The 72,089-nt window shown below is 40.6% G+C and overlaps 1 protein-coding gene and 1 long non-coding RNA gene across 2 annotated transcripts; one reads left to right on the forward strand and one right to left on the reverse strand.

Moving 5' to 3' along the window:
• The first annotated feature begins 5,835 nt into the window (after positions 1-5,835).
• On the forward strand, positions 5,836-41,798 carry LOC307162001 (cerebellin-1-like). The gene is made up of 3 exons (XM_079877037.1): positions 5,836-6,156; positions 41,279-41,407; positions 41,501-41,798. The coding sequence occupies exons 1-3, from the start codon at positions 5,958-5,960 to the stop codon at positions 41,779-41,781; spliced, it is 609 nt and encodes a 202-aa protein (XP_079733163.1). The 5' UTR covers positions 5,836-5,957; the 3' UTR covers positions 41,782-41,798.
• A 5,318-nt stretch (positions 41,799-47,116) lies between these two features.
• Positions 47,117-49,199, reverse strand: LOC307169273. The gene is made up of 5 exons (XR_013823076.1): positions 48,958-49,199; positions 48,045-48,111; positions 47,777-47,842; positions 47,548-47,637; positions 47,117-47,361 (listed from the first exon to the last, which is right to left on the reverse strand). It is a non-coding gene; the product is annotated as an uncharacterized lncRNA (long non-coding RNA).
• Positions 49,200-72,089: the final 22,890 nt, after the last annotated feature.

Below are 72,089 nucleotides of genomic sequence, written 5' to 3' on the forward strand. Positions count from 1 at the left end.
TCACTATGAGTTTCTCAGAATACAATAGTGGTCAAATACTGAAACTTGAGTCTTATATCTTTTTAATGATGTATAGTTTGTCAAGGTATAACATTAAATCTGATAGTAATTTTGAATTAAATAAATAAAAAACGCTTCAGTGCGCCGACGCACTGGTGAAGCTTAACAGGTTAATCGCTGACACGGGTGGGATTTCCACATAAGTGTTTTTCTCAATAGCTGTTTGCGTTAAAGGAAGTGTAAAAATATCCAGTTCGGATTTGATACACTCGTCTGACATTGCATGAATCAATGACATGATTTAGAAGATAGTGTTGCTTCGTCTTTTCAAACTTGTAGATCTTTTTACAAGTTTCGTCCGGCTTCTTCGTCTGCTTTTTGCAACTGCGCGTTTCTTAGTGACGCGTGTACTCTTCTTTACGCTGTGACCACGCCCCCTCTTCATACGGGTCCCTGGAGGCTTCAGCCCCCTGCGCATGACCATAAGACCGTGACCGCTCTGTCCCTCGGTGTTATCATTATTATTAAATGATTTTGACAAGGCACTGGTAACTACATCACTTACTATATTTTTTGCTGCAGCTTTTATGTGTGGCTTTGCTATACTGAAACCCCTTCTTAGAAACGGTATTGCCATACGATATAATCCACGAAATAGGCCCCCGATCCCTGATGCAAAACCGGCACCATACATAACACCGCTTCCGGCATAGCCCGGCATCCCATGTCCTGTTTGGGCCTGATAATATGATATGTAACGGTGGGGGTCGTCCTGGTACGGTGTGAGATAAGCCATTTTTAAAACAAATGTTTTCTCACTGGTCTAAAGTGCAGCTTCGTCACAACTTTTCCGTAGGTGAATCGCACGTCTTTATTCTGGTCGTCTTTAATTTCGATCCCAATGTCTGAGATGTTGTTTTTATTAAGACGGACGTAATGAGACTTGTCGTACCTGACACTGACTGCTTTGTTAGTGGTCGGTTCAATATGTATCGTCTCTAATAATGGAACATACGCGTCACCGACTGCTTGATATTCTATTATATCTATGTATACAAATAGAGTGTAAAATCCTCCACTTATATCGGCCTGGTATGGAGCGTATGTGTTCACGTCTTTGTGTTCATCCGTACTGCTTACATTTTCTATAGGAACACCTGGTTTTAATCCTAGAATGACGGCGAGTTTTCCGTAAAACGTTAGCGATGCTCTCTGAGCTGCTTTCAGAAATATCTTATTCTTTATATGATCGTAGCCTAGCTGCACCCGTGGTGGAAGAGTTGCGTTTATTTCCTTGAGTAATACTGAAATATCCTCAAAATAGCCATGTTTTATATTATTATGATTCGTAGATATTTTTAGGGCTTTCCGGAAAGTTTGAATATTAAGATCCCCACGCACTTTACTACGTTCATCGCTGTTCAAACATTGATCGCATTCAATAATAAAAGCAGAGTCTTCCTCGTTGAAAGTGTGCCAAGTTTTTGGATAGTGAAACTCAACCAACGCCACTTCCCATAATCCTTTTAAATGTATAGCCCTTGCCAATCTAGTTCTGTAATTAGATATGCGATTCTCGGGGTATACATTTGCAGATGCATTGCACGGGAGCGTGACGTAGAACCCCTCCTCCTCAGACATGTTAGATGTTTTTGGATAAATGGCATCGTCTGTGGCTTTCGCTACGGTTTTAAGGGAGATTGTAGATCAATCATCTGTTTTTCAGGAATCCAACTATTGAATTTTGAAGGCCATCCAAGCCATTTCACCAGAACGTACATGGCTTTTCCGCGTCGTTGTTTATCCAAAATTTTTTCGACCTTAAACGATTTATCATCACTCACAATAATTTTTTGGAGTTCTTGCTCATAAAAACAACCATCTACTAATTCACCATCATAGTCCTGTATCCTGTATACGACTGGATTTCGGGGTATACACGCACTTATAGTAAAGTATTCTTCGGTATAATTCTGTTCATAGCCTTTGGCAAATATATTCCGGACTTTAGACACCCTGACGATATCTCCTACGGCAAATTTAAAGACTGGTGTCTCTTTACGCATTTTTCCGTATAAATTATTAAACACCACAGTTTCATTTTCTTTATTCACATCCAACGGTCGCATTTTAATGGATTTGTGATAACTAGAATTATACGCTTCTGTCAGATCTTGCAATACATCACAGTAGCGTTTGGAATTCACAGCTGTTAAATACCTCCACATTCGTCCTTTTAAAGTTCTATTAAATCTTTCAACTACACTCGCTTTTAAATCACTTGCTGTTGCAAAATGGTGTATGTTATATTTTTTTGTCAACTGTTGAAAATGCTTATTGAAAAACTCTGTACCCTTATCTGTCTGCAACTTTACAGGTACACGTCCTTCTCTCAAAATAGACAAAAAAGCTTTAACTACTTCCGGTCCCGTTTTATTTTTCAATACCCTTGTCCACGCGTACTTGCTAAAAACGTCTATAACGGTAATTATAAACTTGATATTGTCGTTCTCTTTCGAGTATACAGACATATCAACTAGATCTGCTTGGAACTGCTGGTCTATCCCATACACCACTACACGGTTCCGCTTATAATTTATTGGTGCAGTTCGATGGAGAGTGTATGTGTCTTGGCTGGACAGCCAATCACTCACGTCTTTATCAGATAATCTTACACCGTATTCCTGTAACACAGCCTGTTTTAATCTGTTTTTACCCCCCAAAGCACCAGAATTCGCTGGGTCATAGTAGATTTTTTTCATTAGTTCAGACATGTCGTCGCTGTGAGTTTTCAGACAATAATGAGCCAAGTTACAATGTTGTTGCGTTTTTATTTACAAGCATATATCAACAAACATTTTTTATATATTTGTTTTATTTCAGAATAGAAAAAGTACAGGGTTAAAAACAAACACGGATGAATTATATATCATCCAAACATCAAAATAAATTTTAGACACATTTCAAAATTTCTCTCCAGTATGTGTTCGACTAAAAAATCAATAATATTACATACATCTGGGTTTTCACTACTTAACAAACTGCAGACATCAGTTACATACGTACAAATACACAATATATTTCCTATTCTAAGAGAGTTCTGGTCGTCAGACATTAGATTGAGAATGTTTTTGATAACCCCAGAGGGTGTGGTCTCGCAGGTTACAGACATGTTTATCATATGATTCCATTCATCCGATAATCCCCGTACGCCGTTCATTAATTCCATTAGTCGTTTTTCATCCGGAGTTATGTTGGTATTTGTAGTCCAATTATTCCGGATAATCTTGTGGAGCAGGTTAGATATTCCACATTTAACACGTGATTTAAAGAAATATTTTGTAATCCAAGAGGTTGAGCAGAAGTTTCCCATTTTCAAACGCGAGTGATCTCCGGATCTTCAGCCACGGCGAGTTTCCATTTATCCACAGCCGTGTAAATTATTTCCTCGCATGATTCGTCGATCAATTTTTCACGAATTACAGATAATTGTTCGACAATGTACATCTCATCTCTGAGGTCAAACAAAATTGCCTCAACAGCTCCCTGGATCCTCTGTAGATGTGGGCTGCCTCCGTACTGACTCAAGGCCTGTGCTAATATGTTTTTCAACTCAGGTGTGAGGAGTTTCAGTCTGATATCTTCAAAACATCCATAGAAATAATATGCAGTAGGTTCGAACAAGCAGCTGTGTCTTGTTTGCGATGGGTGATCCACAGTACAGCCGTCGCAATTCTTTTTCATCCGTTTGTCGATCAAAAACTCCAAAATGACAGCCAAAATAGCCTTGATAATCCGGTGACCTGTATCCCCGAGACATCCGTCCGTCTCATCGACAGTTGTGCCATGGGCCTCGGCGACTGCGGCAGGTGTTGCAACTCCATAGCTTGTGAGAAACGCCAGATTGTGATATCCAAGATCTGTACAAAATTTATTTAGCCATTCGATGCTTTTCTGCGGATATCCATTTGCTGCATCCGGTAATCCATTTGGTATGTATCCGTCAGTAGTTCCCAGGGGTTGGAATGATGATGAAGAAGAGTCAGTTCCTTGAGACATGATGCGTGAATGAGGTAAGCTTTCAAGAGGAGTGTGTTTTAATGTTTGTAGATCGTAGGCGGGGCTATATGAACGACCCTCCTACTGTCCTGTGCGAAGCGTGGGAACTGTTTGTAGTCTTTTCCCACGCCTCTTCACCACCTGACGTGGGAGTGTCTTGGTGTGGGAGGAGTCTAGGGGCGGAGCCTACGTCCGGGTCCTGTGCAACGGTAGCTATTGTCAGTCTTGACTCTTTTCTCCCGTGTTCGGACGTGTTTCATTGAGCTCCCAGGAGACTACTTTACACAAGGGAATCTTTTTACACATCTTTAAACTTTGGAGATCGCTGAGTTGGATAATCTTTGTTCTTCTTTCAACAAACGGAATTGTAAAAACGTAAGTCAGTTTTTTAAATGTACGTATGTGTTTACGCGTTTGATATGTTTTAATATTTGTTTAATGTTTTAATACTAATACATTTTGATAGCTTTAAGATAATGCAATTTAAACTTTTTCATTAATGTTTTAACATTTTACAAATGTATGAACGCTAAAGACTTGTATTTTAACTTTATACAACGTTTTATACACCTTTAAACACTATGTAATTGTGAATGTACAACTTTTCTTCAAATGTATTAGAAAATAGAACTATTTGCTTGATATAATTTTAATACATGTTGTTTTAACGTTTTAATGCGGATCGTGGGAAAATTTTCCCACGGTCACGTGACCTGTTCAGAAGTGGGGCGGGGTGGGGATGTTTGTAGGGAAGGGTACCGTGGGAAAATTCCCACGGTCACGTGATCTGTCCGGAGGTGGGAGGGAGGGGGTAGAAGGGGGAGGGGCAAGCGTGGGAATATTCCCACAGTCAAAAAGGGGGCGGGGCAAGCGTGGGAATTTCCCACGGTCAAAAAGGGGGCGTGGCAAGCGTGGGAATTTCCCACGGTCAAAAAGGGGGCGTGGCTTAAGGGCAATAAATCACTCAAAGTGACATATGTTGCCCTATAACCTCTCTCTATTGTGTCTTATAAAAACATTACTGGTGTGCATCTTTTGTGCATCTTGAGTCAAAACAATGGCACTGACATATTTTAAGCATGAATTAATGCTTATTAGTGCACCCGTATTGTAAAGTGTTACCAAAAAATACTATGACTTCTTGTGTTTGTTTGCTTGTTTTTTTTTTTTTTTTTTGTTTTTTTTTTTAATGATATTTGTATTTTGTAATTTAATTTTTGCCATGAAAATAGCCTTAGATGCTGACATGGCATTAAATAAAACAATCTATCTATCTATCTAAAGCACATGTAAAGTAGTTGATTATAATTTATCTGTAGTGTTATTTGATATTACATGTAAAACAAGTTTATTTTTGATGTTTTTAGAATATCATATAATATTATATACAGTGAATTCTGAAAGTAAAAAGTGGGATTATGAACAAAATAAGTTGAGACAAAGATCTATGGAAATACCCTTTGATAAAACCCAAGAATGTGCACTTTTTATTACTTGTTAATTCTGTGATTACAAAAACTGAGAAATACAGAGAATGAAGCAAAAAAAAAAAACTTTTGCAGACATAATGGAATGTACATCTAGTATATGTTGTTCTGTTATTAAGTCCAAAGTTAAGTGTTTTGTACAGATTAAAGTTGCCCAGGCAAACATAAACAGCTTTAATCTGTCAATATTGCATCAATTTGTAAAACATTAAGCTAGCACAAATATAGTGCAACAGTATATTCTGAGAAACAGTCGTCATATGCTGTATTTTGTCTGACATTGGCTAAATTGTCCATCACGTGTGAATTACTGAAGATGACAGTATAAAAGCATCTGATTTGTAATATTCTGATAAATACATTCACATACAGCACACAGATCTCTGACACGCTTTAGCCAAAGCATTAAGAATGAGGTTAACAATAGCCGTTCTTCTGCTTCTGTGCAAATGTCTTATATTTGAACTGGTCACCTCTGAACTGAGTGATAACGATCAGCCGACTTGTCCTTTGAAAATCTGCACAGACGTCCTGAAGGATCTCGGAGCCTCAGAGGCACGACTCAAAGCTCTTGAAGCTCAGATTGAGGAAATCAAAAAGGAGAGCAGAGGTGAGACTACTGTTTTTGAAGACCTATGTGCTGTAATACATTACATCGTCATTACAACATTACAACTTTAAACATTACATTGTCACAAGACAGTGTTTTAAAACCGTTACCTGAATACTGAAGGCTGAATCTCCTTTGGGACTCTTTTTACACAATGCTGAACACACTTGTTTTCAACAATTACAATAAATCCATTACAATAAATAACATAACTTCAACAACTGACAGACACACACATGGTATTAACAACTCACATGGTTTTATCATTGTAAAACATGTTTTTAAATTAAAAGAACACTGAAAAACAAAAAAAACAAAAAACATTTTGGAAAAGCGGCCACACATAAAAGTAGTTTATATGGGGAGTGTAAGAACAATGGGTCGTACATTAATATTAATATTAGCTCAAATGATCTATAGGGAATTTTAATAATTAATCATGAATATGATTAATATTTTGTATGTTACAGTTACATTAATTTATCGCAGCTGAACTAGATTGATATATGAACGATTACCATAACGGGTTATGGTTCGTCATTAATACATCAATTGTTCTTATTTCAGCTCGAAGTTATGGGATAACTTTAATGGAATTAATTTAGTTATCAAACAATCTGTTTGTCCAGCGAACAGATTGTACGTAAGATTAAATTAACTCTCAAGGAAAATTATCCTTCTTACAAACACGAGAAAGAGTATCTTTTCCAGGCCTTGAAAAGACACTCTCGGTGTTTGTAGACTAAAATTAGGTTACTTAAATCGTAGCCTACCAAGATAAAGCATATAGCTAAGATCGAACATTTCAGGGACTAAGTAACATGGGCAATTAAATCAGAGTCAGTCAAGGGCATATGGAATTTAATAATTGGACTAATATTACATCGAACTAAGGAATACAAGTTCTACAATTTACACGAGTAAATATGTATGTACAGGACACGTAAACAAAATACAAGACTAAACGGATAACAGATGAGAGAGGGAGAGGAAGGGAGAAAGTGAAACTAAAGTTTCAGGACGAGAGAGATCACCGAGATGATCTCAGCATGGCAAAAATCACAGACAGTAACCCGTAAGAGACAACAAAGAAATCACATTGTAAGTTCAATTCAATAATCGATACTTGCATGGCACATGGTTCTCTTTGTATTTGCTGAAGAAGAGCTCCTTTAAGAGCGGGGCATGTTTCCTCGTGTCTTCGGGGCGCGCAGTTTAAAGGTTCACTTTGAGTTGAAGTTGTCAGAAACATGATTCAGAGTTCGGTTCCCTTTGTGGAGGGAGTAACGAATATGAAAATAAAACTTAGTAAAGAAAATAAAACGGAGATGAGGACTTCCTAGGTCCCATGGAGCCAGGAATTTCCTCAGACGCAGTGCTCGTGCACGTCCTCAATGAAGAGGAGCGCGCGCCGCGGGATTTTCAACAGAGTCTTTTCCTTTGAGTTGAAGTTGTCGGCTGAAGTTCGAAGACGAAACAAAACTAAAAGACTTAAAGAAAATAAAATATAAAGCCCCCTAAACGGGAGCCATTGATGGTCTCCCTGATGAGGAGGGTTCGAACAAGCAGGAACAAACAAGACGAAAGAAAATACCGAACTCAACTGAACGGAACGCGGAGTGTAACCGCTTTTCTAGGGCACAGGAATTTCACTCCTCCCTGGGGCTTGAGCCAATTGGAATGCGAAATTCCAGGCGGGAGAAAAGTTCTTTGTCTCTGGGGCCACGCCCACTCGGATGAGTCATGAGGAGATGAGCTTTGAGCTGTTCGGCTCCCGAAATATGAAAAAGTGTAAAATAATGCACATTACTTCATTCTGCTATCGAAATTCGACTCTGTTAGATTGAGAGAATTTCAACGATATCACACACGTCATATGAAGATTAAGAAAATCAAGTTACATAAGATATGCATATTTACAAGCATTTTAAAGTTCGTTACATGTCTAGAAATAAGATTTACCCAAAATGTGTTGTACCCTATAGGGTACAAATGGATATGAAGCTTGAGGAACTAAACACGGTACACACCTGATTTGTCTAACCTTATTACCAAAGTTTACCAGAATACACAAACTACACCACGTAAAAGAAAAATTATGAGATGGGAAATTACCTCCATGTTTACATTTCTTCGGTGGTTATGCATATAGAAAATTTAGGATTTAAGTAGAAAATGTAGGATTTAAGTAGGAGTAAAGATTACCACGTTAATTCTGCTCCACTCCTAAAAACCCAGTTGACATTCCATTAGGCAATAAAACAGCAAAGTGGGGGGGAAGGCAATTGCCAGAGAATATTGTTGAACATTCTCTAACTAAAACACTATTGATTAAAGAATACATTTCAAAACCACACCTCTATTATAAAGCCAAACTAAATCACACATGCCTAATGCAATTGTACATAAATTAAAGTATATTCTATCCTAATTTAAACACAAAGGGATGTTTGTGTGTGTGTGTGTGTGTGTGTGTGTGTGTGTGTGTGTAGAAAGTTTCAAGTTTCGTTATCTCTCTGTGGTCCAGAGAGGGAAAGGGGGGGGGTTTGGAATCCAGAACTTATCCTCCAAGGTGCAATTTAGGTCGTAAAAGTCAATTTGTTCCAGTCTTTATGGAGCCTGGCGTATGATTTGTAATTTCGAAGTCAGGAGGTTACAAGCTCTGATAAGCTTAGCAAAGAACGTTTTGGGCAGGAATGTGCTTAGAAAACACAGAGAGTCCGAATTTGTTAATTCAGAATCAAACGAGCGAATGATTCAAATAGCCAATGTTGTTACATATTCCCCCTTTTCGTCTGATGAAGTCCCTGCATGGACATCATCGGACGACAATTATCACAATGGTCACATGGTAGGTGAATCATGACAGTCGTGTAGCAGGTGGATCATGACGGTAGGAAGGCAGGTGGTTCTTGGAGCTGAGGATTCAACTCGATGAGTTTCGGCGTGGTCTCTGACTTGACACCCCCTTTTCCGGGGATTCCGTCTGAAACCTTTGGACACAGCTTTCGTGAGCTTGGCTGTATCGCATCTCGTTGAGTCTTCTGTACAGGATGGAGGCCAACCTAGTGTTAGGGTGTGGCTGATTACCTGCAGAGGTGCACAGCCCAATGTCGGCGGCGGTCCCGGCTTGGACCGCAGATGAAGTGTTCAGAACAGGTCGTCGAGACAGTGCTCGGAGGGCTGTATTGACAGGAGCAGGGTCGGTGAGTTGGGACCCCCTTTTCTCAATCCAGAGTTCCAGTCCTGGATTCAAGGTGAAGTTGAAGTTCTTGGAGGATGGGAGTTTCAGTGCTGTCTGGTACTCTTTGCTGGGAAGCTGGTACCATGTTAGGCCATCAAGGTGTAGGATGACACCTTTCAGTACTTGAAGTCCCATTTTCTGGTTGAGCATGTTGACACGGCTGGTTGTGTCATGCTGGTCGTGAGTGACAGTGGCGGTGTGCACAGGTGCGTTAGCACGCCACCTTTCACCTGCTATCTCTGCTTGTGTGTGGGTGACTTTGCTGACCAGGGGGTGCAACCCGCAGATTTCTTCAGCGTTGTCTCTGAGTAAGGGTTTGCTAAGGCAGAGATAACAAATGTCTTTGGTCATAGTACACAGGTGTATGTTTGGAGCTGAGTACCGTTGTGTGTCGCCATCGTGGTAGGCCACCACGTCTGGAGGGCTTATCTTGAGGTGGGTGTTGTTTTCCCAAAACCTGACCTTGCAAATGTCTGTAAGTCTGTAGACTTGGCTTGACTCGATGATAGGCGGATTTAGGAGAAGGCCCACTTCTCTCTGCTCGGGATCGACGCAGAGTGAGATGGTGCTACCCAGAGAGTAGGCCAGGTGTTTTTGTAGAAAGTCAGCTGGCGTGTTGATAGCGGAAACCAGCACAGTTAGCATCAGGCTTAGTATCAGGTATGGTGGGATTACACCTGTGGCTATGCTGTCATTGGAGGAGCTAACCTCCCACAGCATGTCTGTCGTTGGCACTGTAACCAGCTGAGTCTGGACAAAGTCACTCTGTAAGACAGTAAACTGCGGCTTCATGGAGTTTGCGGTCTGGTTTGCTGCATTTACACTGGACACACCAATGTTAAACAGAGTTCTGGCAGCAGCTCCGGTTCTGAGCAATGCTCCCAGGAACTGGCTGGAGTGGTGGTTGGTGCTTAGGAGTCCCGATTGTGCAACAGTCACTTTCTCAAGTTGGTTGAACATGTGTTCGACCTTGGCCTCGGCGTGAGAGAGGGAGTCCTCTGTCCGTCGGACACTTTTCCAGATGTATTGGGCTACGGAGCTGGGGTGGTGTGCTCTGTAGACCGGGCGGGGCTGGATGAGTCGAACATGCACTTGCTGGGGGTAGGTCCTGCCGTCGGAGATCTGGAGTCTCGGTCGTTCTCTTGGTGGCAGCTGTCCTCTGGTTGGCTGACAGTACAGCATGGCGAACCACAGCAGCAACCTGGTACAGACAACAGGGAGAGAGAGAGAGAAAGGGGAGGACGAAGCCAGCAAGGGTTGTCTTTGATTGGACAGGGCAGTCTTTTTACTTTGTGGGCGGCGACTGGGTTTAGTTCGCCTTGGCCCATGTTTTGCCACATCTTGCTGCCGGCTTGTCGCTTGCTTCAGTGTCTCGTCAGTGTCTCTGGTGTCGCGGTGTGCAGCACATGATGCGTTATAGACGAACATTAGCAGTTTATCCCCCTTTGTGCGCCGTGGCATTATAAGCCTTGGCATTGTGATGTCAATCGGTGCACAACTCATAATGTTGTTCTGTACGCGCAGCATGTGCGTTGTGTTATGCAGTGGTCTGAGACACTGGTTGTCAGTGAGGTCAGACGGCACGTTAAGGTGGATAAGGAAAGTCTTTATGTAGGTGACAGAAGCCGGAATGTCCGGTATGTTTGTCTTTGTAAACAGCGGAGCCAGCGTAAGCGGCTCTGAGGTAGGCAGTGTAGCTTTTAAAGTTCTTATGCTGTGTGTAATCTTTTCAACCTTGAGGGTGGGTGGGTGGGTTGAAAGTGACCACAGCTTGTTGTTTAATGCACCAGGCTTGGCACTGGCTTGAATGAGGTCATGTCGCTGCAGGTCAGTCATGACATTGAGGCAGCAAGTGTCAAAGTCTTTGGTGGGCTGTAAGGTGCAGGGTAGCGGATTCGAACCTTCAGTTGGTGCTGAGTCTGTGTCTTGCTGGCTGGCTGTGGGAGTTCCCATGAACTCTGTGACCTTTGTGACCTGACCGTCTGGCTGTGACTGGAGGGGGCAAAGTTCTCGTACTTGAGCCCAGACTTTGAGCTGTTTCAAGTCCAGTAACGGTTCAAAACGATCTAGAAGGTCTCTGCCGATGAGGAACGGAAAAGTGTCCATTTTTGAGATGAACACGGGATGGACTAGACTCAAAGGACCAATCGTCAGGTGAATGTGGGCTACCTGTTCGAGCCGGATGTCATGTTGACTGTATGACTGTACGTTCAGTTCACAAGTTTGAGGTGTAAGAGTTTGATCTCGTCTCTTAGCTTCAAATTGGAGTCTCTTGAAAAGTTGATTTGAGATCACCGTAATGTCTGATCCTGTGTCGATCAGGGCTTCCATGCTCACTTCCTCTTCCAACGTGATGTTCAGGTAGAGTTTTTGGGCCACCCCCTTTTTGATTAGGTTGCCCAGGAATGTTGGCATGGCAGGTGTGACGGTCGTTGGGTGGTTAGGACCGGTCTCGTGTAGCTTGCTGTGGAGGCAGTTAGACAGAACAGCGTTTTCTGGTACCTTGGTATTTTGGTACCTGGTGTGAGGAGGTGTGCTGTTTCGTTCATGGTGTGCAGCTGTCAGCTGTGAAGCTTGTGTGATGCTGTCACGTTGTGATGTGACAGTTAGCTCTGTGGTCTGTGGATGATGAGCAGTGTTCGAGGTGCTTGGCTCAGTCAGATGGCGGACAGACGGTTTGGTTTCAGTTCTTATGCTTAGGCATAAGATGTCTGGCTCGTCCTTCTTGTCTTTCTTGCAACGTTTCTGGTGAAGAAGCTCTTTCAGCACCTTTAGGATCTCTGCTGTCTCAGACGTGGATGCACTGTGGTTATCTGATGTGAGCTCAGGCTTGAGCTTACCAGTGTCGTGTCGAGAGTGGTTCCACTCTCTGTCGGGGCTTGTTGTCCTGGGCGGTGGAGATTGGCTCTTCTTGGGTCGCCGGCCGGTTTCCCGGAATCTTTTAGAGCGCTCGCTCTGGTGCTTTGGACGAGCACCACCGCGATTGTGTTGCCCTCTGCTGGTTTGGAACGGTCGTGACTCTCTGTAAAAATGTCTGTGACTGTGGTGTTGTGGGACACCCTCTAAAGTCAGTTTTGAACAGTGTTCAGAGACAGAATAGATTGTGGGGTTTTTCACAGTCTTTTCAGAAATAGTCTTTTGCTTGGTGTAAGCTTTATGGGCTAGTTCTCGCAGCTGTTGTGTAGACATGCTACGTGGGCACACGGCCACACCCAAATGGTAACTTAAAGTGGGATGTAGGTTTCTGAGGAACAGAGTCTTAAAGTTGATGTCCTGTTCCATCCCGGGCTCATTCCGTGCTCCGAAGAAGACTTGTCGGAGTCGGTTGTAGTAGGTCTGGGGGTGTTCACGCCGACCTTGCTTGAGGTCTACAGCAGCGAAGAAACCTTGATCGGAGTCTGGATCAGAGAATTCACGGATCAAAGCTTGCCGTAATTGTTGGACGTCCGTTTTGACAGTCTGAGGTTGACGGTCTAGGAAGCTACGAACATCACTGCTAGCCGTTATTCTTAACAGATACAAATTGTCCCAAGCTGTCATGTTGGCGACAGTTTGCAAGTGAAAGTCGATGTCTTTTAAATAAGCATGAACGTCACGACCTTCTGCAGAATCTGGATCGAACATAGGAATGTTTCGAGCTAGCTTGTCAAGTTCTCGGGGGGTCGTGCCGTGGTTAGTGGCATGGGTTGTCTGAAGGGGTCCTCCCCCTTTTGCTGCTGACAGGTGTTCTGGAAAGCTGGCTGGTGATGTCTTGAGCCGTGGGCTTACATCTACCTTTTCAGCTCTGGGTTCTTGGCTGAAAGAATTGGAGTGGCGGGCCGGGAGAAACTCTGTGATGTGTGTTTCTCCGTTCCAGCTACTCTGCAGTCTGTAAGAATGTTTCAGCTCTCTGTGAACAATGTCAAGCTCGTCTTTGAGATCGTGTTTCTGCAGAGTAAGCTCGCTGATTTTAGCTCGGGCCGTTTGCAAATGTTTTTCGCAGGCCCTGGCTTTTGCTTCTGCTTCTTTTAGTTCAGTCTCGGCTCTCTCTAGGAGAGCGTCACTTTGTTGGAGTTTTTCGTCGAGTTCTTTTCTGGTTTCTCTCTCCAACTGTTCTCTTTGGTCGGTGTCGAGGCGCAGATCTTGCAGGGCATTTCGAAGTCTTTCTACTTCTTTCTGTAGTTCTGGATCTGTGGCGTCCTCTTTCTCGCGCTGGTTCTGGGTCTCGAGGAGGAGCTGATCTAGACGACTCTGGGTCCGGGCCTGGTCCTTCCAGGCCTCATCCGCTTGAAGCTTTAGCGTTGCGGCTTGCTGCTCCAGGTCGATGTTGCTCCGTTCGCTGAGCTGTGCCTGGGCGACGAGGAGGTGAGCTAGGGTCCCGGTGATCCTGGCGAGTTCTTTGTGGGTGTAACTCTGGCTAGGATCCTGTGCCATCAGCTGGTCCAGCTCAGTGTCCAGCTGCGTTTGGTTCAGATGCTGCAGGTCACTGGCTTCCTTGGGCAGGAAGGTGCTCGTTGTCGCTTTTAGCCATGTCGCTAAGTGCTCCCGACGGACCGCGGGACTGGATGCACGGGACATATTGGCTTCACTGTAGGCGAGAGAAGCACAGCACACACACAAAGAGACCAATGCAAGTTTGTTCTAAGGTTAAAGAGCTATACTCATACGGGCTATGCCGTTTATGAGAATTTTGGGCTAACTGATGCACAGTTAGACAGTTAGCGGAGCCAATTGACTTGGGTCGAAGGACCCGAACTAGAGATTTTGGCAGGCAGTAGCCTGGCGGGTCACGTGTTGTGACGCCGGCTCTGGTTGTCGCTCTACTTATTCAGTTTTCTTTGGTGGCTCTCACAGGTTACTGTCTTTAGGTGAACTGAAAGAAACAAATCACAACAAAACAAAGGATAGAAAAGATCAAAGTGAAACAAAACACTAGTGATGACTAGGTCTGGAATTAAATGAAACAGAACAGTAACACGGTACGTGTTAGAGAGGGTAACGAGACCTAAGCTATTACCACTGCTAGGGTTTAGGATAGGGCCAACAGGTGAGTGGGGCTATCGGGGCAGGAAGCCTAGGAAGAGGGTGTGGCTTGGAGAGGAAAGGTGGGTCAAAACACTTAAAATATATCCGGGGGAATATCTAATATTCTGGGGCTTATACTAAGAGAATGGGTTTTATCACATTTAGTTTACCTGATGTGAATTGAGGCCACTCAGGTGGAAACCAGTGGCTCGGTCAACCTCTCCGACGGTTCTCCAACACTTGACCGCAGTGCCCTCGGACAACCTCGTCTCTCGGTACCACGGTGTGCCCACTCAAACCACTTGCGACTTTTTGCACAAAGTGGCAAGCCAAGGTGTCAATCATCAGACGGCACGGAAAGATTGAGTTTTCCTCGGAACTCTCCTTTCGGAGTGGTCCTTTCAGCAGACCCCAGTTCGAGTGATTGTCTCAAAATTGCCTTGTGTGTCGCTGACGTTGACTTAACCTTTTGGCGGGCCAAATTGCTGATGTCGGGGTGGCGTGCCACAACCGGAGGTACGAGATTCGGAAGAGTCCGAGACACACAGCCAGTGCCAGGTAGCGTCGGACAGATGACCTCACTCGCGGAAACCAACCCGAGATGACCAACTCACCACAGTGCTCTAGTGAATGCCACCTATAAATACACAAAAGGATAAACAAGTGAAACTTAAAGTGAATTAAGGCTAGTTTGTTTAAACCAAATGGATTAATTATTTATGTGGCAATAAGAGTCAAAGGTTTTACTAAATAATTATAACAAAAGGAGATTATGATAACGTCACTTATCAAAATGACCTAACCCAAAAGAGAGAAGGAAAAGAATAACAGTAGAAATAAAATGATAGAAATTTTTTTTTTTTTTTAAATAAAATCAAATGAAATGACAGGATGAACCCAGGAGAAGAGGCAGGCCGCAGTAGTGGGTTTTCACCACAAGGGGGCGTGCTCCCTCTCTGTGCTCAACCTGGCAAACAGAAAACTTAATTCAAATCAAAAATTCAAAACTTGTTTAAATTAAAATTTAAAATAAGCATGTAAGGAAATGTAAAAATCAGAATATCTTATAATAATCCAGATACACTAAAGTATCAGTCCTATTTATAAAAATAATCAGGAGAGAAAGCCGATATAAGAGAGTGAAAGGAGGGAAACAGTGATGCCGACTTAGTATCCACAAGGCCACACGGTGGCGCTGTTTCCTCCAAGTGGATACCAGTGGCTGAATAGACAACTCAATTTAAATTTAAAATTCAAACTAGTTCAAATCAAATTTAAATGAGCATGTAAAGAAACGGAGAACTCAGAATAATATCCCATAAAAATTAATGTTAACAGTGAAGTCTCATCAATAATTTATTAAGATAACCAAAAGAGAAAAGTAGAAGTAAACAATTCACGAAAGGATTTGAAAAGAGAGGAAAGAGAGCTGAGTGAACCGACCTCGCGGGTGGCGGCCACTAGGTGCCGTTGTTTCCTCTAAGGGAATGGCTGAGATTTAATCTGAGTTTTAATCCAAATCTTGTTTGAACCAAACTCAGAGTAAATGTATCAGTCCAAAAGCAGGAAAATTGTCTAACACAAAATAATAATCGCACGAGCAAAGCTATAAATGCGAATAGTTATTTAGAGTTTAAACATTAATTCACAGGGAAATGAATTCAGCCGTAAAGAGAGCGTTATCTGATAACTGGCCACGCAGTGGGCGTTGTTGCGCTCATGCAGGCGGAAATCAGGGGGGCAAAGGGGTAATTTGAGGCTGCTAACCACTTACGCCCTCTGGCGTTTAGTAAATGGAATTACACAACTTCAATGTGATTCAAACGCTAAGAGCTTTTCAGCTCGCGTCACGCGCTGATTTCTGCAACACTCACAAATAGGACAGAGGTCTCGGCGGACCTTTTGGTGCTATTAATACTGCACAGGAGAGTATGGCGGGGTTTCTTTGCCGCAAATACTCAAATGTGGGCAACAGGAATTTTCCGTCTGTTGCTAGACTCCCATATTACACATTTATCAAAATAGCACTTTATGATTTGTGTATTTAGGTTTTCGATTGATTAGCTAGGTCAATGTTAACCAGGAGTTTACCGTTTTGTTGAATATCACTGGACTAACCACGAATTCAATAACGATATATCATGCATGCAAGGCCTATGTTTAATAAGGAATCTCGCTTAGAAAACATATTTATTAATACCGGTAGTACGCACGTGAGAATTCTTCGTTCACAGCGATTTAAAACAAATATTAGAAATGTATCAACTGCAGAGATATTTCTTCATCTCTTAACAGGACATTTGTAATATTAAATACTGCAGTGTACGTAGCATTTAACAGTGCTAAAATCGTCTAGGCATATTTTAGCAACTTGTTAAAATGTACGTTAGGCCTACTGACTTCGGCTTTTTGCCTTGGACAGTTAGGAGTGAGTTCGCGTTAGCGACTTAACTCACAAATTCATAATTTCATAATGCGCAAAAATTATTAATAACCATATAAACAGACTGAAACTGAATATTGCCCATAAACAAAGTTTGAAATGCGTCGCGTTCTCCACCAAAACTGTAAGAACAATGGGTCGTACATTAATATTAATATTAGCTCAAATGATCTATAGGGAATTTTAATAATTAATCATGAATATGATTAATATTTTGTATGTTACAGTTACATTAATTTATCGCAGCTGAACTAGATTGATATATGAACGATTACCATAACGTGTTATGGTTCGTCATTAATACATCAATTGTTCTTATTTCAGCTCGAAGTTATGGGATAACTTTAATGGAATTAATTTAGTTATCAAACAATCTGTTTGTCCAGCGAACAGATTGTACGTAAGATTAAATTAACTCTCAAGGAAAATTATCCTTCTTACAAACACGAGAAAGAGTATCTTTTCCAGGCCTTGAAAAGACACTCTCGGTGTTTGTAGACTAAAATTAGGTTACTTAAATCGTAGCCTACCAAGATAAAGCATATAGCTAAGATCGAACATTTCAGGGACTAAGTAACATGGGCAATTAAATCAGAGTCAGTCAAGGGCATATGGAATTTAATAATTGGACTAATACTACATCGAACTAAGGAATACAAGTTCTACAATTTACACGAGTAAATATGTATGTACAGGACACGTAAACAAAATACAAGACTAAACGGATAACAGATGAGAGAGGGAGAGGAAGGGAGAAAGTGAAACTAAAGTTTCAGGACGAGAGAGATCACCGAGATGATCTCAGCATGGCAAAAATCACAGACAGTAACCCGTAAGAGACAACAAAGAAATCACATTGTAAGTTCAATTCAATAATCGATACTTGCATGGCACATGGTTCTCTTTGTATTTGCTGAAGAAGAGCTCCTTTAAGAGCGGGGCGTGTTTCCTCGTGTCTTCGGGGCGCGCAGTTTAAAGGTTCACTTTGAGTTGAAGTTGTCAGAAACATGATTCAGAGTTCGGTTCCCTTTGTGGAGGGAGTAACGAATATGAAAATAAAACTTAGTAAAGAAAATAAAACGGAGATGAGGACTTCCTAGGTCCCATGGAGCCAGGAATTTCCTCAGACGCAGTGCTCGTGCACGTCCTCAATGAAGAGGAGCGCGCGCCGCGGGATTTTCAACAGAGTCTTTTCCTTTGAGTTGAAGTTGTCGGCTGAAGTTCGAAGACGAAACAAAACTAAAAGACTTAAAGAAAATAAAATATAAAGCCCCCTAAACGGGAGCCATTGATGGTCTCCCTGATGAGGAGGGTTCGAACAAGCAGGAACAAACAAGACGAAAGAAAATACCGAACTCAACTGAACGGAACGCGGAGTGTAACCGCTTTTCTAGGGCACAGGAATTTCACTCCTCCCTGGGGCTTGAGCCAATTGGAATGCGAAATTCCAGGCGGGAGAAAAGTTCTTTGTCTCTGGGGCCACGCCCACTCGGATGAGTCATGAGGAGATGAGCTTTGAGCTGTTCGGCTCCCGAAATATGAAAAAGTGTAAAATAATGCACATTACTTCATTCTGCTATCGAAATTCGACTCTGTTAGATTGAGAGAATTTCAACGATATCACACACGTCATATGAAGATTAAGAAAATCAAGTTACATAAGATATGCATATTTACAAGCATTTTAAAGTTCGTTACATGTCTAGAAATAAGATTTACCCAAAATGTGTTGTACCCTATAGGGTACAAATGGATATGAAGCTTGAGGAACTAAACACGGTACACACCTGATTTGTCTAACCTTATTACCAAAGTTTACCAGAATACACAAACTACACCACGTAAAAGAAAAATTATGAGATGGGAAATTACCTCCATGTTTACATTTCTTCGGTGGTTATGCATATAGAAAATTTAGGATTTAAGTAGAAAATGTAGGATTTAAGTAGGAGTAAAGATTACCACGTTAATTCTGCTCCACTCCTAAAAACCCAGTTGACATTCCATTAGGCAATAAAACAGCAAAGTGGGGGGGAAGGCAATTGCCAGAGAATATTGTTGAACATTCTCTAACTAAAACACTATTGATTAAAGAATACATTTCAAAACCACACCTCTATTATAAAGCCAAACTAAATCACACATGCCTAATGCAATTGTACATAAATTAAAGTATATTCTATCCTAATTTAAACACAAAGGGATGTTTGTGTGTGTGTGTGTGTGTGTGTGTGTGTAGAAAGTTTCAAGTTTCGTTATCTCTCTGTGGTCCAGAGAGGGAAAGGGGGGGGGTTTGGAATCCAGAACTTATCCTCCAAGGTGCAATTTAGGTCGTAAAAGTCAATTTGTTCCAGTCTTTATGGAGCCTGGCGTATGATTTGTAATTTCGAAGTCAGGAGGTTACAAGCTCTGATAAGCTTAGCAAAGAACGTTTTGGGCAGGAATGTGCTTAGAAAACACAGAGAGTCCGAATTTGTTAATTCAGAATCAAACGAGCGAATGATTCAAATAGCCAATGTTGTTACAGGAGCTTGTGTCACTTTTGATTTATGACCCTTGATTTATGGTTTTATGACATATGTTTATGACAGGATATGTCCATATATGGGAGCAACAGGTGGTATGTGAAATTTGAGCCATGTGTGGTTCCGGTGGGGGGGGGTTATGGCTGTGTTTTATGACTTTTTTATGACAATAATGCTTGGTGTGACATGGAAGTGAATGTTTTTTCAGGGGCGTATTTATTATTGGTGGAATTAATAATAAAGTCCACAGATTGGTGAAATGGAAGTGAATGTTTTTTTGCAGGGATGTTTTTTTTATTATTGGGGGATAATGTCCACAGAATGACGAAATTATGAACATGACAGATGACGATGCAGCTTCCATAATGTCTGTTGGAGAATAAAAACAGGGGAATGAAATTAAGAATTAGTATAGACAAATTAAAAAGCATATAAATAACAGATATGTGAAATAAGATGTTCATTTTAATAAGTATATGCATTTAAAAGTAAGTTTTTAACGTGAAACAAGATGAAACAACATGAAATTTATTTAACTATTTCTAAAAGTAAGTTTTAACCTTTTAAACACCACATTATATGAGGTAAGAATACAAATGTCTGTCTGATAGTCTCTCAGGATATGGAGCTTATAATATAACAAAATTATGTTTTATTAACAAGGTTCGGGAGGAGCAGGTGCAGATAATTAACCCAATTAGCACAAGTGGAGATCAATCTGTAATCAACTCAGGACAATATAAATAACAGCAGAACCCACCTCTGTTCCTTGACAGTTTATTCAGCATATTTGTTCACACTTTGTGCTATCATGTCACGACACCAGCTCTTCCCATCTGAAGACGAGTCTAACTTCTCCCCGGATCATCAGCCGCAATCTGCCGATCCTAGGACCACTCCTTCTCCGCCCGACATCACATCTGAGCCCCAGGCTTCTTCGCGAGGCCGCCGGCCTGCTCGAACAGCCACACACTCGCCTAGACGCCGAGGCCAGCCCTCGCATCCACCAGCGAGACTTCAAAATTCCTCCCCGGCTTCTTCCAATCGTTCGGCCGTCCCAACAATTCCACCTTAGGAAGTGGACAGTCATAGGATTGCGGCAAGCGCTGATAAATTCGATTGTTCAGTTTTCGTGAAGGATGAAGCGTATCATTGCAATCAGCCAACCTCTCTCCGCAGTCCACGCTAGGGCTGTGCGGTGAAGGAATTTCCCTTGCGGTAATTTTGAGTGGCTTAATAGCGCGCTATTATCGCCATTTATCTATTTAGATATATTTATATTTATATTTATTTGTCGCTATTAATAGGTTTTAACATGGTCAGCATGCAAAAACGAGTAGCCTACATTTTCATTTACCAATGTAACCGAAACTTAACAGCATCTCTGCGCATTGAAGGCTGTCTATCAGCGCATTGTTACGACTGTCTTTGAGTGAATCATTAAATCGTTCATTCAACGAACACGTTCAAAAATGCTGATTATTTTAAAGATAGCAATGAAACAAGTTGTTAAGCTCCACTTTTCAAGGCTGAGCTGACCAGCAATGCGTCGCATGGGTAACGCTGACGCTTAAATGGCATTGTTTCAATGCGTGACTCGCTGCTTTTTGATTCCCGAGGCTTCCTCGCGCCGTGGAATGCCGACCAGCGCTGTCACTGATGCCATTCATGGTAAATCCCCTTAAACGTTAAGAGGATGACACGACAAATATTTCGCTTTCCTTGGACAGGGAAAGCTTTTCACGCATATGACTTGACTTGACCTCAAAGACAGACGCAGGTAATCGCACGCGCCCAGTCGATCTCATTCAGCTGTCTGTTAAGTCTTAAGAGCAAATCAACGAAGCCTCAGTACAAATCTCCATGATAAACCATGTCTCGTTATCATTATTAACTTATTTAACATTCTATACACAAGCAAAGTTCAAAACAAGAAGTTTATTGCCTTATGAGAAAGAAAACATGCAAAAATCGCGGTTGCTACGGTTACTTGCATTCCTCTGCGGTGGGCTTCCTAGTCCACGCTGGCCCCCAAAGCGGCCAATAGGCAAGTAAAGCCCGCAAAGCTCCGGATTCACTTTGCTCGACAAACACCATCTCACCGCACCAAATCCAGCTCGCTTCCAGCATCAGACCACAGCGGTAGGCCTTAAGCGAGCTTGGGCCGCGCCCAGTTTCCTCCACTGTCAGACCTCACCATAAATAACAAGTTGCCCAAATTTATGCAAAGCTTTGTCTTTTACCATAAGCCGTCTATTTTGAACTTCACTAAATGAACTTCCCAGACAGTCAAATTGTTCTAAACGCGAACTGCTATCTTTGCTCACCCACTTAAACTTCAGATGTGCATAATCCTGCAAGGATTTCATATCTCACCTCCTTTTACTCGTGTCTTGATTAACGCACAAGTCGAGCATCGGCCCGCCAAGCCCCACTCTCCTTCTCCCTTTGTTCAGCCTCACACCGCAGGAGCTCAGTTTCTTCAGGTAAGTTTATCCACTGCCGCAGCAGTGATGTCTCCTCTGTTCCCAGAGGAGCTCAATTTCTCTGGCTAATTTTTCTCCAATGTCGCAGCAATGATGTCTCCTCCACTCCCACTGGAGCTCTGTTTCTCTGGCTATTTTCTCCAATGTCGCAGCAGTGATGTCTACTCCGCTCCCACTGGAGCTCTGTTTCTCTGGCTATTTTCTCCACTGCCACAGCAGTGATGTCTACTCCGCTCCCACTGGAGCTCTGTTTCTCTGGCTATTTTCTCCACTGCCACAGCAGTGATGTCTACTCCACTCCCACTGGAGCTCTGTTTCTCTGGCTATTTTCTCCACTGCCACAGCAGTGATGTCTACTCCGCTCCCACTGGAGCTCTGTTTCTCTGGCTATTTTCTCCACTGCCACAGCAGTGATGTCTACTCCGCTCCCACTGGAGCTCTGTTTCTCTGGCTATTTTCTCCACTGCCACAGCAGTGATGTCTACTCCACTCCCACTGGAGCTCTGTTTCTCTGGCTATTTTCTCCACTGCCACAGCAGTGATGTCTACTCCGCTCCCACTGGAGCTCTGTTTCTCTGGCTATTTTCTCCACTGCCACAGCAGTGATGTCTACTCCACTCCCACTGGAGCTCTGTTTCTCTGGCTATTTTCTCCACTGCCACAGCAGTGATGTCTACTCCGCTCCCACTGGAGCTCTGTTTCTCTGGCTATTTTCTCCACTGCCACAGCAGTGATGTCTACTCCGCTCCCACTGGAGCTCTGTTTCTCTGGCTATTTTCTCCACTGCCGCAGCAGTGATGTCTACTCCACTCCCACTGGAGCTCTGTTTCTCTGGCTATTTTCTCCACTGCCACAGCAGTGATGTCTACTCCGCTCCCACTGGAGCTCTGTTTCTCTGGCTATTTTCTCCACTGCCGCAGCAGTGACGTCTCCACTGGTCCCGGAGGAGCTCAATTTCTCTGGCTAATTGAATATCGTCCAGGTATTTCTCTCAGGTCTTCTAACCAGAGCTTATGTATTCCAAAGTCGAAGCTGAGGTGCAGGGGTGACCGGGCTTTTTCAGTAGCTGCCCCCAGACTGTGGAATGCTCTACCTTTGCGTATTCGCTCTGCATCATCTTGGTCTGTTTTTAAATCTAAGTTAAAAATGCATTTGAATTGGCTTATATTCAATGAGGAAGTTGTATTGTAAGTTTTATTTTAAGGTTTGTTGTTTTATCTTGTTTTAATTATATTATATTGTCTTATGTTTACTACAGTATGTGCAGCACATTGGACAACTTTGGTTGGGATTAAGGGTGCTATATAAATAAATTGACATCATTTTTCTCCACTGCCGCAGCAGTGATGTCTCCTCTGCTCCCGCAGGAACTGTTTCTCTAGGTAAGTTTCTCCACTGCCCTAGCAGTGATGTCTCCTCTGTTCCTGCAACAGCTCTCTTTTTCTGGCTATTTTCTCCACTGCCGCAGCAGTGATGTCTCCTCCACTCCCACAGCAGCAGTGTTTCCCTGGCTATTTTCTCCACTACTGCAGCATTGATGTCTCCTCTGCTCCCGCAGGAACTGTTTCTCTAGGTAAGTTTCTCCACTGCCCTAGCAGTGATGTCTCCTATGCTCCCACAGGAGCTCTTTTACTCTGGCTAATTTTTCTACTGCCACAGCAGTGATGTCCCTTCTGTAGTACTTCTCTATTCATAATTAAAGAGCACTCAATCTCCTTTCTCCTCTTTTCTGTCTCCTCTTTCTGTCCAGCGAGCATTGGTCTCACAGCGGACGGAGTGAGAACTTTCCCAGTAGAGCACTTACTTTTTCTCTTTCATCCAGCGAGCATTTGGTCTCACAGCGGATGCAGTGTGAGAAAATCTCCTGGGCAAGCACTCATTTTCCTGTTTCCTCTTTCCGTCCAGCGAGCATTGGTCTCACAGCGGACGGAGTGAGAACTTTCCCGGTAGAGCACTTACGTTTTCTCTTTCCGTCCAGCGAGCATTTGGTCTCACAGCGGACGGAGTGAGAACTTTCCCAGTAGAGCACTTACGTTTTCTCTTTCATCCAGCAATGCAGTGTGAGAAAATCTCCCGGGCAAGCACTCATTTTCCTGTTTCCTTTCCGTCCAGCGAGCATTGGTCTCCCAGCGGATGCAGTGTGAGAAAATCTCCTGGGCAAGCACTCATTTTCCTGTTTCCTTTCCGTCCAGCGAGCATTGGTCTCCCAGCGGACGGAGTGAGAACTTTCCCAGTAGAGCACTTACGTTTTCTCTTTCATCCAGCAATGCAGTGTGAGAAAATCTCCCGGGCAAGCACTCATTTTCCTGTTTCCTTTCCGTCCAGCGAGCATTGGTCTCCCAGCGATGCAGTGTGAGAAAATCTCCCGGGCAAGCACTCATTTTCCTGTTTCCTCTTTCCGTCCAGCGAGCATTGGTCTCACAGCGGACGGAGTGAGAACTTTCCCAGTAGAGCACTTACGTTTTCTCTTTCATCCAGCGAGCATTTGGTCTCACAGCGGATGCAGTGTGAGAAAATCTCCCGGGAAAACACTCATTTTCCTCTTTTCCGTTTCCTCTTTATGTCCAGCGAGCATTGGTCTCACAGCAGACATACTATGTACTTATCTCTACTCTCTTCAGTCCAGCGAGCACTGGTCTCCCAGCGGATGTAGCATGTATCTGTTTCCTCCTCCTCTGTCCAGCGATCATTGGTCTCCCAGCAGATGTAGCATTCATCTATGTTTCCTCTCTCCCATCCAGCAGGTACCGATTTCCCAGCTGACACAGCAAGAAGTCTCCCGGCTGGGCTTCCAAAATTTGTCACTCCGCCGTCGACTGATAGGACCCACCAGCCCGAAGCCGTGAGCTGCTCCTGTCGGAAGCTATATGGGCCCTCTCGGTCGGCCGTCTTTTGATCTCACTGCTCTCTCCCCCCCATTCCCAAATCTGGCTGCTCATTTGTCAGCCAGTAGGCCTGTCCGCCTAGCACAGTGAGCTGCTCCCGCCAGAGGCAACACAGGCCCTTCTGGTCAGGCGGCATAAATTATGCTGTTCCTCATTCATCGGCAGATATGGCTCGCCCGTCCAACGCCGTGAGCTGCTCCCGTCAAGAAACAACGCGAGCCTCCCTCAACTGGTTGTTTCAAATTACGTCTGCTCCCCACTCGTGAGCCAGCAGGCCCTCAAGCAACCAGGCTTATTCTCAAATTGCCAGCCCACCAAATTTCTGCGTTTTGGGGGGCTTTTTAGTCTGGCGGCTGTCCTTTGCTCTTTTTGCTTTTTTGGGGGAGTACTCTGGGTTCGGGCAGAAATTCCGAGCTCGGAGCCCTCCACCCGGACAGCACGCCAAATACGCATAACCTTTACTGTAATAATTATATGTAGATGTGAACTAGTGAAATGATGTTTTATTAACAAGGTTCGGGAGGAGCAGGTGCAGATAATTAACCCAATTAGGCAAGGCAAGGCAAGGCAAGGCAAGGCAAGTTTATTTATATAGCACATTTCATACACAATGGCAATTCAAAGTGCTTTACATAAAAGAAATTAAAATAATAAAAAGAGATAAGACTAATTAAAACAGTTAAGAAAAATAAAAAAAATAAAATACAGTACAGTACAAACAGTCGGACGAACATTGGCACAGTGCTCATTCAGTAAATGCATAGCTAAACAGAAGTGTTTTGAGTCTAGATTTGAAAGTGACTACTGTAGGAGCACGTCTGATCTCCTCTGGAAGCTGGTTCCAGCTGCGGCTGGCATAATAGCTAAAAGCAGACTCGCCATGCTTAGAGTGAACCCTTGGTATTTCTAGCTGATATGATCCTAGTGATCTGAGTGATCTGTTGGGTTTATATTCAGTGAGCATATCTGCAATGTATTGAGGTCCTAGGCCATTGAATGATTTATATACCAGTAATAATACTTTAAAATCAATCCTAAATTTAACTGGGAGCCAGTGTAAAGACCTGAGGACTGGTGTGATATGTTCATATTTTCTAGTTCTGCTCAGAATCCTGGCGGCAGCGTTCTGTATGAGCTGCAACTGTCTTATGGTCTTTTTGGGAAGGCCAGTGAGGAGTCCATTACAATAATCCACCCTGCTGGTGATGAAAGCATGCACAAGTTTCTCTAAGTCTTGTCTGGAAACAAAGCATCTAATTCTTGCAATATTTTTCAGATGATAGTATGCTGATTTTGTTATTGCTTTGACATGACTACTGAAACTAAGGTCTGACTCTAGTGTCACACCAAGATTCCTGACTTGATTTTTAGTTGTTTGACACCTAGAGTGAAGGTATGCATTCACCTTGAGAACTTCATCTTTGTTTCCAAATGCAATGACTTCAGTTTTGTCTATGTTTAACTGAAGAAAGTTTTGACACATCCAACTTTTGACTTCATCAATGCATTGGCACAGGGAGTCAATGGGGCTGTAATCGTTAGGCGATAGGGCTAAGTAGAGCTGTGTGTCGTCTGCATAGCTGTGGTAAGCAATTTGGTTCTTTCTCATTATTTGGCTCATTGGGAGCATATACAGGTTGAACAGGAGTGGCGCAAGAATTGAGCCTTGAGGGACTCCGCATGTCATGGATGTCCACTCAGACTTATGGTCACCTATACTCACATAATAACCTCTCCCATCTAAGTATGACCTGAACCATTTTAGGACTATCCCAGAAAGCCCCACCCAGTTTTCCAGCCTGTCAAGAAGTATGTTATGATCGACAGTGTCAAATGCAGCACTGAGGTCGAGTAGCACCAGCACTGATAGTTTGCCTGAATCAGTATTTAAGCGAATATCGTTTATTATCTTTATGAGCGCTGTCTCTGTGCTGTGGTGCGGTCGGAAACCAGATTGAAAATTGTCAAAGGATCCATTCGAGCTTAAGAATTTGTTCAGCTGATTGAAGACAACTTTTTCAATGATCTTGCCTATAAAAGGAAGATTTGAGATCGGCCTATAGTTGCTTAATATGGTCTTATCCAGATTGCTCTTTTTCAGGAGGGGCTTGACAACTGCAGTTTTTAGGGAGTTTGGAAAACTCCCAGAGAGAAGTGAGGCATTTACCACTTCTAGAAGATCTGCTTCTAAACTGTTTAACACACTTTTGAAAAATGATGTGGGAAGTGTGTCAAGAGCACAGGTTGATGTTTTAAGGTGTCGTACGGTTTCTTCCAAAATTTTGCCATCAATTTCTTTGAAGTCAGACATAGTAACTACTTTCTCAGGTGGTTTGATCTGTCTGACCCCAGGGCAACTCAAGGATGTGCTGATCACCTTTCTGATATTATTGATTTTCTCAGAGAAGAAAGAAGCAAACTCACTGCACTTGTTCTCTGAGAGCATTTCACTGGGAATCTGGCTTGGGGGGTTTGTCAGTCTCTCTACAGTAGCAAAAAGAGTGCGTGTGTTGTTTAAATTACTGTTTATAATATTTGAGAAGAAAGTCTGTCTAGCTTTGCCTAGTTCCATATTGAAAGCATGAAGGCTGTCTTTGTAGATGTTATAATGGACTACAAGTTTTGTCTTCCGCCACATGCGCTCTGCTTTTCTGCATTGTCTTTTCATATTTTGCACTGCTGTTGAGTTTCTCCAAGGTGCTTTTTGTCTGCCACTCTTCTTCCTGACTTTAACAGGAGCAATATCATCAATCACACTTTTAACTTTTGAGTTAAAAGAATCAAGGAGAAAATCAACAGAGTCTGCAGATATACTTGGTGTTAAGGATATAGCCTTCATAAATAGTACACTAGTGTTCTCATTTAAGCATCTCTTCTTGACAGACACAGATCTAGCTTCAGTGGCAGGAGAGATCAATATATCAAAGAAAATACAGAAATGATCAGACAGTGCTACATCCTTAATAACAATCGATGAAATGTTTAGACCCTTACTGATAAGTAAATCTAGAGTGTGTCCACGATTGTGTGTGGGTCCATGTACATGCTGAGTCAGATCAAAAGTTTTTAAAACAGTTTTGATTTCTTTAGCCATGTTGTTCTCTGCACTATCTATGTGGATGTTAAAATCTCCAGCAATGGCAAAACAGTCAAACTCTGAGGTAATTGCTGATAACAGTTCTGTAAAGTCCTCAGCAAAGGCTAGAGAGAATTTTGGAGGCCTGTAAATAATGATAAGTAAAATGCGTGGAGCACCTTTTAACACAATACCCAGATATTCAAAAGAAGGGTAATTCCCAAATGATATTTGCTTACATTGATAGATATCATTAAAAAGAGCAGCTAGACCCCCACCTCTCTTAACAGCTCTGCAGACACTCATAAAAGTAAAGTTAGGAGGGGCTGCTTCATTGAGGATTGTTGCACTAAAGCTGTCTTCTAGCCAGGTTTCATTTAGAAGCATAAAATCCAGGTTGTTTGTGGTTATTAAGTCGTTGACTAGAAGTGATTTATTTTTAAGTGAACGAATGTTTAAAAGTGCTAACTTAACAGTCTTACTTTTTGTCCCCACATCAATCTTACTTTGACGTGTAATAGGCACCAGATTAGTTAGGTTTGCTGCACGGCTATTGAAGGCCTTAGATTTTCTATCTTGTAATAAAACAGCAATAGAGAAAGATACCGGCACACTGGGTTCCCGCTTGTTCTGTAAACATTTGAGAAAGTTACTGTTATCAGAGCGGGGACCCAAAACACATCACTGAGAGCTGGTATCAGTTGTTTTTGGTTCACCTCGAGCAGATGTAGGAGGGTGTGGGCCCTGGCGTTGTGGCAGAGGCCGAAGAGCTCTCACAGGAGGGAGAGGGCGAGCTGGGCCCGCAGGCTTTGGTGCGGGTGGTAATGGTGCCTGTCGTTTTTTGGTTGGTATCTGGGGGCTTGCAGCAAAAGAGTGGGATAGTTTGGTTCCAGCATACACCAGTTCTTCCATTTTCTGTGAGAAACACAGAAGTGGCGATGCTGGGGAGAGGGAGAGAGTGTCTGGTGAAAGGGGCTGTTGCTCTGGTGTTATATGAGGTTGTGATATGCTGTCCTGGCTTCCCTGGCTGTTTTCCAGGAAGTCGTCCTTGGGTGCTGAATCTTCAAGCAGTTCTGATATGTCTCTCTGTTGGCAGGGCTCAGCTGAGATTGTGTCCGTGAGCAGAGGTTGTTGTGGCGGAGTGGTGTTATCATTGTCCTTGTGTGATATGTCAACCGCATGTCCATTTTGCTGCTGAAGTGAAGTCCCGTGGTCATTCATACTGTGTCCAGGTGTGTGTGTGCTGTTCAGATTGAGTTGATTGGCACACACTGCAGAAGGATGTATGAGGGAGAAGTAGAAATTGTCCTTTAACACTCTTGAACCAAGTTTGTTTGGGTGATGGCCATCCCGATGAAAAAGTTGTCTCTGACTCCAGAAAAGATTGAAATTGTCAATGAAGTTTACTCCTTTTATATTGCAGGTTTTTTGCAGCCATGTATTTAGCCCAAGCAACCGTGAAAACCTGTTTGTTCCTCTTGCTGGGAGAGGTCCACTGATGAATGTTTGAACTTTCAGTCTTTTAAGTGTTTCAAAAAGTTCATTGAAATCCTTCTTAAGGAGTTCTGACTGCTCTTTATGAATATCATTCTTCCCCACATGAATGATGAGTCGATTTGCAGTCTTATGTTTCATCAGAATGTTCTGAAGTTCCCTGTTTATATCAGAAGTTGTTGCTTGTGGAAGGCAGCACATAGTTGTATCCCTGCTGCTAATGTTTCTGATTATCGAGTCCCCCACTATCAGAGTCCTGGGTTCGGCAGCGTTCTGAGCTGAGTGCCGCTGTCTGCTCGACCTTGAGCGCCAGTTAGCATCAGTGTTAGCTACTGGCCCATTCAGTCTGTGTTCGATCACATTCATCACATTTGGGGATTCCTCATTTACATTCATTAGTACTTCAAATCTGTTCTCAAGATGTATAGGCGGTGGTAGGAGGCCAGTGTTTGCAATCCTTGTCAGAGCTGTATCTGGGGTAGAGTATGCTACTGCGGCAATATGTGATGCTCGTGACAATCTGATGTCTTGAGTGCCTTTGGGTCTCGCTCCCTGTTTGTGCCATCGATTAGTAAGTCGATCGGCTTGTTTCTCTACCTGTCGAGGAGCACTAGTTTCATGGGACTCACCGGTATGCTGAGGGTGTCCATGACGAAGCTCTGTTGTGTGCTCCGTCTGGTTTGGTGGTCCCGTAAGTAACTTTGTTTCGAGAACTGCAATCCTTTGTAAAAGTCTGTGGCAGTTAGTGCAGCAAGTAGATTCTTGAACCTGAAGAGGCATTTTCTCTCTTATCCGTATGAATGTAGGCAGTTGTGTTTTCCTTTCCCGGAATGTAAGCTGGTCGGGTAAAAGAATTCTGCGTTTTTGTAGTAATCCAAACTTTGTTGTCTGAGCACTGTGCTGTTTGCTGAAGTTAAAATTAGATGATAAAAGGAAATAAAATATAAAATATAGGAGATAAAATGTAAAAGCGATAGAGCAAAGCGCGGAGCAGTAAGCAAGAGCGTCCGAACAGTAGCAAAGCAGGAAGTGAGTTTTTTAGCACAAGTGGAGATCAATCTGTAATCAACTCAGGACAATATAAATAACAGCAGAACCCACCTCTGTTCCTTGACAGTTTATTCAGCATCCCACCTCCACCCCATCTCCTCACTTTTAGTTCCATCTCCTCACTTCTAGTTCGATCTACTCTTACCAATGGGGGGAGTACTCTGGGTTCGGGCAGAAATTCCGAGCTCGGAGCCCTCCACCCGGACAGCACGCCAAATACGCATAACCTTTACTGTAATAATTATATGTAGATGTGAACTAGTGAAATGATTTGAATTTGAATTGTGTAAATTTGAATTATTTGCAAGTGTAAAAATAGTTTTGAATTTGATTTTTTTTAAACGAATATTGAACATTTGAAATTTAACAAATTGAAATGTTTTTATGGCTGATTTTTATAGACATGTATTTTCAAACAGCTAGTTTTTTTGTTCTGAATTCTTATACTGCAAATATTCAGTTTAAAAAAAATACAGATCCAAGTTTTCAAGATGAAGAAATTCTGATCTTCAAATTCAGTTTTCTAAAATTCAATCTCAAAAATTCAATCTCAAAAATTCAATCTCAAAAATTCAGGTCTTACAGAAAGTAGGTCACAGGTCATCCACAGGGAAGAGTAAAGGATCTCAGATAAGTCGAACAGGGCTGCGTTCTCCGAAACTACCTTAAAGGAGAACTCCGGTCAATTTTAACATTGAGCTAATTTTTTTGTACATTTGGAGTGCTGTCAATACAGAGAACAACGACAAAAATCGGTGTTGCCTACACCGAGTTATTCTATTTTTAAAATTTGCACCCTGTTGACTTCAATGGGGCAAGTACTAAACCTGCTTTTAGCCTCTTAACATCCTTGATGTGTCATTACAAGTGCACAGAAAATGTGAGTGATTCCTTCAGAGTGAACACGAGTGAATCTGACTGCAGTAGATGTGAAAGATATGAATAAAAGTGATGTTATTTAAGCCAGCGCAAATACCTGTTTACATCCTGTTTTTCGGTTGAAGTCCAAAGTAGTCGATTGTCGAGTTCACGCGCGTGATCATAGGTACTAAACCTATGCGTGTGAACTCGGCAATCGACTACTTTGGACTTCAACTGAAAAACAGGATGTAAACAGGTATTTGCGCTGGCTTAAATAACATCATTTTTATACATATCTTTCACATCTACTGCAGTCAGATTCACTCGTGTTCACTCTGAAGGAATCACTCACATTAGCTGTGCACTTGTAATGACACATCAAGGATGTTAAGAGGCTAAAAGCAGGTTTAGTACTTGCCCCATTGAAGTCAACAGGGTGCAAATTTTAAAAAGAGGATAACACGGTGTAGGCAACACCGATTTTTGTCGTTGTTCTCTGTACTGACAGCACTCCAAATGTACAAAAAAATGTAGCCTTTTCGTTAATACGTGGTTTCCGAAACCTTCTTAGTTAAGTATACCTTCTGTAAGTCATACGTTCGTAAGGTTGGTCTGGACCACTCTTAGCTTCACCTTATCACTGTTGCAGGTCTATATGAATATAATTCAGAAGTTTTAATACACCCAGACAGTGTTCAGTTAGGCTAATTCAAGTGTTTTCATGCAAAGAATAAAATTGTCATTACAATGATTGTTGTTGGAATTTTAATTATATTATTATATAATACAATTTTATAAATTTATTTTAATTAAAGAGCGCTTTTAAAGGCCAGTGAAAGCATAGGCTACTGTTAAGTCCTATTCGGACGCTAATATTGTTTCTCATGGGCTCGTCCGGTATTTTAAACATTTACAGGGGTAAGTCGGTGATTTTAGTGCCGTCCGAATCCATAATATCAGTGTTTTTTCTCACCCAACCTGTGTAAAAATCCCTGTCCAAATTAGTACCTACTGTTTTTTGACAAACAGGTCGTGTGGTAATTTAATTGCCGTCTGAATCCACATCTCCGAGTTTACAAAAAAAGATTCAAAATCCACTGTTTAAATCCTTTTTGATCACTGCCGAGCACCGTACGTGACGTACACTTTTATTTACTGAAATGCTGGAAAGTATTTACAAGAACAATATTTCATCGCAGCTCCACCTCAGCGAACAAAAATGGGAAAGAGAAGAAAGCACATAAAAAATTAAAATGGTTATTATGGCAGCAATATATGATAGCCTATAATTTTAAAATATGTAGGCAAGTGTAGGCTAGTATAGTTTGGATTATTTTTTTAAATATCCCATTAAGTCCTAATAAATGCAATTTAAACTATTTCTGAAGTGATTATTTTATAAAGAACACCACTTTCTCTCATAAACAGCCCCTGCACGAGAGAATAATTGATTCTCGAGCCATCGATTTCACCCAATTCAGCAGCATCGCCACGGACAGCGCCGGGTAACGTCGCACGTAAGAAGGTATATCTTAAGCAGCTTCCTAAGGTATGGTTCGGGGAACACACCTATAAATGGTATACCTTCAGTTAAGTTATACCTTAAGAGTCTTCGTAGCGCGCTAAGAGACAACGTTATCAGAGAACGCACCCCAGAGCATTTTGGCTGCACTGCTGTAGTTTTCTGCCGCAAACGCAGTGGTGGTTCAAGATAATCCGTGTATCTTTCGTCCAGTCGTTTTTTTATTTAATATTAAGAGTAGAAAAATGAGAAAACAGCTTGAGTATTAGATTTCTAATATTCTAATAATAGTCCGCTGCAGCAGTTGCATGGATAAAGCGGTTGCTAATAAAATGCTAAATCAGATATATGTACAATAACATTACGATGACCTTCAATCGATTTAAATAGTAGGCTACATGGGGTTTAATTTGTCCTTTAATGTGATGTAACCTGATATATGTTATCAGGCATAAATACATAGATCCGCCACTGACTGATGTGTATCTTAATGGTCCAGTGGTAGAATTTTTGCCAACCGTGTCAGAGGTTCTGGGTTCTAATCCGCTCTTTCATAGTTTTTTTTTTTTTTTTTTTTTTTCGTATAATTATTTTTTTCCCTCATCAAAATCGATTATGTTCATCAGTGGTTGTATATCAAGCAGGGGCACGTTTGTGTGCATTATGTTTTCTGATTTCACCAGAACGAATTGAGAGTATACGCAACGGATTGAAGCGCGTGTCCAAGTGAAGACAGTGCAGCGTGTGCGCGAGCCTGTTAATAGTGTTTATCATGTAAATGTTGTATTTTATTTACAGGTCTTTTACACTATTGCTGAATAGGCTAATATTAAAATGCGTTTCTCTCTCAACATGATCCAGTGTGACTTGCACTCAGGTGCATGCGACTTATTTTCTGGCAAATAGCCTATGGTCAGTTAAAATATGTTGCTGTATTATTACAAAATGCATAGAGTGGAGACCATTTGGGCAAAAAACAAACAAACATATTGTGTTCATTACCCCCACCCACATTTGGGCTTAATCACTGTTAGGGGGTCCTTGGAAATGTATTTAGGTGTAGACAAAATCAGTTATGTTTATTTCATAAATATGAACGTACCTCGCATCTCCCGGACACTAGCCATTAGTCTACTTATTTGGCCTATTTTTTTTAGCTGGCCAATTCTCAAAATCTGTGTGGAAAAGCTGCGGCGCGTGGAGAGAACGCACAATGCCTTTGCTTTGGAAGTTTTTATTTTTATTTTTTTATTAGGCTATTATTTTTTTTATCATTATTTATTTTGGAAGTTTAGTTGCCAGAGAAAATAACACACAGTTTTGTTTAATATCAAATGATACTCAATATTAATGAAATAAATAAATGTAATGTCAGAGAATGCACAAAGCGCATCCTTTTGAGATGTAAATTATAATACATTTTAATTAAAATAAAACACACAAGGCCTACATCATAAAACTCAGAAGATTATGTATTTGAATATATTATATTATAATACAAATAAAAAGGCGTCTTAAGTCGAGTCCCAAAATACTAGGCTAAATCAGCATCTTCACAGCAAGGGAAATGTTTGGAATAACAAGTAGGACTGTGTGCGGCACAGCTTGCCCTTTATATTGTACAACAGACCAATTAAATTAGGCAGAATACTTGTTATATGTTTGGTTGACTGTGTTTTATTTTGATAATGAGCAGTCTGCGATATGAAGCAACGCCAGAACTGTTGTGTGAGAGCGCGATGCGCCAGCGCCATCACTTGGATTTGTTCCACTGCTGGGAAATAACTTAATACTCTATTGATCTTGCTTTGATCTAGCGCTCAAATGTGTTTTTTAAATCAAGTGATCAAAGTGCTCGTTGGCGCTGCGATCAGTGGACAGTGTTTTCTCGTGTGGCTCGCGCACACGCCGCACTGTCTTCACTCGGACGCGCGCTTCAATCCGTTGCGGATACTCTCTATTCGTTCTGGTGAAATCACAAAACATAATGCACACAAACGTGCCCCTGCTTAATATACAACCACTGATGAACATAATCGGTTTTGATGAGGGAAAAAAATAATTATAGAGAAAAAAAAAAAAAACTATGCAAGAGCGGATTAGAACCCAGAACCTCTGACACGGTTGGCAAAAATTCTACCACTGGACCATTAAAGGAGACACATCATGTTAAATCCACTTTTTTAGCCCTTGAATGCATTTTGTTGTATATTTGGAGTGTTTAGAAGTACAGAAAAGTTGAAATTATTCTCTTCAGGTGCTTCGTTGATATCTTTATATTCGGTTTTGGCATTATTTTTCAACCTGTTCCAATTTTTCTGTTATCTATGACGTTTTGTGAACTATTACGTCACAGTATTTGCAGCAGAACTGCCAAATAAGGACATCGACTTCCAGCCCAACACTTCGAGCAATCCGCCATTATTATTTCTCGCTGCAATTTTGTAGTCCAAGCTAAAAGATGCAGAAGTTACGAGAGGGTAAGTTAAAATGTTCGGTTGTTGGATGTAGTAACCCACACGCTTCATTACACCGTCTAATGTAGATGAACTGCTGCGCTTGTGACAGGGCGCATGTTTAACTGAAAGAACGAGCAGAGAGAGAGAGACGCACTCTCTCTCTCTTCAGAGCCAGGCGAAAGTGTAAACAAGACTTCACCGTCTCCAAACTAGACGCTGTCTTGCTCTCTCTCCCTCGCACATATTAATCAAAATAAATCGACACGGTGGTAAAAGGTCGGAAGACCAAAGTTTCATGTGTAAATACAGTAACACACCATTGCGATACATCCATATGAAGACGTTGTTCTGCAGGTTCGTCGTCTTCATTTTCATCTCGCTCCGGCTCCGACTCTGGCTCGAACATGTAAGGCTGGCTGGACAAGTCTTCCTTTGTTGACATTTTGTTAATAACGTGTGAATAAAAAGTTTCTGTGCCGCTACATAATCGTATCTCTGCTATCAAACTACAAAAATGGCCGAACGGGGTGGAGTTGAACCGAGTGTCACCTCTGCATCCTGGAGAGGGGGGGGGGGGGGGGGTATGAAGTGTCTCAATTGTATTTAAAGAGACCGCAGTAAAACGAGTTGCTCTCAGACACACATCAGAAAAGGGGTAGAAAAGGGGCCTGTGGAGCTATAATAATGAGGAATTCAGACCCAAGCATTGCAGTTCCGCTTTATATAGACTACAAATGTATGATTTATATGTAAAAAGGAACGATTTAAAAGCATGATATGTCTCCTTTAAGTTACGCATTAGCCAGCGGCGGATCTATGTATTTATGCCTGATAACATATATCAGGTTACATCTCATTAAAGACAAATTAAACCCCATACAGCCTACTATTTAAATCGGTTGAAGGTCATCGTAATGTTATTGTACATATATCTGATTTAGCATTTTATTAGCAACCGCTTTATCCATGCAACTGCTGCAGCGGACTATTATTAGAATATTAGAAATCTAATACTCAAGCTGTTTTCTCATTTTTCTACTCTTAATATTAAATAAAAAACGACTGAGCGAAAGATACACGGATTATCTTGAACCACCACTGCGTTTGCGGCAGAAAACTACTGCAGTGCAGCCAAAATGCTCTGTTTGACTTATCTGAGATCCTTTACTCTTCCCTGTGGATGACCTGTGACCTACTTTCTGTAAGACCTGAATTTTTGAGATTGAATTTTTGAGGTTGAATTTTAGAAAACTGAATTTGAAGATCCGAATTTCTTCATCTTGAAAACTTGGATCTGTATTTTTTTAAACTGAATATTTGCAGTATAAGAATTCAGAACAAAAAAACTAGCTGTTTGAAAATACATGTCTATAAAATTCAGCCATAAAAACATTTTAATTTGTTAAATTTCAGATGTTCAATATTCGTAAAAAAAAAAAAAATCTAATTCAGAACTATTTTTACACTTGCAAATAATTCAAATTTACACAATTCAAATTCAAATCATTTTGTCATATTCAAATTTACACAATTCAAATTCAAATTATTTTGTCATATTCAAATTTACACAATTCAAATTCAAATCATTTTGTCATATTATAAGCTCCATATCAGGAGTGTATAGATAGCCGATCGTGGAATTTTTAATTATTTATCCATAAATAAAACAAGTTAGATTATATGAAACAAGTTAAATTATCAAGTATGAGTATTTTAATCTAATACACAACAAAACACTGACTTACATAGATAAAACATAAATAGTGAATAATAGTTCATATTATTTTAAATGTTAAATTATCAAGTATAAATATTTTAATCTAATACACAACAAAACACTGACTTACATAGATAAAACATAAAATAGTGAATATTAGTTCATATTATTTGAAATGTTAAATTATCAAGTATAAGTATTTTAATAGTGAATATTAGTTCATATTATTTGAAATGTTAAATTAGCAAGTATGAGTATTTTAATCTAATACATTAATCATTTGTCTGAGCTAGTAAAAAAATGGTATTATGCATCTTGATATTCTTACAAATTAATAATTTAATAATTTAATAATCTTCATTCATTGTTTTGCTGCATTTTAAAACATACTACAAGATTTAAAAGATTAAATATTTCAGGGATCCTATGTCACCAGAGAGAAGTTTTTGTTTTCGCTCAAAAATTATTTTTAAATAAACTGAACGGTTTATTTAAAAATAATTTTCATTTAACACCGTTGTATTAGCTTTCTCATTCAAACACAATGCATTGCGTTAAACTGACTTGAAACAGTTGCGTTTGGCTTAACTCAATATTTTCATGTCGAAAGAACATGTTTCAGTTAAGTAGACCAAAAATAATATTTGATGCTTGCTCAATTTACTTAAGTAAATGGAGTTAATTCAACACGGTTCTTTTCAACCGTTTTACTTAATCCATTTGAGTTGAGATTACATAAATGAGTTTAGTTGTGTTAAAATAGCAATATAGAAAACTAGGAACAGGATTTCCCCTCCCCATCATGCTTTGCACAGGACTGGATAAGGGTGTAAATTTAAAATAAAACTTTATTTTATGTGTTTTTTCATCATGATACAAAATTGGTGTCTTGTTAATGATTAATGTTCTTTAATGTTTATATTTAAAAGAGTTTCTGATATGTTAGTGTTTTTGGAGGTTACCATTGTGATGAAGTGTAGACCTTGTGCTTGGGTGAGGACATGCTAACAACAGTTAAAGTGGTTTTAATAATAATAAAAACAACTACTTCAGACATGCATTGGATGCAACATAACCGTTTTCTAGTAAATGCCTAACATTAAGAGTCTTTACGTAGTAAAGATTTTGTAAAAGTTTTTCTTATTAGATAACATTTGTAAAAGTTGTAAAATTGTTGAACGTATTCACTAAATAAATGAATCAATTAAACAATTGGATTATTTGTTTTAATTTTTGTTTGATATTAATTTTAGGATAATTGAACTTAATAGTTTTGGACAAATTAAGAATGTTAACCTGATTCTACTAAATGGCTGTAGCGACTGCAAGGATGAACCAAACACAAACTAATCTTCTTCCAGAAGATTAATTCAAACTTTCCGCTTCTCGCCGAATGAAGGGGGAAGATTTGTTCAGAACTTATCATCATCATCATCAATCTTGCCATCGGGTCCCGGCGCCACCAGTCTGGCTATTTAAAAGAGCCCTTCCAGCACTATGCAAACTTCAGAGGGATGAGCCCCACTAACGAAATAACTGGTCAATGCTAGATTTGTTGCCGAACACTGATTGGTTAAGAGAATGACAGAGACCAAGGTCCCACGAGAGATGAACAAAACAGATTTCAGCAGGAAATATCCATGACCTCAGATTGGAATGTCTTAAACCCCGTAAACTTTACACACCAAGAGACTTTACATATCAAAATCCATAAAACTCATCCCAGAACAATTCTTGACTGACCTATAATCAAACATCATTCAACTACATAATTCTTTGTTGTCATAATTAATAATTAACTGTTTCATAATTAAATGTTTCGTATTCTGATAATTAGAAATCATGTCTAAACTGTTGCATCTGGTCTCCGCTTAAAGCTAGAGAACCGACACCCCCAGGGAAGACATGTTTCACGACTTTGAAAACAAAGCAGCAGTCAGAACTCCCCTTTGTAGGAGGAACAAACCTTTTTTTGTTTTAAAAAAACTTTAAAAACCAGCACAGAGCGTTAGTTAAGGGTTCGCAGAACAAAGATGAAGATCAAAAACCAGACAGAGTAACCATGTAGACGCGCAGAGACAAAGAACCCAAATTAAGATCAGAAGAACGGGTTCAACAGCTTTATTCAAGCCATCTTACTACTCTCGTCTCAATTTTCTTTCTTCTCTGAGTTTTCCTTTCTTTTCCGTTGTGAGTCTCGGTTCTAAGTTAAGTTTTGCGGCAAAGTTTCGGTCCACGTTTCTTCTGCAAAGCCAGCTTCAAACAAAGACTTCCATCCACCCGCCAGCACACCACATGATTGGCCGCCTCAGACCCAGGCACGAGGAGACCAGCCAACGAACTCCGGAAACCCCTTTTACGTCCAAAAAGGGAATCCCAAGAGAAAAAAAGGAACGCAAACAAGCAAGTACTGCCTCCAGACTCTTAAACTGAACTGGTGTATTTGATACAGATTTAGTAACCCACCTCAGAAACGAAGGGTGAAATTAATTATTGATGGTTCGTTCAGGTGTTGGAAAGTTTTCTTTCATCGAAGCAGAGACCAGGAGACGTTGGGATCACGTTCAAACAGAAGTCATTCTTTATTGAGCGCGGCTGCGGTTCGTCCAACAAAATCTAAAGTACATAACTTTACATGGTGTCTTATAGGCATTTTAGGAGGAGGGACTTTTGAAGGTGGAGGCAAATTCAAACAAAGCATGTAACAATAAAGTATTTTGTATTTGAAAAGAGAAGTATTACTTGTGTTATGTGCTTACGAATTTATTGTCTTGAACTGCGATCTCAGTTACCTATGCTTTTACCCTTGATTTATTTCTTTACTGTTAGCTGGGGATTATTCTTTCTTGGCCAGGAAGATATTATATTTCCTAGAGTTAATAATTGTTTATGATTTCTCTTCATTGGATGAACTGATAAAATGATCATACTATTGATTCTGCAACAGTAAATTCTGAAAATAATTAAATTATTCATTGTTGATCATAATCCGTTATGAATAATAATTAATTATATTTACGCGGGCGTATAAACGCTACATGGCCTTGAATTAACCTTATGTAATAAACTTAAGTCTACTGAAATAAACAATGTTAATTAAATGCCACATAACCCAGTTACGTAGAGCCTGTTGACATAAAAAGTTAAGTTACTTTTAAATGCATATACTTATTAAAATGAACATCTTATTTCACATATCTGTTATTTATATGCTTTTTAATTTGTCTATGCTAATTCTTAATTTAATTCCCCTGTTTTTATTCTCCAACAGACATTATGGAAGCTGCATCGTCATCTGTCATGTTCATAATTTCGTCATTCTGTGGACATTATCCCCCAATAATAAAAAAAACATCCCTGCAAAAAAACATTCACTTCCATTTCACCAATCTGTGGACTTTATTATTAATTCCACCAATAATAAATACGCCCCTGAAAAAACATTCACTTCCATGTCACACCAAGCATTATTGTCATAAAAAAGTCATAAAACACAGCCATAACCCCCCCCCACCGGAACCACACATGGGTCAAATTTCACATACCACCTGTTGCTCCCATATATGGACATATCCTGTCATAAACATATGTCATAAAACCATAAATCAAAAGTGACACAAGCTCCCCCATATAAACTACTTACAAACTACGCATTGTTAGTTACTTTTTCTTGCTGAAATGCTCATTGTTACACTTACGCCTGATGCACATCAGACACACTTGTGTGTGGAAACTCCGCTAGAACAGCATCTGTTAAAGTAAAAGAGGTACGGTCATGGCCATGTTCATACAACTTTATCTTCACACTACATCAGTCTGTCTACATCCTGTATTAAACAAGGACTACTTCTTCAAAAGTTCATGAGGGTTAGCTGTGAGGAACTGGATCAGTATGTCATGTCAATCAGCCGACTTGTCCTTTGAATATCTGCACAGATGTCCTGAAGGATTTCGGAGCCTCAGAGGCACGATTCAAAGCTCTTGAAGCTCAGATTGAGGGAAAAAAAAAGGAAAGCAGAGATGAGACTACTGTTTCTGAAGACCTATGTGCTGTAATATATACACTGACAAACAATTGCTGTAGGATTTACTTTGCAATTATTTGTGAGATTTCCTTGCAATGTCCGATAGAAAACTGTTTCAAATAAATGCCATGTAAAGAAATGGCATGTATCACATTGACTTAAATTTGAAGTAGAAAGACAGAAATAGTATTTTCCTGTAAAACTTACTCCAATGATCTTTATTTTATATACAAATTAAAACAATTGTGTTTTAAAAAGTGTTGTATATAATTTGCTTCCATTTCTACTGAGCCAATTTTCAACATTTTAAGAAGGTATTTGTTCTCTTCAGACAAACCTAAGGTGGCATTTTCAGCTTCATTGGGATCAAATGGTTTCTCTGGACCATTTAACACAGATACAACACTGGTTTACAAGGATGTCTTCATTAATGTTGGTAAAGCCTACCACCAGGACACAGGTATTGTTAATCCACACTGCTGAACACAATATCAACACTTGTATAATTCATGTCTACAGCTGATAAATGGAGATCTGTCTCACTCTTTAACAGGGATTTTCACAGCGCCGGTACGAGGAGTTTACTATTTCAGTTTCTTCTATCATTGTAGTATTGTTCATTCAACAGTGTTGATCTTGAAAAGAAATGGAAAGCATGTAGCATTAGCAAAACATCACAAGCGAATTATAGGTTCTGCAGAGAACGGAGGCAACGGCGTAACGCTGGAGTTGGAGAAAGGGGATGCAGTCTATATCGTACTACAAAGGGACTCATGGATCTGGGATGGAGACAGTATCACAGTGTTCAGTGGTTTTCTTATCGACACCATGTAAATAAAATACACCCTGTGAACAAACATAACATTAGATCCTGCTTTTGTGTGTGTGTGTGTGTGTGTGTATGTGTGTGTGTTCTGCAACCAGCCGTCGCATGGTTTTTGTGTTTTGTATCATATTTGATACATCAAGCTTTTATGGCAGAGGAGGAAGAAACGCCTTGATTTTATTTGTAGTCCCAAACTGAGCGAAAATATGCAATATGATGCTAATATTTATATGAACACAAGATGCATTTCAGATGCTTGTAATTCATTGAGATCTTAATAATAGTTTACAGACCACTTTCATAAAATGCATATAAATATCAGTCGTCACTATATCTAATATACTAATCACTTGTAGTTTTCAAACATATAATGTAATGCAATAAAATGATGACTGAGAGATAAAACAAATAAACATTTCTTAAAAACCTGGTGAAAAATGCCAAGTATACTTGCAGCCAGACTAATGATCAGTATACTTCAGGTGTGGTAATGATTAGTTAACTTAAAGTGTGCTATTTTGAAACAACTAATTTTGTACTAAGTATATTTTATTTGTAATTAAATTGTTGTAAAGCATAACTTTAAGTGTATTTAGTGTACTTTTGAGCATGTATTACATGCTTGATTAGTGATATTAAAGTATACTTTATTTGTCTTAAAAGTACATTACAAATTCTTTACCAGTGTCTTCGAATATTATATTTGAATAAAAAGTGTATGCTCAGAAATGCCTTTGGCTTATTCCAAATACTACAAATTCAATAACAAATGCACATTAATAAAACCAATATTACTCAGCTATACTTTGTACAATATACTTTAAACATTACATCACACAAGACAGTGTTTTAAAACCGTTACCTGAATACTGAAGGCTGAATCTCCTTCGGGACTCTTTTTACACAATGCTGAACACACTTGTTTTCAAGGCCATTACAATAAATAACTTCAATAACTGACAATAACTGACAGACACACATGGTATTAACAACTCAAACAGTGTTTATTTAAATCTCACATGGTTTTATCATTGGAAAACATAACAAAATGTAACAACCATGTTTTTAAATGAAAAGAACACTGAAAAAAAGAAGAAAACATCTTGGAAAAGCGGCCACACACAAACTACGCATTGTTAGTTACTTTTTCTTGCTGAAATGCTCATTGTTACACTTACGCCTGATGCACATCAGACACACTTGTGTGTGGAAACTCCGCTAGAACAGCATCTGTTAAAGTAAAAGAGGTACGGTCATGGACATGTTCATACAACTTTATCTTCACACTACATCAGTCTGTCTACATCCTGTATTAAACAAGGACTACTTCTTCAAAAGTTCATGAGGGTTAGCTGTGAGGAACTGGATCAGTATGTCATGTCAATAATGCCTCCAGTATATAGTCAAACATACAGTATGCAACAGAAGTGAGTACACCCTATCCTGCTGTCTACTGCATTATGTTGTAAGTACAAGTTTTTCGTGCTGAAGATCATTGCATGTAAAGTATTAGTTATCTGTTGTGTTGATTAGAATAAATACCTGATCTGTGTCTTGAATTTCTTGTCCTCCGTCATGTTAATGGTCGCTGAGCCCTTAGGAGGTTAATTGTTCTGTATGAGGTGTTAGTATATTGCACATGGCCACCTACTGGTCTGGATGTTTATTATGTTTCATGTGAAAGTAACCTCCTGGAAAAACAGAATTTAACTCTATAATGCAAAATGGTAATTAAATTATTTGGCTTTAATTAAAATTGTGAGATGTTCTTAAATGTCGTAAACAGTTGTGTAGATCAGTGGTTCTCAAACTGGGGGCCACTAGATGGCGCTAGGGGGGCTGCAAAGAAATTCAATCTAGAATATGAAATTATTATTTTTTTATTATTTTACCTGTATGTAAGTTAAATATTTTAAAAATAATATTAATTACACACAGCACATTACGCTGAAACGTGACCAAACCGTTGAGGTACTAGTGAACACAACGACATGAACACGCTGATAAATGCCAAGACTATTTAAAATGGACAAGTTTTTAGATATTGGATGCAGTGTCTCAGCTGAGAAGGTCACAACAGAAGAGCCCAGCGTGAAAAAAACGAAACTGCGTAAATTTGACGACTCGTACATAAAATATGGCTTTATGGAATATAGTGACGGCAGACCACAGTGCACACTGTGCTTGAAGATTTTATCTGTTGAAGCACTGAAACCATGTAAACTCAACCGACATCTCACAACAATTCATCCGGAGCATGGAAATAAAAGTAAGGATTTTTTTCAGAGAAAGAAAGAAGAATACGTCAAGCAAAAGGTACGACTGACTAACATCACGACAATACCTGAGAAAGCACAGCAAGCATCGTATCTTGCAGCCCTGCGAATAGCCAAATGTAAAAAGCCTCACACAATCGGAGAGGAACTAATACTTCCAGCAGCAGTGGATATGTGCCGAGTGATGGTCGGGGAGGAGGCCGCGAGCAGGGGGCGATTCTAGGATTTTCATTTTAGGGGGGCTCAGCCCCCAATGAGGGTATGATGTAAAAAAAAAAAAAAAAAAGTTAGTTTATGGTCTAATGCTCATTATTAACTAGTTTCATTCATTCATCCAGCAACATGTATATGGCACGGTTTTATAATCACTGAGGTACCGAATGTGTTCGGGGGCATGCTCCCCCGAGAAAATTTTGATTTCTCTGATCTACATATGTGCATTTTAAGATGTTTTGAAGGCCAAAAAAATTGGATGACAATAGCTTTAAAACCATGTGCGGGCAGCTGTTTTTTTCTCACCTCATCAGCATCACACTCTTTTTCTCTTTGTTTTTATCTTGCTCTGTCTTTTCCCCTCCTAAAGCTGAGCTTTGACTGATATAGGCTTTTCATTTTTGTCTGTCAGTGAAGAAAGTAAACATAGGGTCAACTGATAGGTTGATTCATGAATCATTTTCTCAGACAAAGCTACCAGGAAAGCTAGGTAACTAAGTCCATCTACAATGAAATATAAATTGTTTTATTTTTTAAGCTTTTTAGCCTTTATAATCAACAATACGGTTGGTTATTCATCAAGTTACCCCGTGAAAATCTATTTAATTTCAAATCATTTAACTAACCAGCTAAACATGTATTGATGTAATTGTCTATTGGCAATATGATTAATCTGTTCTATATTTATTTCTATTTATTAAAAATAACAACATGAATTATCAATTTGCCACTTCTTTAAATCAAGTACTTAAAAGAAAATCACAAATCCCTTTTCTCTACTCTTACTCTAATATATGTATCATGATACATTCCTCCTGATTCATTATTACTTTATACAAAACTATTAATACAAAACAAAATAACTCCACATGATGTTTCTCTCTCTGGGCCATCTAGTGCTTTCAGACAATGATGTGTGTCTTTAATCATTTCTGTGCATGGCTGCATAATGTAATGCCGAAATACAAAATAATATGTTTTAAAGTTTAAAAAGTAAATTAAAATAAATCATGATCGTTTTCTAAAGTATGTTTTCATGGGTGTTAATCGCTTCATTTTTGTAGGAATAAAAAACAACTATCACACTGATAAGGGCTGAAGGTGAACGCAGCGAAACGTATTGGTATTGGGTGAGAAACCGAACCGTCCCATGTTGCTCCCAATGCTCCAGTAACATTGCATTATGTAAACTGCAATGCATTTATGACAAAGAACTGCACCGATGCAGATGTAATATCATAGCAATCTATCAATAAATGCACTCACGACACACCTTGTAGCCGACTCTCTGATGTTCGCTCTGCTCGGCGCCCCTGCAGATTGAAAAATGCGCTAAATCCAAGCAGACTCGGATAAAGGGAGGAGCCGAAACTTGACGCAGCTTGCCGCCGTTTCAAATGAGTTTTTTTAAAGGGGACTGAAGCGATCAAAAATGTATTAATCAAATATTTTTTAGGGGGGCTGGGCAGAAGTTTAAAAAAAAAGGGCCTTGTGACGCCCCTGGCTGCGAGTAAGATTAAATCCATACCGCTGTCCAACGATACAGTAAGCAGGCGGATCAAAGACTTCTCTTCTGATGTAAAATCTCAACTGACCGACAGATTACGATCGTGTGAGCAGTTCACGCTTCAGCTTGACGTTAGTAGTGCTGCGCAGGTATTAGTGTACGTTCAATATTTATGGGACAGTAAAATTATGGAAGATTTTTTATTTTCAAAAGAACTCAAGGGGAGAGCCACAGGTGAGGAAATTTTCAAAATGTTGGACACTTTTATGGTAGAAGAAAATCTGAGCTGGGAAAAATGCGTGTCTGTTTGCACTGATGGTGCGGCAGCAATGACTGGGCACAAGAGTGGAGTTGTCACCCGAATTCAAGCCATAAATCCAAAGATCACAGCCACTCACTGTATGCTTCATCGTCAAGCACTTGCATCGAAATTAACCCTCTGGGGTCTGAGGGGTTTTCTGGGCCCTGGAGGTGTTCTGACATGCTCTGACATTTGTTGTTTTTTCAGTTATTTATAAACATGTTAATGGCAAAGGTGTAAATTCACTCTATATAGCACAAACAGGGCTACCATCATATCTGATCAACATGCTTGTAAATCTTTGTGTTTTTAAGAGAATAATGTTTATGCGTGGTTATTTGAAAAAATAAAAATGAAAGTTGCTGAAATAAGACCACAAAACATATAGTAAATATGTGCCCACAAGACTTTTGACTAATGGATGTTGTTGCCTAGAGTTTTTTCTTCAAAATGATGTGAAAATCATCCTGCCTAATCGTTCTCATAAAACAATACATTGATTTAAACTTTGTAAAACAGTTTTTTTGTCAGAAGAGGTTTATGCATGGGAGGGGTAATGGCCCATCAATATTAATGAGATTCAGACCAGGGGTGTGACATACACTCCCCCAGTGGCTAATGGGCCATCAAGTGCCTGAACAAAGAAGAGGAGATTCGAAGGTTTGTTTTATTGTAATTCCTCTATGTGGAGGAACTAAATGTTCTAAATTTGCAGGTATCTCACAGTAAATGCCTATGCCCCGTTGATGGCGGGCTCTAAGCAAAATAATGTAAAATGAGCAAAATAAACTAAAATAAAGGCAGATAGAATATAGTTACATGTCTTGGTGCCATTTTTGAAAACAGTTCCTGTTCAGCTGAAGACACAAGTGAACATTACATGCCTGGCATTTCCAAGGTGTGTCCTGCCTTTTACCAAGCTGTCCTTTGCAAAGCACACAGCTCTTGCGACCAACTGTGCAAATGTTCTTTGCATCTGACCTCAGCTCAGCTCCTGAAACCGGAGCACCAGCACCAATTTGCACCAGCAGCTTGAGCATTGGTGTTGTGGCACAGAGTTGACACTGCATTCTCAGAAAAAAACATTTTGAAGAGACTCAGAGGAGTGTGTGTGTCAGCAGGACTCAGCTGTGGGCCAGGTTTCCGTGCAGGCAGGAATCTCAGAGTCTGTGGAACCATATCAATGTCAGTCTCTGTTTGCCATGACAGAGTAGACTGCTTGCTGCTTGTCTGAATGTTTGTCTTGGCCCTCTTTGCAACAGGTGTCTGATGATCACCATCACCTTTATAGCTGTAAAACAAACAACTGTGAGCATGTTTATTACACAAATATAACAAGTGCATTTCAATCATTAAAAGTAACATTGGCCAGATGCAAAGCCATACAGACACATAATGTTTGTATGGACTATGTAAAACCAGAATATGTAAAAAGAATTATACTAATATCTGAAAGAAAGGGAATAAGTGTACTTACTTTTCAGTTGTTCTCAAAACTGAACGACACCTGTCGCGTGCCCTCCCAGTGCGAGTTGCAGGTGAGGCTGAGGGTGATGCTACCACATTCCTATAAAAATAATAATATTAATATTAATAAAGGTTGAACAAAGTACTAAGTACACATGCATAACTGATGGACAGTCAGCATGTTGATAAAACAACATCAGGTCTAACATCTGTAAAATAGTGGGTAAATATGTACTTACTCTTTCTGATTTCTGTCTATGTTGCTGCATGCCCTCTTAGTGCGAGTTGCAGAACCTCCATCATTCCTTTCAAAAAAAGTTGAAAACTATTATCATCATATATTTTAGAGTACTATTCCAGCACATGCACAACTGATGGACATTAGCATGCTGATAAGATAACACAAAGAAAAAATATGTAACATTATCAACCAACCTCCAAAAAAAAAGTCATACAGGCTCATATTGTAAAAACAAATTGAACGAACATGGGTAAATATGTACTTACTCGTTTTGATGTTCGACTGTGTTGCTGCGCGCCCTCCGAGTTGCAGATGAAGGTGATGCAGCTATTCCTTTTTTTTAAAAAGTTGAAAACTATTATAACACAAATATTTCAAAGTATATTACCATTAGTCTATATGAATAACTGATGTAAATAATTGTAGACACGTGCTGTAGGCATATATTGCGTGTCAATGGGCCATTACGGAGATAGCACAACGCAAACATTAACACATTTGCAATTCATCAGCTGGGCATATTTACACATTTCAGCACATACACACATTTGCAATAGATATTTGCAAGCACTCTTCGTTGATGATAATGAGGCAGCATAAACACTAGTCAAAATATAATCTAAACATACATAATATTTTCTAAATGAATTTCAAAATTCTAACTTTCATACAGGCCTATGATCTAAGATCATGTGCAATCGCGAGACAAATGGAGTGGGCAGACAAGATTTTGACCATTTCATTAGGTTTATTTTTTGTATAAAGCCTTTCTTTAAAGTGAATTTCGTTTTGTATTAATTGTATCTTAATTTTAACCGTTGTTTCATCAACAAATTGCCTGTATTTAATACATAAGAATTAAAAATAGCAGGCAATAGAGCTCCGTGTCGGCATGTGAACTGGAGCTCGTCTCATAAATGAACCCAAACTCATAAGCTTTGCCTAAAATACCAGAGAAATATATAGAAAGCTCGAAATGTGTTATTTTGAACAAAACTACTAAAAACGAAAGAAAACAGACTGCATGAAGCCTACTTATACAGCATAGACCATTTAAATATAAATTACTCTGAATGACAACAAGTATGGAAATGGTCCAACCAGTAAAATATGTAGCCTACGTTTAGGCCTATATAAAATAGCTTGTCAACTTATGCAAGTAAATTTAAAAAGACTTACTCATCCGAAATATTATCCACGGCTGGATCAAGTCGCTCTTCAAAATACAAACGTTCGTCGTCAGAGTCCCGCTTCTTCTGAGGAAAATTTGAACTCTTCATCACTATCCAGGACTAGCTGAAGGGCTTCTTCACCAGTGAATCGTGTCATCTTCCATCGGCGCAGGAAAGTGAATGAATGAAACTTGCTGGTTTTAAGGCATTTCAGGGGGCGTTTACCTTATTTTGCATAGATCACCTCAGCACATTATCTTATGAATAGCGCGCTCTGCGAGTGGGTGTGAACTCATTACAGATAATTAGATGATACGGGAAAAACTGTACTTCTCTTTAGTTTCATACAGATTATATTGCAGGAGAATATTTGTTTTGAATGTGAATTGTTTTATTTAAAAGTAGAAATTTAAAGCTTTCTTTAGACGCATGTTTCATGGTTGTGTGATAAGTATTAGCTGAGTTTCAGCTCATTTTCCAGACTTGTTTCAGAAAGATTTTTGCGGAGACCAAGTGAGCTGAAAGCGCACCCTGTTTATTTTATTTATTTAAAAATAAAAACAAGGTTTTGATGTTAATGTGAGTGTACACAAAAAAAGAAGACCCTCTATAGTTTATAATCATGTATTTATTTTATTTATATGACCATAAATGATGGATTTTTTTTAAGTTTATGTTGCTGCTATGTGAAAAAAATCCAGCAAAACGCGCGGGCGCGTTTGTCGACCTCAGAGGGTTAATGGCACCCGACCTGCATGATGTGTTGGAAGTAGTAGTAGCGGCTGTCAACTTTGTGAAGTCAAGACCGCTGGAGTCACGTCTCTTCGCAAAACTATGCACAGAGATGGGAGCAGCTCATGATCGGCTACTGTTCCATTCAGAGGTGCGGTGGCTCTCACATGGAAAGGTTTTAGAGCGAGTGTTTGAACTCAGACGTGAGCTTCATGATTTTTTGAAAGAACATAAACCTGATCTAGAACTGTTTTTTTCTGACCAACAGTGGATGGCAAAACTAGCCTACCTTGCAGACATTTTCAGTAGTCTCAATGGACTGAATCTGTCCATTCAGGGATGTTATTCCACAATACTGGAGGCAAGTGACAAAATAAATGCATTCAGGAGAAAAATTTACCTGTGGGTACGTAAACTACAAAGAGGCATCACTGACATGTTTCCAAATCTATCTGAATTTTTGGATACAAACTGCATGGCAGTGGACTTCATGCTCAACACCATTACCAGTCACCTCACCTCACTGAATGAACATTTCAGTCGCTACTTCACAGACATTGACATGGAGAAATATGACTGGGTTCGAGATCCCTTTTCTTGTGATGTGATGGCCAGTGGCCTCAGTGGAAAGGCTGAAGATGAACTTTTGGAACTGTCCAGTGATCGTACTCTCAGGATGAGATTTAATCAGCAGGGCCCAGCAGAATTTTGGCCCACAGTTTGTAACGCAGAAGTTGTGATGTTGCCCAGAGAGAGAAAACAACGGGTGTCGGAGAAGAAAAAAAGATGCTCGAGAGTCGATGACGTATTTTCCCCTGTGTTTAATAAAGGCACTTAAACGTCATACACTCGTCCACATACATGTGGATCGAGCGAGAAAACGTAGCCTATACAAAACATCCAACTCAGGTTACAATTATAAGAGAAATAAAAGAAAGAACACAAATGTCGGGAGAGCGGTTAACTCCTCTGCTCACTTCTCAAATCTGAATTTCACACACTGCGCACATGCGCAGTTCTCCTCTTTTCTGATTACCATAAAACTTAAAGTGACCGTACCATAAAACATAAAGAAACATTACAGAGTCCCCCCTGACAAATAAAGGCTGACCCCAGCCGTACACAACCAGGGAGCATTACTGTTTCACTTAACAACCATACATACATGCCACAGTTGAAAAGCTGTCTCTCAGGGTGAGAAAAAAAATAAAAAAATAATGCACAACCAGTACAGTCCCACAAATCTGCACATTGCACTGAAGTTCAATAAAACAAAAACTGTGTGCAACACCCACATATGGAAGATATCATTTTTTTTTTTTTTTTTTTACATCAAACCTTAAACATTTGTCAATAAACAACAAGTAGAAGAGACTGTAGATGGTTCGCACTCTGAAAAACTAGACAAAGTCTTTAACAAAAAGAAACAATTATTTTAATAGAGCAAGAGCAGACGTTTCAGCCATCCAGCTATTCTCAATGCTCATAATGACGCGCCTGGGGACGGCCCCTGCCCGGTCGAGAGACCGCTATGGGCAGCTTGCTCCTCCCCGACTTTGCGCGTCGACTCTAGACGCGGCCTCCCTCCGGGGAAAGCAGGCCGCGTCGACCTCGGGAGACTCAGACGGAGCATTATGAGCATTGAGAATAGCTGGATGGCTGAAACGTCTGCTCTTGCTCTATTAAAATAATTGTTTCTTTTTGTTAAAGACTTTGTCTAGTTTTTCAGAGTGCGAACCATCTACAGTCTCTTCTACATTTTATTGGTTTTCACGCACCTGGACTTACAACTAGCCTTCATCTGAGCGCAACAATATTTCCTTGTCTTCCAATAAACAACAAGTGACAAACAAAACCATTGTTTTATCTCTCTTTACTGAACTTCAATCTTGCGTGTATGATATGGGTTAGTCCACCTATTAACCGTCCAGTCAGAAGTAATTCTGGGGTTCTGTCTTGGTCTCAAGTTATAACGGTCAGTACCCTGGAAAGGGTCATTTGTGTCAAATCTCTGAGCGGCATAGTCACGTCTCGTGTCAGAGTACTCTGTGTCTGCAAAAACAGCACCGTCAAGTGTCTGTGCAGGCAAGATTTCTTAGGAAACGTCATTGGGCAGTTCGGTCAACCAGACTCCAGCAACACTTAAGGCAGTATCGTCAGATTCTCCAGGCCCATTTTGGATAAAGGCATCTTCATCCCATGATTGTCCATTGTCACAATTATCAGAGAGTTTTTGTTTGGACAAAGCAGTATTCCACGAGTGAAAAGGCTGAAGGTTCACAACGTGAAACACACCAACATCCTCTCCAGTATCGACTTTTTCCAGCCTGTAGTTAACGTCAGACAGTACTTCTGAGATTCTGTATGGACCAGAGTATACTGGAGCCAGCTTGGCTGTGAAGTTTTCTACTGCATTAGACTTTGGGTGTGTTTTCACTCTAACCAGATCATCCACAACATAAGAAACTGAACGCCGTTTTAGGTCATAGTATCGTTTCCTACGTTTATGTCCCTCCTCTAGAGCTACTCTGGTGTGATCATGAGCGTCCTGTAAAGAAGCTCTCAAATTCTCTGGGTATGTTACAGTACATCCGGGTCATCCACTCCCTCAACATTCGGCTGTGTGATCAAATCAATTGGAGTTTCAAGTTCACGTCCATACAACATCATTGACGGTGACAGGCCTGTACTCTCATGGGGCGCTGTACGAAGAGCGAAACATATTTGAGGTATGTATCTGTCCCATGAGGTGTGTTTGTCTCCCACGTATGCACGAATTGCTGTCTTCAAGGTACGGTTCACCCTTTCAGTAGCATTTGTCTGTGGGTGAAATGCCGTAGTCAACCTGTGTTCTGTACCCAGGGCGGCCACCACATCCTCGAATAGTTTACTCACAAACGGCGTGCCACGGTCAGAAATCAGGTAAGTCGGTGCACCGTGTCTTGCAAAGGTTTTGCTCAGGAACTTACTTTCAGCAACTTGTGCTGTCGCTGTTCTGACTGCATTAACCCTCTGGGGACCAAGGTGTTTTTGGGGCCCTTGAGATGTTCTGACATGCCTTGACATTTGTGCTTTTTTCAGTTATTTATAAACATGTTAATGGCAAAGGTGTAAATTCACTCTATATAGCACAAACAGGGCTACCATAATATGCAAGCAACGTGTATGTAGATGTTTGTATTTTTAAGAGAATAATGTTTATGCGTGGTTATTGGAAAAAATTAAAATGAAAGTTGCTGAAATAAGACCACAAAACACATATTAAATATGTGTCCACAAGACTTTTGAATAATGGATGTTGTTCCTTCGAGTTCTGGCTTCAAAATGATGTGAAAATAGTCTTGCTTTATCGTTCACATAAAACAATACATTGATTTAAATTGATGTAAAACAGGTTTTACTTGGAAAGCCAATATGAGAGGGGGCGTGAACGAGGAGTGGTTTACACCTGAGAATACAATGTCCCACCCACTCTGCATAATGAGCCATGCATTCAGGTGTGACACTGACTGAGCCACAATGCAAGGACAAAAGATATATTTAGAAGAAGACTTATATTGACCATTTAAGATTTCGCTTACATCTATCTTGTAAATATGTTTAGCTATTTTATTAAAAAGGTTACAATTACAACAATAATTACAATTTCAACAATATTTCAAGTGTACTCTTTCTTTGTAAAAAAAAAAAAGATTATAGGCCTACATTTTATCATATGTATTCATTAGTTTGAATATAGCCAACATTGGATCTAACATCTTAGTCTATGACTTTATTTTTGACAAAAATAGTATTTTATATATATATATAGATATGAGCAGAAATTGCTAAACAAAAGCTTATTTGATGTGGCAGTATATTCTACAGTAAAAACTGTACCCAAATCTAGTCAACAAAATGTTGTCTTTCATACTTCGCCTGACTGTAACGTTGTTTTTATGAAATATTAGGGCATATAAATGTTAATTTGCAGTTTAATACGTTGCTTATACAAATACATTTTATTTCAACATATTTCAGTCGATTTTTACTCATCTCAGTAGGCTATAGCAAAGCACTTTATTCTTTCACACACAGACGCGCGATTCATATTTAGGCTAAACAGTCTTTACAAATATGTACCCTTCATTCATCTCACAGAAATATTATAGAAACGCGATTCATCTTTTTGCGGTTTACATAGGCCTACACTAACGTTATTCCATAACGTTATTCCACATTAACACTTGAGAAAAGATAACAGCCTACCTCACTCCTCAGCGGGATCTATTGCTCCTCATATAAGCACTGTTCTGAGGAATCTTTTCTCCATAAGGTAGGCTATATTATGCCTCACTCGCGGCGCTTTGTTTACAGCTGATGTGGGCGTTTCACAGGTCTGAAATGGTTCTCAGAATTTGCGTTTGAATAGCACGCGCTCTCCGGGGAGTGGTCACATTACTTTTGAATGAGCTCGTAATGAGCTCGACTGGAATCGTTCTCTTTTAATACAGATTTCACAAGCTGAGAATATTTGTTTTTTATATAAATTACTTCATTTAAAAGATGCAATAGAGTTATAGATCATTTTCGAACGCGTTTCAAATTGGAGTTTACTGACAGAGAGAGTGCAGAAATCGCATCATGTTAATTTTTCTTTATTTGGCAAAAAGCAAAACACTTTATTTTGTGAGTATACAGAAAAAAAATAGAAACTGAACAGGATCGATTGATGTATTACACGAAAATGAAAGATCAAAATTAACAGAGCATTTAGTGTTTATTTTACATTGCTAAAAAAAAAAAACGAGCAAAACGCGCGGGCGCGTTTTTGGTCCCCAGAGGATTAACTTCAACCCACTTTCAGAAGTAGTCGACAAATACAAGTATATACTCATTTCCATTCTGCGTCCGAGGGAGAGGGCCCACAAAATCTACTCCAGTGTATTCCCAGGGCTTTTGTGGTTTGATTGGGACCATCAGGCCCGCTTCTTTTGACTAGGCTTTGTTAATTGACACACAGAGCATGAGGTAACGTATCTCTTCACATCCTCTGTCATTTTTGGCCAGAAGAACCTCATCTTAAGCCTGGTCAATGTTTTGGTAATTCCGAGATGTCCAGCGGTAGGGTGGTCATGGTAGTATTTTAACAAAGTACCTCTGATGGACATAGGCGCATAGAATTTGAGCTGTTTCATTGGATGTAGTCCACAAGTCACTTTAGAGTCTCTGACATACAGCAAACCGTCCTGAATGACGTACTTTTCGTCCACATCCTCTTTTCCGGCACTGTTAAGGGCACATAAAAGATTGCAGACCACTGGGTCATTTTCCTGTAATTGCCTCAACTGTGCTTTGTCCGTCAGCATGACCGAGGACAGGCTACGGAGATCCATCCCCCCAATGATTGCATAATCTGGCAAAATGTCTATTGGGGCAGCCTCGCATTGAATTGGGTTGTTGGACAAAGCGTCTGGGACCTTGTTTTGAACACCTGGCTTATGTACAATACTAAAATCAAAGTCCTGCAGGCGTAAGGACCATCTCGCTAGACGTCCTGAAGGGTTTGGGCGATTCATCAGCCACCTCAGGCTATTATGGTCTGTGTAGACTGTCACATGGAGGCCCTCTACATAGGGTCTAAAGTACTCCAGAGCCCAAATCACTCCTAAACATTCCTTTTCAGGCGTTGAGTAGGGTTTCTCAGCCTTGTGTAGAGTTCTGCTTGCAAAAGCCACAACAACATCTCGTCCCATGTTGTCTTTTTGCATTAGAGCCGCCCCAAGACCCAGGTCGCAAGCGTCTGTGTGTATGTAGAATGGCCGTGTGAAATTTGGAAAACATAAGATTGGTGCTGACGTGAGACACTTCGTCAAGAAATCCTTAGCAGCCTGGCAACTTTCATCCCAGCAGAACGGTGTTTCTTTCCGGGTGAAACGGAAAAGTGGTTCCGCTTTACTCGCATAGCCAGGGATGAAGCGTCGATAATAGCCGGTAAGGCCAATGAATCCTCGGACATCCTTTGTGTCTTTTGGTGTTCTGAACTCCGTCACCGCCTTTACTTTTTCCGGGTTTGGTGATATACCCTCTGGTGTGACACGGTAGCCAAGGAATATGAGCTCGCTTAGACAGAACTGACATTTGCTCAGCTTCAGAGAGAGACCTGCTGACTGCAGTCTCAACAGAACTTCCCGAAGGTCCTCAAAGTGTTGTTCAAAGGTTGGAGAAGCTATTACGATGTCGTCCAAGTACACTGCACAGCATTTATAAGTCAGGCCAGCGAGGACAGTGTTCATGACCCTTTGAAAAGTAGCAGGGGCATTGCTGAGCCCGAAGGGAAGGACTTTGAACTGAAATACTCCACAGTGAGATATAAAAGCAGTTTTCGGTCTAGACTTTCCCTCAACGGACACCTGCCAATACCCTCGAGATAGATCCAGAGTTGTAATAAATTTCCCACGGGACAGAAAGTCTAATGATTCATCCACCCTGGGTAGAGGATATGAATCTTTCAGTGTGAGCTGATTTAGACCCCTGTAGTCCACACAGAATCTGGGTTCTCCACAAGGTTTCTTTACGATCACGACCGGCGCAGCCCACAGGCTCGATGACGGCTCAATAATTCCTTCCTCCAGCATTTGTTTTATCTGGCTTTAAATTATCTGCTTTTTCTCAGGGGAAGTACGGTAAGGTGGTAAATTGACAGGCTTCGCACTACCAGTGTCGATCATGTGCTCTGCCATTGACGTATTTCCCAAGTGACCATCAAACATGCACCAAAAATCTTTCACCAGGGCAAGGAACTGAGCTTTTTGTCCCTGTCCTAAACAGGCCTCCTCGACTTTCCCCTTCAAGTCAGATTTTTGGACACCCATGAACATCATGCGCCCTACCGCTGTAGTCTCCATCCATTCACTCTCTAGTTCACATGGTTCTGGCTCAACAGTGTCACACAAAGTTATCGTCCTGGATGGAATATGAATGTTGACTGCAGCTCTTAACATGAAATCCATCCCTAAGGGGTGAAGCGAGATCAGGGACGATAACAAATCTATGGTAAAAACGTTTTCCCTGGAATCCAATATTCAGCCAAATGATGCCGGCTGGGCTGCAAGTTGCTCCGTTAGCTAATTGAATGGGGGGTGATAACCAAGAGTGCACTTTTTCACCGCTTCCTGGAATGCCAGAAATAATATTAGTCCCAACAGCAGAAAGGGAAGCGCCTGTATCAAGAGCTGCATCAACTGCTCTGTTGTAGAGGTTAACTTTGACAATGAATGGGGTGTTCCAAAATGAAGAAGAAGCCGGGTCTTCTACATGGCCCAGGATGAGTGGCTCAAGTGTGGACACCGGAGAATGTTGGGGCATATTTACCTTCTGGAGGGAGGATTGCCCCTGTGAGATGTCCTCCCTCCCCTGTAGTTTCCCTTCTGCTGGTCAGATTTATTTTCCTGCCCACCCCTGTAGTTGTCTTGGTTCTCGCTACTCTGATTATGATCTGGCGTTTCATTTGCTGCTTGTAAGTTCTGCTTTGTAACACCCCCCAAAATATCTGCTTGTGGCACAAAGTTACAGTTCGGACAATTTCGGGACGTGAAACCAGGTTTAGAGCATTTAAAGCAGTAAGGTTCACGTGTTTGCTCCTTCATTGGCAGCTGGGGCTCATTACGGCTGTATGGGCCAAGAACAGAATGGAGCTCATGTGCCTGCATCAGGAGGTCAATGACTGACGTGATTTCTGTACCATAAATCGCGACTCTGTATCGCTCCAACGCATGCTTACAAATCAGTTCAATTTGATCTTGTTCTGTTGGGGGAGACTTCAGCTTTTTGAATTCGCTCAATAGATGCGCTACAAATGTTGGAAAAGGCTCATCAGGCGCTTGAACACGGTCAAGGATGCCTCTCAAGATGCGCTCCTGATTGTCCGTTGGAAGAAACACACTTTTAAAAAGAGTACGGAATTGCGTCCAGGCTATTGCGTCCGTTCCCGCGGCGGCAAAATTGGGATGTGTATTTGCTGCCTTTTACCGCTGAGTGGCGCTGTAATCACAGACTTTGAAAAGTGTCAGTTTATTCTCTTTATGACGTAATCTGCCGCGGCAGTAATCTGAGCTGAGGTCACAGATAAATTCAAGATAAATATTCTGGTTAAACGAATTCAAATTCATTAAATTTAAACAAAGTAGACACACGTTAACATTGTGTGCCCAGTTTTTCTATAATTTAGAAAGGCTATGTCAATAGGTTACTTGTCATTTTCTTCGTGTTATTTTAATGTGTTTGTAGATTTATTAACTGAAACATAACAGTGAAATAAATTAAAATAATTTACCGTGAAATTAAAACATTTTCAGGACTTGCAGCTCCTAACCGATGTAGTCGGTTTAAGCATTCTTTGTTATATTCAGAACTAAATATAGCCTTACATGTTACAAACTTTTAAAACAGAGAAAATAATAGACGTTGGCGATTCAGACGGTAGCTCTGTGGTCAAAGCATTAACAAGAGCCTCTCGGAGCTTCAAACGATCTGAGATCGAATCTCAGTGTAGCCGACAGTGTTGTTGATGCTTAAATATGTATCTGTTTATTAAAGTCAATCATCTTGTTTAATTATCAATTGTAGGCTACATTACAACATAAATTTGCTACATTCCCGCTGCAAAGACGACACATCTGATGAAGGAAGACTGTCAGCCGATTGCACCAGAAAATGAAGATGATGAAGCTCGTCTTTAATCTGCTAAATTATTTTTTTTTGTGTGTGTGAATCTTTCACGAGATTGAGATGACTGACAGTGATACCCGGCCATATCAACGGAAGACATTTTTCAAAACAGATCGAACAAATCAGAAAAATACTTTCAATACAGTATTGCTTTCAATTAAAAAATAAACAATGAAAATGTAAAATAAAAATAAAATTAATTAAGTTTGAAAACTCATCGCACATTTTAAGATATGAATAAAGTGTCGGGACAGTTTATTTATTTAAACAGGGTTGCATCGATAGAGTTTATTCCCTTTGTGATGCAAAATAAGAAACACAGAATCTTAGGCCTATTCTTGCAACATTTTAAATTTCTATTGTCAAAGAAATTGCAGCTAAATTAAAAAATTAAAACGGTACAAAACGGAAAAAGTTCAAAGCAACATAAATTAAGAACAGGCGTTTTTCTTTGCCTCTCTCGCGCTGGATATTTTTTTAGTAAGTTTGGTCTCCCTCACTGCGCGCGGCGGGTCTCTCTCGAAATTAAGCATTTCAGCGTAAAAAACACCATACAGCTGATAATACTGTATATGTCGCTGTGTGTCATCCACACAAATCATGAAAGAAAAAACTGTAACAAATAGCTTTTGTTCCTTCAAAGATACAACATGCCTTGCTGAATTCACCTTACAATAAAACGAGGTGGGTCGCCAATAAAAGAGCTCTGTATCTGCTAAATTTAAATTGTTTGTGGAAAACCTATACAATCAATAAAACTACAATATATAATTTAATAAGATATAGGGCCTACTGTACATAGGCTATGGACTTTTGGAGATTTTGAGATTAATCCTTAAAAGAATTTTGCCTTTGCCTGCTCATCAGGCTGGCTCCGACACTCTCCATATGAAAGACGGAACATTAACACCTCTGTCCTGCACCCCCACGATAAAGCAAAGTATTGCCTTCTCCAAACCCCCCACAGGCTAGCTGAGTTTGCAAAACAAAACAAAGAGTTTGCCACTCATCATGCCAAACAAATTATAAACTTCAATATTTAATTCAAAACAATCTCAAAACGCTTTGTGACATTTTGAAAAGCCGTGGATGCATTACTGCCACTGGAACCATGAACGCAACAGAATACTGGTTCTGATTTTATTGTTTGTCGTTTAAACGTCATATATATGAATTATTATAGGCTACAGAAGTAAAGTCATTGTATAATATTTGTTCCTTAGTGTAAAATGGAAATGCATGGCGATTTTATTTTGTAAATAGGCAAAAAAAAAATGTTTTAGAAGACAAATCTCTCTGCATCAACAATAGACTATAAAATGCATTAATAGGCTAATATAAAAACACCAGTAGTCCAAGTTAGTTCGGGATTCGAACCCGTGTCATCTAAATGATCGTAACATACGTTCAACCACTCGGCCACTATTCACTCGTTGCGATACGGCCGAACGTTCCAGTGTGTGTTCGCTCACACGAGCGAGAAGCGCTCTTCATTCAAATGAACGCGCCGCCGCATTTGTTGAACACTAATTCAACATGCCAGAATAAAACCTGGCTTTAGAACAATGCATAGTGCCACTCGTCGTGGTGTGCCAAAAAATTACAATAATTTAGTTTAATTTATTTCAGTGTTAATGTTTGAGTTAAAAAATCCTCTACAAATTAAATTAACCCAAAGTCGGCTATAAGAGTCCTTTAGGCTACGTAAAAAAGTAAAGGGCTTACAGTCTTAACATTTAGGCTACTTTGCTTAAATTCGATACATTTATTTTCAGTAGGGCCTAATACATTTGTAGGGATGTAATTTCAGTATGCTTTACCAACGCTATGTATTCAATTAAAGTTCCAAGAGGTCTGGTCTCTATATTTCCTTCCCAGCTGACACTTCTATGCAAGTGCACAGCAAAAATCACAACTTGTGCTTGCTGCGAACGCAAGTTATTTAAGGTGTCTCAACTGTACACAGTCTACAGTGTGAATTCGTTACAAGGTTTCATTTAATTACATTAATGTGCAGCAATTTGTACAAATAGAGTCTATAGGCCTACTATACTGTTGTAGACATTAAATAATCTCATTTAGTATCATATTTGTTAAAATATTATAATGTTGTTTTTTCAATCTATGTTGAATATGAAAAGTGAACAGCATGAGTAAGATAAGATGCATTATATCGAGAGATGGATATGGAGTGGGTCAGACATGATTTTGACCACTTCATTAAGTTTTGTTTAGTAGAAAACCTTTTTTAAAGTTAATTTCGTTTTCTATAAATTGTATCTTAATTTTAATCATTTTTTCATCACCCAATTGTCTGGATTCAATAAGTAAGAGAAGCAAACAGACACTAATCATAGAGGCGCCCGTGAGGTCACTTGCATTGCACGTCAGCTGGAGCGCATCTCATCCTCCTAATTTAACGAAACTCAGCGTATGCCTCACACAGACATGATAAATACATCAAATACACAAAGCTTGAAATGTCTTCAAACGAAATAATTCAAAACGAAAAAGAAAAAGGCTACTCTCTGATTATGTCTTTGTGCATTTCTCTCTAGGTGCGTTCACTACAAATATGGCGATCGTCAACTTCATCTTTGCAGTCGACACTGTCAGAAAACACTAGTTCATTGATAAAAATCATATGAAGACAAGGCATATATTAAGTTATTTTAGCTGTTATGAGAAAAATAAATCTAACAAAACCTAAAATCTAAATCTAATAAATAAAAATAAAAAATATTAACGCCAATTCAACATGCCAGAATAAAACCTGATTTTTGAACAATGCGTAACGCCACTCGGCCTGGTGTGCCAAAACACTACATTTTAAACTTCAATGTTTAATTCAAAACAATCTCAAAACGCGTTGTGAATTTTTTTTAAAGCCTAGCCTATATACATTAAGGGCATTGAAACCAGGATCTTAACTAAAACGTGTTCCGCGTAATCTCTCAAAAATTATGCCACACTACTCCATGTATTTTTTTTTTTTAAGGACTGCTTTTGAAATCACTATAAATTACTGTGCAATTGTATCGCTCACGAGAGCTCTTCGTTTATCTAATTCCTCAATAGAATAGTAAAAATATTCAGCGTCATTGCTCCTAACATCGTCTCTATTTTTAACTTTTGATTCTATTTTTTCAGCTGTAAAATTGATTCTATCTTTGGTTCTATTCTGTTGTAGCCTAATAGGCCTATTTATATATATGAAAAATATGCCTATTATTTAACCCACTTACATTTTAAAATACGGCAATTGCTGCTGTTTTGCACAATGTCCCTTTGCGCCACCTGGCGGTCATTTCGGGAACGACTTTGAAATGCGGCTGGTTTATTTTCGCCGCGGTAATTTCGCCGCGGCAGCTGGCGCGGCGGTAATAGGCATTCTGGTTGACCACCATCTGTATGTGTTCGCTCAATACTGAAAACCATTTCCTGGGCTCTTTTGCTAGGAAGCGAGGTAATTCAAGAAGGATCTGAGCGTCACTCAGCCCCAAAGAGGTTCTGTATACTTCCACAAGCTGAAGCCAATCTTCAGGCTGAACTTTTCCATCTCCTCTGAACACAGGGGGCTCAAGTTTTGACTGATTCAAGACTGAAGCTAACGCTCTAGCTGTACTATTAAGCAGTGAAGAAGTGTGAGTAAAGTCTGTTGTATTTTCAGGTGCTATGTTGCAATCAATGGCTGTCGCTGAAAGTTTTGGCCTGACGTGAACAGGTTGGGTCTGGGCATATGGAGTGGAAGAGGCAATTGGATCATTACGTACAGGTAATGGGTTTGAAGTGGCTGCGTACATGTTTTGAGTAGAAGAGGCAATTGGATCATTACGTGCAGGTAACGGGTTTTGAAGCGGCTGCGTACATGTTTTGAGTGTAATCGTCAATCATACCTCTCTGCAGATCAAGGGACTCCTTTAAGCATTTTCGCAGCATTTCTACTTCAGTCCTTAGCGACTCAACCTGTGTCTCCAGGCAGATAGTCGGCTTTGGGGCTCTCCTCCTAGGCTCAGACTCAAAAGGTAAAGTCAGGTCAGTCAAATTTGTCAAACCATCCACATATTTAGCCATTATGTTCAATATAGTCAATATAAAAACTATGCTATGCAGTAATTTTCAGTAAAACTGTAAATTATGCAGTTTTCAACAAAAGTCAACAATTGCAAATCTCACATTATGACAACAATGATGGAAGTAAAATGGTCTTAACCCTCTTTGCACTCAACTTCAGAGCATCAACAAAGAGAAGAAAAATTAACCGTAGAAATACCCATCCAGTTTGAGTTTTTCCTTAATGAATCCTTTCAACAATATACGTTTTTTGTTTGTTTTTTTTCCCCAAAGGAATCACAAAATATCACGTATGTGAGCTTTCATGGCAAACCTGTTGAACAGTTCTGATGAAGCTGTGAACACGGAATTTCAGTTCGAATCCCGGTAAGATTCAGATGAATCAGTCAATTGTTCAACGGCGAAACAAGATACAGTCAGTGTCCCACGGTCTGTGTCCAAATCTTTAACAGTCTATCGTCCAAACCAGAACACGTTTTGTTTTTTGTTGAAACTTTTGCACGGTTTTAATGAGCCGCTGGTGAACCGATGACTCCTTTCACGACTCAAAACAAATCACACGTACCAGAATGAATCTCAAGTGTATGAATGAATCTCACGTGTCCATCCGCGTGTTTCTCGGAGCTTCGGCGTGGGCAAAAATGTCCATAAATCCACAACGAAATATAATATCCTCGATCAACAATTCCAAAGGTCCGATCCGAGGCCGGAGACAAAATGTTCGGGCGCCACTTTGTAACGCAGAAGTTGTGATGTTGCCCAGAGAGAGAAAACAACGGGTGTCGGAGAAGAAAAAAAGATGCTCGAGAGTCGATGACGTATTTTCCCCTGTGTTTAATAAAGGCACTTAAACGTCATACACTCGTCCACATACATGTGGATCGAGCGAGAAAACGTAGCCTATACAAAACATCCAACTCAGGTTACAATTATAAGAGAAATAAAAGAAAGAACACAAATGTTTGGAGAGCGATTAACTCCTCTGCTCACTTCTCAAATCTGAATTTCACACACTGCGCACATGCGCAGTTCTCCTCTTTTCTGATTACCATAAAACTTAAAGTGACCGTACCATAAAACATAAAGAAACGTTACAAGTTGAAAATGAGTACAAGGAGGTTGTTCTTCAGGCCATGAGAATATTGCTGCCTTTCCCAACAACATACCTTTGTGAGACATCTTTCTCAGCCATGATAGCAATAAAGACAAAATACAGGGCACGGCTTAATGTGGAAGATGACTTGAGAGTTTGCCTGTCCCCAATAACACCCAGAATTGATGAGCTCTGCAAAGAAAGACAGTCTCACCCTTCCCACTGAGGTTGTGTGTACTTGAACAGTGGTTACTAAATTGATGTGTCTGCATTGCATGATTTCTTTTATATTGTAAAACATGTATAATATTGTATGTCTTCCATATTTAAAAACTATTTCTTTAAGTAGAGCAGAATTTTTTTTTATGTTTCTTGCAGAAAAAAAATTGCTGAAAAAACAGATTGCTGTTCAAATTGCAAACCAAACTTGAGCCACTGTCATTTACTACATTAAAATGTAAGAAGTTTAATGCACTTTTTTACAATCATATGTAAATACATTTTTCAGTATTCATCTTCTACTATGGACATCATAAATTACTGTTCAGTATTCAATACTTTTGTTGCACTTTTCAGACAATATTATTGTTAACTGTCAAAATTATTTTTTATAACAATGTTATATTTTATGAAATGTAGAATTTAACAAGTTTTGTATATTCAACATCAGAGACATAAGGCTACAAACAGAATTGTTGTTCCAACATTGTACAAATTTATTTGTTTTTGGTACAATCTAAAATTTGTAAGTAAAATTGTAAGTTTGAGGATGTTTTTGTCATGAGTTTTCTTTTGGGGGGCCACAAAAGGATTCACCCTACACAAGGGGGCCTCCTCCTGAAAAAGTTTGAGAACCACTGGTGTAGATAACATGTTTGTGAAGGAGTGATTTAAGGAAAATATTGTTACAAAATATTGTTGAATATTGCTGTTGAACTTGTTATTTGTGTTCTTCAGAACAAGACATGTTTTGAACATGAAAGAACACATGTATGATCAAGTTGATATAAATGTATGTATTTTACAGTTTCAAAAATGTAATAAATTACTTCATTGCAGGGTAAAATTCACTTCTCTGGCAAATGACGTCATTCCAGTAATTTCATCCTGTCGGTCTTCCTCCAAGCCAGTCGCAAAGTTACGGTCAGTAAACCTGCTAAATCTTTGTTCTATCAAGATTTCATCTCCAAATCATGAAATAGCAGAATCTCAGACACTGAGGATGGCCTTGATAAACGCGAGGTCATTATCTAATAAATCGTTCATTTTAAATTACTTTTTCACTACAAACTCACTGGACTTTCTATTTGTGACTGAAACCTGGCTGAAACCCGATGAATTCTCATCTCTTGGTGAACTTTCTCCCCCGGATTGTGCCTTTTTTACCACAGCAAGACTTTCCGGTCAGGGTGGGGGTGTTGCTACTGTTTTTAAAAATCATTTTAAAAACAATCAACTGCAAACGGATGTGTACTCAAGCTTTGAAGTACAGTTAATGAGAATTAACATAGGGAGTCCTGTATTATGTGCATTGATTTACAGGCCTCCTAAATTTAACAAAGATTTCATCCAACAATTCTCTGAGTTTCTTTCTAATATTGTATCCCATTGTGATAGGCTGTTGATTCTAGGAGACTTTAACATTCATATCTGTTGTCCATCTAAACCTTTGGTGAAAGAATTTTCTTGTCTTATTGAATCTTTTAACCTGTCACAATCAGTCTTTAGCCCTACTCATAATCTGGGTCACATTTTAGATCTGGTGTTGTCACATGGTTTTCCCGTAACAAATCTGAGAGTAGTTGATGCTGCTATCTCAGACCATATGCCAATTGTGTTTGAATCTGCTTGTGTTGTTCCCACCTCAACTCGCTCAAAGTCTTTGAACTACTCTCGTTTTATCCAACCTTCTACTGCCAGCTTATTTTCTGAGTACTATCAGGCCAACCTTGCGAATGTCATTCCATTTGACGAATTAAATACTGAAGAGATGGTGGAGGTTTTTACTAAAGCCTGCTCCATTTCTTTAGACGTTGTTGCCCCCCTTAAGCCCAGGAAAGCTAAGGGAAAGGGCCCCTCACAGCCTTGGTTAAATGATTTTACTCGCTCTCTTAGACAAGAGTGTCGTAAGGCAGAGCGAAAGTGGAAGAAAGATAAACTTCAAATTTCATATGAATGTTTAACTGCATGCTTAATCACTTACCAAAAATCAGTGAAAGAGGAAAAATCCAAATTCCTCTCAAAACTCATCACAGAAAATGCAAACCGGCCGAAAATGCTGTTTAAGACAATTGATTCTGTGCTAAAACCATTACCAGCCCCTACTCTTGTTCTATCTCGAGAAACATGTGAGAACTTTTCACAGTTTTTTAATGAAAAAGTTTTGACGATCAAGGGTTCCATTAAGCCAGTAATATATACTCCACCTCTGACCTGCTCACCAATCGATTCACTAACGTGTTTTCACCCTGTTTCCTCTTCTCAGCTGGCTGATATTGTTTCTAGGGCAAAATGTTCCAGTTGTGAGTCTGATGTTGTTCCTACTCGTCTCTTTAAGGAAGTGTTCGAAACTTTGTGCCCAGCTGTAACAGATATTATTAATAGTTCTCTAGCGACCGGAATTGTCCCTGCTAGTTTTAAACATGCTGTAGTTCACCCTCTGCTTAAGAAACCCCATTTGGATCCATCTCTCCTCAATAATTTTAGACCTATATCTAAGTTGCCTTTTATTTCTAAACTTTTAGAGAGAGTTGTGCATAGCCAGTTGAATGCCTATCTCAGTACATCCAATATTTCTGATACTTTTCAGTCTGGTTTTAGATCTATGCACAGTACAGAAACTGCTTTGTTGAAGGTCAACAATGACCTTTTGCAAATCCTCGACACCGGATCGCACGCAGTGCTTGTCTTATTAGATTTAAGTGCTGCTTTGATACGATCGACCATAGTATCTTGCTGCATCGTTTGGAAAAAGTGGTGGGCATTCAGGGTGTTGCCTTGCAGTGGTTAGCCTCGTATCTCAAAGACAGAACCTTCTCAGTAAATATGGGGAAATTTACTTCTACATCTGTTCCCCTCCTCTGTGGTGTGCCCCAAGGGTCCATTTTAAGCCCACTCCTCTTTTCACTCTATATGTTGCCACTGGGTGCCATTTTTGAGAAACATAGGATATCCTATCACTGTTACGCTGACGATTCACAGTTTTATCTACCGGCAAAAACTGATATGTCTTATCCCCTGGAAGCACTGTGTGACTGTTTTGAGGAGATCAAATGTTGGATGGCAAATAATTTCTTACAATTAAATGAAAGTAAGAGCGAAATTTTGACTTTAGGCCCCTCTAGCTTCTCATCTACTTCTAATTCTGGTTCGATCCCTGTCAGTGCTCGACCTCATGTAAGGAATCTCGGATTTACATTTGATTCGGCACTTAACTTTGATAAACAAGTCAGCTCAGTGGTAAAAGGCAGTTTCTTTCACTTGAGATCGATTGCAAAGGTAAAACATTTCTTGTCTCAGAAAGATTTAGAGATTGTAATCCACGCCTTCATTACATCACGGCTGGACTACTGTAATTCCCTGTACTGTGGTCTGCCTCAAACTACAATCTCTCGCCTGCAAATTGTTCAAAATGCTGCAGCGAGACTTCTGACCGGTACAAAAAAGAGAGATCACATTTCACCTATCCTAGAAACTTTACATTGGCTTCCGGTGAAGTTCAGAATCGATTTTAAAATAGCAGTTTTTGTTTACAAGGCGTTATCCGGTGTTGCACCAAAATACCTATCTGACCTTCTTACTCTGTACACTCCCCAAAGAACTCTCAGGTCTTGTAATCAGCTTCTTTTAACTGTCCCGCGCTTTCGCTGCAAAACCAAGGGTGGTCAGGCCTTCTCTGCTGCGGCACCTAAACTCTGGAACAGTTTGCCCTTCGCTGTGAGGTCTGCCCCGTCATTATCCAGTTTTAAATCGGTTCTTAAAACTTATTTATTCTCTCTGGCTTTTAATTAAGTCTCTTTTGATTGATTTTATATGATCTATTAAATGGATTATATTGGGTGTAATCGTGTCTATAATTGTATTTTGTCTTGTCTATTCTAATGCTTTTTATTTGCACACTGTAGCTCTGTACAGCACTTTGGCGCAACTCTGTTGTTTTTAAATGTGCTATAGAAATAAAATTTGACTTGACTTGACTTGACTAAAATTGTAAATGAAAAAGTATCTTTAAATAGAAGTTACAATAACACTATGGGCCCTATTTTAACGATCTGAAATGCAAGTATCAAGTGCGAAACGCAAGTAACTTTGTGGGCGGGTCTCGGGCGCTGTTGCTATTATACCGGCGGGATAAATGACTCTCCGACGCAAATCTAAAATGTGTTGGTCTGAAGCAGCTTCATTACTCATAGGTGTGGTTTGGGCGTAACGTGAAATAAACCAATCAGAGCGTCATCTCACATTCTCTTTAAGAGCAGGCGCGCTTGTTCCATGGCGGATTGCTATTATAACGGCGGATTTGCTAGGAGCGGTTCACAGCCGAGGAGACCGACGTTCTCGTCAGGGCCGTAAAACACAGAGAAGTGACATTGGGGATGGAGAAACACACCCAGATTAGCTTCGGTTAAACAGGCGTATGATAATTTGGGTAAATGTGTAAGCTAGATTTATGCCTATTTTTCACATCTTCATGGACACCACAATGATTTCTCTCATGTGGAATATTTTTTCTTGTAATAATGTATGGTTTGCAAAAATGAAAACTGCTGCTTCTGTGTAGATGAGAGAAGCAAAGTGTGTGTGTGTTGAGCACACGCTACATTGATTATGGCCAAGCAATGCACCCTTAAAATAGCATCTGAATAACATGTGCAACGCGCACTGACTTTAGACGAGGTTTCTCCTGGTCTGTGGCGGAATTGTTTTCTGAAACTGCAAAATAGCACCAGGGAACGTTTGCGCCGGAACATGCCTCCTCTTTTCACTGAACCGCCCCCGGGAGCGCAAGTTCATTCCCTAATTTACCGACGTGCGTCTGTGGAGGGAAAAGTCCGCTGTGCATCGGGTGCAAAATAGGAATGATACATGCGTCGCTGTACAAAGTCAATTGCGCTGGGTACAAGATAGGGCCCTATAAAACAAAGTGTAACAATTATAGTGACTGAACAAAAAGTTTTACATTACGATGGTAAATATAAATTTTTTGCCAGTTGAAATGAATGTACCGGTATAAGCAAAGTTCAACAATTCCAAAGAAAATTTATTTGAAAGGAAAGAAACTTGTAGGATTTGTAGAATTTACAACATTTCAATCAATCTATTCCAATTCTACTTATTAAAGAGAAAAACATGATCATGAATTAGAATGTATGTTTTTGTAAGGTGTTATTTTCAATGTCTTTGTCATGTAAAGCTTGAAGGGATAATTCACCCAAAAATGTAAATTTTCTCATTATTGTTACGAACCGCTCTGAGACACAAGGGTAGAGGATCCAAATGCAGCTTTATTAAAGGGGTTTTCCAGAATCGTAATCCAACAAGCAGAGGGTCAAGCACAGGAAGACAGTCCAAACAAATAAACAAACAAACAAAACAGGCAGGGGTCAGAGGTAGTGATGTGACATTTGAAGCGAGGCGTCTCTGTCACGGAATGGTAAACGAGAGTCGAGGATACAAATGCAGAGTTAGTTTATTAGTGACATGCAGGTACGGTACAAACACAAAAACTCAGGAACTCCAGGAAACAAGAAACACGGACAACGAACCAGCACAAGACTACAAACACAAGGAGGCTAAATAGGGGAACAAACAAAGGAGGGTAACGAGACAGACAGGTGGGACAAATTAACCAATAATCAGATGACAAGATGGGAGGGGCTAGACAATAGACACGAGCACATGGCCCAAAATAACAAAACACCCATGTGCAGCACAAGACAGAACAGACATGTGACATTACCCCCTCCCTACGGAGCGGCTACCAGACGCTCCATAAGACCAGGGCGGGACGGGAGGGACAGACCAGGGCGGGACGGGAGGGACAGACCAGGGCGGGACGGGAGGAATGGACAGTTCAGAAGGCCAGGGAGGCACACAAAGTTCGGGAGTCCAGGGCGGAAACGACAGTCCATCTGGCGGCCAGGGCGGAAACGACAGTCCAACTGACGGCCAGGGCGGAGACGACAGTCCATCTGGCGGCCAGGGCGGAGACGACCCCTCGGGCGGCCAGGGCGGAGACGACCCCTCGGGCGGCTAGGGAACAGGCACTGGCTCAGGAACAGACACCACCGGCTCAGACACCACCGGCTCAGACACCACCGGTTCAGACACCACCGGTTCAGACACCACCGGCTCAGGAACAGATACCACCGGCTCAGGAACAGACACCACCGGCTCAGGAACAGACACCACCGGCTCAGGAACAGATACCACCGGCTCAGGCTCAGGAACAGACACCACCGGCTCAGGAACAGATACCACCGGCTCAGGAACAGACACCACCGGCTCAGGAACAGATACCACCGGCTCAGGAACAGACACCACCGGTTCAGGAACAGATACCACCGGCCCAGGAACAGACACCACCGGCTCAGGAACAGATACCACCGGCCCAGGAACAGACACCACCGGCTCAGACACCACCGGCTCAGGAACAGATACCACCGGCTCAGGAACAGACACCACCGGCTCAGGAACTGGCACCACCGGTTCAGACACCACCGGCTCAGGAACAGATACCACCGGCTCAGGAACAGACACCACCGGCTCAGGAACAGACACCACCGGCTCAGGAACTGGCACCACCGGCTCAGGAACAGACACCACCGGCTAAGGAACTGGCACCACCGGCTCAGACACCACCGGCTCAGGAACAGACACCACCGGCTCAGGAACAGACACCACCGGCTCAGGAACTGGCACCACCGGCTCAGGAACTGGCACCACCGGCTCAGGAACAGACACCACCGGCTCAGGAACTGGCACCACCGGTTCAGACACCACCGGCTCAGGAACAGATACCACCGGCTCAGGAACAGACACCACCGGCTCAGGAACAGACACCACCGGCTCAGGAACTGGCACCACCGGCTCAGGAACAGACACCACCGGCTCAGGAACTGGCACCACCGGCTCAGGAACTGGCACCACCGGCTCAGACACCACCGGCTCAGACACCACCGGCTCAGGAACAGACACCACCGGCTCAGGAACAGACACCACCGGCTCAGGAACTGGCACCACCGGCTCAGACACCACCGGCTCAGGAACAGACACCACCGGCTCAGACACCACCGGCTCAGGAACAGACACCACCGGCTCAGGAACTGGCACCACCGGCTCAGACACCACCGGCTCAGACACCACCGGCTCAGGAACAGACACCACCGGCTCAGGAACTGGCACCACCGGCTCAGGAACAGGAACTGGCACCACCGACTCAGGCACTGGAACTGGCACCACCGGAACTGGCACTGGAACTGGCACCACCGGCTCAGGCACTGGAACTGGCACCACCGGCTCAGGCACTGGAACTGGCACCACTGGAACTGGCACTGGAACTGGCACCACCGGTTCAGGCTCAGGAACAGACGCCACCGGCTCAGGCTCAGAAACTCGACGGCGGCCATCTTGTCAGGGGACACAGGCTCGGCAGGCGTGACGTGAACAGGCTCGGCGGCGGCCTTCTTGTCCGAAGACACAGGCTCGGCAAGCGTGACGTGAACAGGCTCGGCGGCGGCCATCTTGTCCGAAGACACAGGCTCGGCAGGCGTGAGACAGTCGGAGCGTGTGTCGAGAAAAAGTGGGCGTGCCAGATGAAGCCGCGATTCGAGGCTTGTGTTGTTAACGTGAAAATCACGTGACTAATGACAAACGAGGCCTCGGTTTGTGTGGATACGTCATCGGTTCGGTCCGAGTGTCGCTTCCGGATTAAAGCCGGTTCGAAACTCGCGCCACCTTGTGGGTGTTGTCAGGAGTAGTAGAAGCAGTTGTAGTAATGTCAGAGAGTTAGAGAGTTAGATAACTAGCATTGTCTTTTTTTTTTTTTTTTTTTTTTTTTTTTTTTTTTATTGCAAGTTAAAACATTGTAGCTTATACAAGGTAAAAGATCAATGTCATATATACACATACAGAAGAGAGAGGAACATACATAACACCCAAAAAAAAAAAAAAAAAAAAAAAAAAAAAAAGGAGAGAAAGAAAAGAAAAGAAAAGAAAACAACTAAATATAAATATCAATATAGTGAAGTATGCAGGTACATTGGTAAGTTTAAGCAATGAGATATTTTAGTGATATAGATAGAGGCAATTTTAAGAGATCATAATAATTGTGACAGAGTTTGTGGTAAAAGTAGTATTCATACTACTATTAATAATAATAATAATAATATTAATAATAATAATAATAATTAGAACAAAAATAATAATAGTAGTAGCAATAGTAGTGGTAGTAATGGTAACACTCATATTCGTGATAATAATAGTAGGGGTAGTAGTAGTGGCAGTACTGTAATTACAATAATAATACTAAT

This window comes from Squalius cephalus (assembly GCF_949319135.1).
Source record: "Squalius cephalus genome assembly, chromosome: 1".
Classification (NCBI taxonomy): domain Eukaryota; kingdom Metazoa; phylum Chordata; class Actinopteri; order Cypriniformes; family Leuciscidae; genus Squalius; species Squalius cephalus.

What these genes read in the sequence shown, in the direction of transcription:
- LOC307162001 (XM_079877037.1), top strand. Translation starts at nt 5,958, where the DNA reads ATGAGGTTAACAATAGCCGTTCTTCTGCTTCTGTGCAAATGTCTTATA. An exon ending in AATCAAAAAGGAGAGCAGAG is followed by an intron (nt 6,157 to 41,278) that starts GTGAGACTACTG and finishes TGTTCTCTTCAG; the next exon opens with ACAAACCTAAGGTGGCATTT. An exon ending in AGCCTACCACCAGGACACAG is followed by an intron (nt 41,408 to 41,500) that starts GTATTGTTAATC and finishes ACTCTTTAACAG; the next exon opens with GGATTTTCACAGCGCCGGTA.